This window comes from Rana temporaria, chromosome 2 (genome assembly GCF_905171775.1).
Source record: "Rana temporaria chromosome 2, aRanTem1.1, whole genome shotgun sequence".
NCBI lineage: Eukaryota > Metazoa > Chordata > Amphibia > Anura > Ranidae > Rana > Rana temporaria.
This window is the reverse complement of record NC_053490.1, coordinates 451750952-451823040: the sequence shown is the minus strand read 5'-3', so window position 1 is coordinate 451823040 and position 72089 is coordinate 451750952. Positions and strand designations below refer to the sequence as shown.

The following is a 72089-nucleotide window of genomic DNA, read 5'->3' as shown; positions in this document are numbered from 1 at the left end:
CAGAACTCCTGGGATAATGATCTGGTCAGTTAAGTAGCAGAGGGGTGTATACAGAGGGGGTTGTTAATTGAAACGGGAATATTTTTTCAGGTGGTGGTGTCTGATTTTTTTTTTTTCTCCTACTCATTTTTTCTGACTATTTTTCACTAGTGGCTAGAGTCAGTGCCACTACTGGTAGCACGAGGTGATACTTGGACCCTATAAAGGTTTCACGGGCCGTCCAACTCCTCCAGGATGGTACATCAATACGTGTCATTACCAGAAGGTTTGCTGTGCCTCCCAGCACAGTCTCAAGAGCATGGCAGAGATTCCAGGAGACAGGCAGTTACTCTAGGAGAGCTGGACAGAGCCGTAGAAGGTCCTTAACCCATCAGCAGGACCAGTATCTGCTCCTTTGTGCAAGGAGGAACAGGATGAGCACTGCCAGACCCCTACAAAATGACAGGCCACTGGTGTGAATGTCTTGTACCAAACAATCAGAAACCGACTTCATGGGGGTGGCCTGAGGGCCCAACGTCCTCTCGTGTGCTCTGTGCTCACTGCTGGACACTGTGGAGCTCGATTGGCATTTTCCATTGAACACCAGAATTGGCAGGTTCGCCACTGGCGCCCCATGCTTATTACAGATGAGAGCAGGTTCACCCTGAGCATCTGTGACAGACGTCAAAGGGTCTGGAGAAGTCTCAGAGAACTTTATGCTGCCTGTAACATCGTTCAACATGACCGGTTTTGTGGTGGGTCAGTGATGGTCTGGGGAGGCATATCCATGGATGGATGCACAGACCTCTACAGGCTACACAATGGCACCCTGACTGCCATTGGGTATCGGGAAGAAATCCTTGGACCCATTGTCGGACCCTACGCTGGTGCAGTGGGTCCTGGGTTCCTCCTGGTGCATGACAATGCCCGGCCTCATGTGGCGAGAGCATGCAGCCAGTTCCTGGAGGATGCAGAAATCGATACCATTGAATGGCCCCCACGCTCACCTGACCTAAATCCAAAAGAACACCTCTGGGACATTATGTTGCGGTCCATCCGGTGCCGTCAGGTTGCACCTCAGTCTGTTCAGGAGCTCAGTGATGCTCTGGTCCAGATCTGGGAGGAAATACCCCAGAACACCATCTGTCATCTCATTAGGAGCATGCCCTGATGTCAGGCATACAAGCACTTTGGGGGCCATACAAACTACTGAGGACCATTTTGAGTTGTTGCAATTTAATTTCAGCAAAATGGTCTAGCTTGCTGCATTTTTTTTTTTTTTTTTTACTTTGATTTTTGGGGTGTCTTTGAATTCAGCCCTCTGTAGGTGGATAATTTTCATTTCCATCAAATGATGTGCCATCCTTTCATTCCTTATATTATTAAAATTAGGGTTGTCCCGATACCACTTTTTTAGGACTGAGTACAAGTACCGATACTTTTTTTTTTTATGTACTCGCCGATCCCGAATACCAATATTTTTTTTTTAAATGTCCCCCCATATATGCAGCCATGTCCCCCCACATATGCAGCCATGTCCCCCCACATATGCAGCCATGTCCCCAAACATATGCAGCCATGTCCCCAAACATATGCAGCCATGTCCCCCCACATATGCAGCCATGTCCCCCCACATATGCAGCCATGTCCCCCCCACATCCAGCCATGTCCCCCCCACATCCAGCCATGTTCCCGTATATCCAGCCATGTCCCCCGTATATCCAGCCATGTCCCCTGTACCTACTGTTAATCACCGCAACGCGGGGAACATTAGTCAGCATTCGTTTGAACAGCTGTTTTCCCCGCCGCGCATAGACACTCCCCCTTGCTCGCGATTGGACTGATCCGTCCAAGGGGGAGTGTCTATGCGCGGCGGGGAAAACAGCTATTCAAACGAAAGCTGTCTGTAATGTGCCGCGGTGATTAACGTGGCGGCGGCAGGGGGGGGGGGGGGAAGTATTCTATTTTAGTATCGGCGGTATTAGCGGGAGTACGAGTACTCCCGCTAATACTCGGTATCGGTCCCGATACCGATACTGGTATCGGTATCGGGACAACCCTAATTAAAATTCATAAACCGATATATGTAAAATGATTGCTATGCAATACGTTTAATTTCAGAACACAATTTGTTAATATGTCTTTCTCTATCCCTCAGTCAAGGAAAGAGGGGGGGATACATGTTTCAATCCCAGTGTTATTTGAACACTTGGATTCACATTCCTCTTTAGTATAAACACTAGCCATGCCCTTCTCTTTAAGTGTCTAGTACTGCATACACACAATCAGATTTTCTGTCGGAAAAACCTTGGATGGTTTTTCCGCCGAAATTCCGCTCAAGCTTGGCTTGCATACACACGGTCACACAAGTTCTCTGAACTTTTGACTGTCAAGAACGTGGTGATGTACAACACCGCGACGAGCCGAGAAAATTAAGTTCAATGCTTTCAAGCATGCGTCAAATTGTTTCCGAGCGTGCGTCGAAATTTTGCGTGTCGGAATTGCTACAGACTATCGGATTTTCTGATAGGAATTTTTTCCATCGGAAAATTTGAGAACCAGCTCAATCTTTTGTTGGCGGAAATTCCAACAGCAAAAGTCCCATGGAGCATACACACGGTTGGAATTTCTGTTCAAAAGCTCACATTGGACTTTTGCTGTCAGAATTTCCGATAGTGTGTTGGGCTCTTAATTTATGACCTAGGCAGATATGCAAGGGCCTTAGAATCTCTTACAAAGTGTTTAGTTTCAAATACAATGAACTTTTTATTTATTTTTTATTAAAAAGCAATATGGCTTCTGAGTTTTTCATAAAATATGATATAAAGGCCTTAGGAATTATTTTTAACTCCAAAAGTCCTGACAAAGCCATTAATATACAGGCCTTGCTCTGCCCCAACTATTTGGCTTCACTGGGGATTTCATGATGTGTATAGGAGAGACTTTTACCACGGGCAAGTTGGACTTGGTGCTACAGGTTGACTACTTTTTAGTCTGCATTTGTCTTTACCTGCACCTCTCTTTTTTACTATGTTACTTGTGACATAAGAGGAATAAACAGAAGCAAATGCGCATCCGTGCCTAATTTGTAGTATATAAAATCACTTGAGCTGTTCAGAATTGTGCAGCTGATTTGCTTCTCAAGTTCTTCCCCATCAATACTGACTGTTGATGGGGGAAATCAAAAGTTTTTCTCTCCTTACCGCCGTGGCGTAAGGAAATAAAATTGCATAATCTCTGTGCTGCTTTAGGCCTCTACCACACTACGGAGTCCGCCAGCTCCCGCTGGCTCAGTGGGAGATCTCTCCGCTAAGCCGGCGGATGACAAGTCCCTCTCTGCTCACTGGGCAGGGAGGGGCTTGTGCAGCGCCACTGTCTCCTATAGAGAGATCTGATGAAAACGGACAGCATGACCGCCATGGACGGATGGGAACGTATCGCCATCCGTCTGATTTTGGCAGATCGAGTCAGATGTCAGCGGACATGTCTCCGCTGACATCCGATGCTCCATAGGCATGCATGGAGCGGCCGTTCAGGTCCGCCGTCAAAACTGACAGGCGGACCTGAATGGTACGACCGTGTGAAAGGGGCCTTAGGCTGTCATTCCTACCTTTTACTAAAAGCAAGAAAAAACTCTTCCAGAAAGATCTGTCATTGTACCTAGAAATAATTTTTTGGCTGGTCCAAACACGGCATTGCAATCCCAGAGATTACTCTGCACCTTGCATTCTAGCCTTCCTACAATCATACCTTGACTAGAACTTTGTAAGGACAGGTTTTGGCCTTGTCTATTCTTTTCAAAATCCTCTGGCTTTGCTCTCCCATGTCAAAACCTTTATTCAAGTTGTATCTCAGATCAGGCACTTGCAGCACCCTGTGCTTCCTTGGGACCTGGATTTGATTCACTTTGCCCATTAAAAACTGAATTTGCAACACTTTTGTGTAAGGAGCTCATTCTTTGCAATGACAAAGAAGTCCTACACCCAAAAACATCCTATTTCTTTCCATGTAGTATCAGTCTCCCACATCAATGAAGACATAGCTCTGGTCTATAAATACTGTGTCCTGCACTGTACTCAAAGATACGGAATTTACAGGCAAGTCAAAAGCAGAGTTCACCAATGGAAGTCTTTTAGGGTATACATGAAGTAAAGTTGGCATTGCTGGCATCATGGCATGAACAATCCTAAAGTGTGACTGTAGGCTTAAGCAGATGTTTTGTGAAAGGAGGTGGTGATTATTACTAATACGGTATGGAGTTCAGTCTACTGCATGGGTGCTCAACCTGTGGCCCTCAGAACCAGAACTCCCATCATGCCTCTGCTTTTGGGAGTCACACTTGTAACTGTCAGCAGGTTGCAATACGTTATGGGACTTGTAGTTCTGTAACATCTGGAGGGCCGCAGGTTGAGCACCAATGGTCTACTGTTTCTAACCCGTTGTAGAAGAATTGGATGTCTGATTTGCACAGTGCTTTATTCATAGAGTTGTAAACATTCTGTGCTGCTCTGTTTAGCAGAATAACATCTTATGGAAATAAAGTTCATGATGTTCTATGCGGCTTTCCTTCAGCTAATAAAACAATAACTTGTTATATCACAGTTCTGCCTGTGGGCATCTGCTTGCTCTGCTACATTTTGGAAAGGCAGCCAAAATGCTAAATACTTGTATTGACTCTGCTTTATAGTGGAAGTAAAGGCCAATGCAGTTTTAGTTCAAAACGTTGCTACCCATGCCTCATACCCACGCTGCCACAGTTCTGGGTATTCAGGCCTGTTGTCAAGCCGTTGGCTGACATGGGTGTGCCCCAGGTTACAGATCACATGCATGCTCAAAATTGTGTGCTTTAAATATGTTGTCCAGGCATACAAAAAAAAAAAACTTTATTGGTGAGGCACTTTTTCAATAAGGGCCCTTTCACACTGGTGCGTTTTTCCTGCGTTTTTGCGGTAAAAATAGCGTTATTAAAACGCCCATAAAACGCTCCCCATGCCCCCTCCATTGAAATGAATTAAAAACCGCGGTAAAAACGGAGCGTTAAAATCGTGGTAAAACACTGCGATTTTACCGCGTTTTTAATTAATTTCGATGGAGAGGGGCATGGGGAGCGTTTTAATAGCGCTATTACCGCAAAAACGAGGCAAAAACGCACCAGTGTGAAAGGGCCCTAAGGCTGAATTACAAATTACAAGGTTACTTTCAGTCTTGCACAGCTGTACAAGCCCTTCTTCTGTACTGAAATTGCTATCTCTAATTTCATTGCACAATGAGCGCCAATCAGACTGAGCCTGTCTCATTTTCTGGCTGGAGGATGTCCAGTATCATTTAGCTTTTTCCTCCCTAGTCCTTTTATTGGATTTCAGCTTTTATAGTCATGGAGGCTCATCATCACATGTGGGAATTACCAAGTACAGTCTGTATTCTGATACAGCCTGCCTACTAATGCCCAGACTGACATCAGCCCACCCATCAAGTAAGGTGACCAGATTTTTTAAATGAAATCCAGGGACATACCGTATCTTCTTTTTTACTAGTAATGGCAGCAATCAGCGACTCCCTGCCCTTCACAGCCTGTCAAGTCTTACTCTCCGGACCCCGGCTACTACTGGGTGGGGAGCGGAGGAAGATCACTCTGCCAGGGAAGGCAAGGAGATAGGCAGGCAGGCGGCTGGCCGGGACTTGAGCCAAGGCAGGATAACATGCGAGCGGAGCTGGATGCTCATGCACCCGAAACTGAAGAAATATTCCCTCCGCTCCGACCAGCACATGATCATCAGAAAGGGGCACAGATAAGGGAATGAAAGTACACCCCCTAAGCTAGTAGGAGCGGGGGGGTGTAATTCAGATTTTTTTTTTTTTTTTAATTCTGCACTGACTGTTTTTGAAATTGCCCCAGCCCCTGTTCAAATCCAATCCGGGGACAAAACCGGGACAGACTTGGTCCTGGGACAGTGTCCTCAATCCGGGGACAGACTTGGTCCTGGGACAGTGTCCTCAATCCGGGGACAGACTTGGTCCTGGGACAGTGTCCTCAATCCGGGGACAGACTTGGTCCTGGGACAGTGTCCTCAATCTGGGGTCTGTCCCCGAAAACCAGGGATGTCTGGTCACCCTATCATCAAGGCATTTTGATATTTGTATAACCTGCAGAATCCCTCCCATGAGCTAGCCCACTGCTTGCATCAAGAGTAAAGAGGCAGGGTACGGTTATATTTACAGGAAGCTATGACAAGATAAAGTATGTAATGAAAAAAGAGCAGTTTAATATATGTTGAGGTGGGAAAAGAGAAATCGACTAGAGAAGGCAAAATACTGTATAAGCAGATTAACCACTTCCATACAGGGCACTTATACACCTTCCCGCCCAGACCAATTTTTAGCTTTCAGCGCTGTTGCACTTTGAATGACAATTGCGCGGTCATGCTACACTGTACCCAAACTAAATTTTTATCATTTTGTACCCACAAATAGAGCTTTCTTTTGGTGGTATTTGATCACCTCTGGGATTTTTATTTTCTGAAAAAAAAAATATAAAATGACCGAAAATTTTGAAAAAAAAAGTAATTTTTTGTTTCTGTTATAAAACATTGTAAATAAGTATGTTTTCTCCTTCACTGATGGGCACTGATGGTACTGCACTGACGGGCACTGATGTGGTGGCATTGATGGGCACTAATATGCGGCACTGATGGGCGGCACGGATGGGCACTGATAGGCGGCACGGATAGGCGGCATGGATGGGCACAGATAGGCAGCACGGATGGGCACGGATAGGCGGCACGGATGGGCACGGATAGGCGGCACGGATGGGCACGGATAGGCGGCACGGATGGGCACTGATAGGCGGCATGGATGGGCACTGATAGGTGGCACAGATGGGCACTGATAGGTGGCACTATCGTATGTGTTGTACTAATGGATGCCAATCAGTGCCAAACAATGCCTGCCAATCAGTGATGCCCATTGTGGGCACTGACTGGCATCCATTGCGGGCACTGATTGGCATCTATTTTTTGTGTCATTGTCATCCCTGGTGGTCTAGGGTGGCATACCTGTGTTTTTTTTGCATCCCTGGTGGTTCAGTGGGCATCCCTGGTGGTTCAGTGGGCATCCCTGGTGGTCCAGTGGGCATCCTCGGGGGGGCTGTACGATCAGCACAAACCCCCCCCCCCCTGTCACAGGAGCGGCCGATCGGCTCTCCTCTACTTGCGTCTGACAGTATCTCAGTCAGTATTCCTGGACTGAGATGCTGGTTCAAATTAAGCAATCGTGTAAATCAGGGGTGTCCAATCTGCAGCCCATGCGGCTATGAGTCCAGCACAAAACTTAAAGGGTCACTAAAGGCAGAATTTTTTTTTTTTTTTAAATAACAAACATGTTATACTTACCTCCACTGTGCAGCTCGTTTTGCACAGAGTGGCCCCTAATCCAGTCTTCTGGGGTCCCTCGGCGGCTGTCTCAGCTCCTCCTTGCAAAAGCTTTCTACCTTCAGCGAGCTCGCATGGTGGAAAGCTTTTGCGAGCGCGCTCCTGTGAAACAGCGGCGGGCATAGCCGCCGACTGTATCACTCGGCCCCGCCCCCCCGGCGCGCCGCATCATCCGCTGTGATTGACAGCAGCGCAAGCCAATGGCTGCGCTGCTATCAATCCGTCCAGCCTAGCCAATCAACGGCCAGGCTGGGAACCGAAGACCATCACATGGACGCGCACGGGACTTTCGAGGGGTCAGTTAAGTAAAACGGGGGTTCGGGGGGGGGGCGGTACCATTGGATGTTTTTTCACCTTAATGCATAGGATGCATTAAGGGGAAAAAACATTTACCTTTACAACCCCTTTAACATAGACCCCTTTCCTACTAAAGTGCTTTTCAGACACGTTTGCGCTAAAAAAAACGCCCGAAAAGCTCATGAAAACGGCTTCCCATTAATATCAATGGATGCTTTAACACTGGGGCGGTGCACAGACAGTGCGGTGAAAAAAGACCTGCAAGCAGCATCTTTGGAGCATATTTGGAGCTACGTGCCTCAAAAATGTCCCTCTCCATTGAAATTAATGGGAAGCGATTTAAAAGCGCCACAAAATGGTTCTTTGGAGTCATGTGACCTTAAAAAAAGGCGCACCGATAACGCCTCAAAGGCCAATGTTTTATGGGCAGTTTTTAAGCGCTTCAGTGTAAATGGGGTCTTAAAAAGTGATTTTTTTTAGGGGAATGTTTTGTAGAAATGCGTTTACACGTAGTAAACACATGTGGCCAAAGAAAAAATTTACAGAGTTTCTCTATTGTACTTTTATGTTTTATCTTCCCAAAGAAAAATATTCCACTCTTCACAATCATGCCTTTTTTTTATATATATATTCGTTTTTCGGAGACACCTATATTTGTGAGCAGCTATATTCAGGGATGAAGCACCCAAAGGGAAAAATTAGAACCCAAATATCTGATGAGCGCTTTCCGAGTTTACTGAGAATTGTCCATCAAACCAAATATTGATGCGCACTAGTTTTATTTTGCCCTTTTTTATCTTTATGATAAAAATTATTACAAAAATTTTTTTTTCCTTAGAAAGGGAAATTATCTGTATTAATGATGGTTAACTTGTGATCTGCCCAACTTTTTTGCTCATCAGTTATCTTTTTTGTAAGTGGATTTTATGTGTGGCCCAAAACAATTCCTCTTCTTCCAATGTGGCCCAGGAAGGTCAAAAGATTGGACACCCTTGATGTAAATCCAGGTGCCTGTGCAGTTCCCGATTGATCACAATTGTGATATTATACTGCCCCCTGCTGGCAAGGGGAGGTTGGAACACCATGTTTTGTATATTTTAATCTAATGAATACATTTTACCCCTTCTCTCTCCTCTGAGTTTAGACATATAGCATGGCAACTGGTTCTGCGTGCCTTAACCAGCAAAGCATGTGTAGAATGAAAATACATAATTTGGCTGATTTAGTAAATGAGTGGGGAATCTTTGCCTAAAAAAAATTGTAATGATTCACTTAAATTTTCTAATCCTGTCAAAAGTAAATACATTTTCATCTGCGCATGCTTGAGTATTGAAAGTGAACTGGAATTTGTTTTTCACATGAATGAAGCACTGGAGTCAATATTCACTCAAATTATTGAGTAAAGATTCTCAGCTGCTTTAGTAAATCAGCTCATTAGCTGGAGGGAAATTTTCAACTTTTGCTGGCAAAATCCGGCGGTGATTGCATATTGCAAGATTACAGCATGCAAAGAAAAAGCACATATTGGGCTTTATCTTTGTATTCTGTTATAGCTTTACCAGGCGTAAAAGGATTGTCCTTCCACACATAGTAAAGGAGGAGGGAAATATAAAATAATATAACATGAAAATGCACCACATACTAGGTGCCACCAGCAAAATATATTAAAGAGGAAACCAATTTCCTTTGCTGACATTTACCTATAGTAGGGTGACCAGACATCCCCAGTTTCAGGGGACAGTGCCCTGATTGAGGACACTGTCCCCGGACCAAGTCTGTCCCTGGTTTTGTCCCCAGATTGGATTTAATAGGGGGCAGGGGCAATTTCAAAGACAGTCAGTGCAGAATTAAAATAAAAAAAATATTACACCCCCCCGCTCCGCCGTGCCTACTAGCATAGGTGGGTTGTATTTTTCCCATTATCTGTGCCCCTTTCTGATGATCATGTGCTGGTCGGAGCGGAGGGAATATTTCTCCAGTTTCGGGCGTATGCCCATTCAGCTTCGCTTGCATGTTCTTCTGCCTTGGCTCAAATCCTGGCCAGCCACCTGCCTATCTCCTTGCCTTCCCTGGCGGAGTGATCTTCCTCCGCTCCCCATCCTGTAGTAGCCGGGGCTCGAAGAGTAAGACTTGACAGGCTGTGAGGCGGGTGGCGACGGGCAGAGAGTTGCTGATTGTTGCCATAAAGAAAAAATATGTCCCCGGATTTCATTTTAAAAATCTGGTCACCTTAACCTATAGGCAATCTGGGCTTTTTTTTCCCTCAGAGAATAGGTGCAGGAACTCAACCATGCCCGCCACACACACACATACCTGCCAAATGGCATCAAATAGTAGCTCTTCCCTCTGCATACAACCCCCCCCCCCCTATTGCCCTCATCTTCTCCCCCCTTCTTAAACTTCAATACAGGGCATTTTCACCCCCTTCCTGCCCAGACCAATTTTTAGTTTTCAGCGCTGTCGCAATTTGAATCACAATTGCGTGGTCGTGCAACGCTGTACCCAAATGAAATCTTTAGGTTTCCCCCCCCCCACAAATAGAGCTTTCATTTGGTGTTATTTGATCACCTATGCGGTTTTTATTTTTTGCGCTATAAACAAAAGAAGAGTGTAAATTTTTAAAAAAAACACTATTTTTTTTACTTTTTGATTAAATAAATATCACAATTTTTTTTTTTTTTTAAACAATTTTTTTCCCCTCAGTTTAGGTTGATATGTATTCTTCTACATATTTTTGGTAAAAAAAAAATCGCAATAAGCGTATATTAATTGGTTTGCACAAAAGTTATAGCGTCTACAAAATAGGGGATAGATTTATGGCATTTTTATTTTTTTACTATTAATGGCGGCGATCTGTGATTTTTGTTGTGACTGTGACATTGCGACGGACATATCGGACACTTTTGACACATTTTTTGGACCATTCATATCAGTACTATAAAAATGCATTGATTACTGTGTAAATGTGACTGGCAGGGAAGGGGTTAACACTAGGGGTGGTCAAGGGGTTAATTGTGTGTCCTAGGGAGTGATTCTAACTGTAGTGGGCGGGGACTCACAAGTGGAGGAGACCAATCTCTGTTCCTCTGTACTGGGAACACACATTGGTCTCCTCTCCTTTGACATGACGTGGATCTGTGTGTTTACACACACAGATCCATGGCCCTGCTGTGATCACGGGCAATCGTGGGTGCCTGGCGGACATTGCGGCCCCCTAGACGGCCGAGAGGCCCAGGACATCATTTGACGCTCGGCCAGTATGGGAAAACCCCTTCTGCAGATGTCATATGTACATGGGCGGGATGGCAAGTGGTTAAAAGCTCCACCATCTGTCATATGTCTTACCTTTGTTGCAATATTAAAGCGGAGTTCCACCCACAATTTCACTTTTTAAATATAAATACCCCTGTAATACACAAGCTTAATGTATTCTAGTAAAGTTAGTCTGTAAACTAAGGTCCGTTTTGTTAGGTTGTTACAGCATTTAGATCGTTTATAATCTAGAAATAGACCGTGGCCATCTTAAGTGTGGGCATCATGAAGCCAGACTGTATGACTTCCTGGATTTCAGCTTTGCATATCTCGCACATGCTCAGTGCACAAGAAATGTAATAGGTTTCAGTCAGGTTTGCAAGGACTACTGGGAAACATGATGCCTATCCCAGAAACCCTTGCAAATAGCCTAGGCTAATAAGGAGGAGGAAGTAATGAAGGACTACAAAATAAATGTATTTACAAGCAACAAATTAAATAAAAATTGTCCATTCTGAACACTATGAGATTAGAGCATGCAGCATAGACAAACATAAAAAAATGGGTGGAACTCCACTTTAAGCTGAAACACCTATCCGGCTGTAGTACCTCCCAGCATACTATACTATACTACAGTCACTTGCAAGGGAGATCATGCAGTAGGAGCATCAACAACTGGTCACCTGGGAAAAAAATGGAGACCACAGAGGGAGCAGCCTACCACACACCCTCTCCTGCACATGACTGCACTGAACCCTGGGCACCTGTTCTGTATCTCCCTTGTCCTTGTCCGGCACTCAGTGGGATCTGCGCAGGAGATCTGACCTGTGGGAGCTACTGGGAGATAAGCTATCACTTGTAAACGCAGAAGCTGGGCTTCAGTGTTACCAAGTGATAGTGGTGAGCAGGGAGCAGAAGACCTGAGCCAAACGTGGTGGAACTGAGTCCCCCCTAGTTCCTGCTGAAAAAAATCCCTGGGTAATCCTATAATAAAGCTTACCTATAGGTAGTCCTGTAAAGACAGTGCATGTTTAGGAGATATTTACATTACATGCACATACCTCCCAACTTTTTGAGATGGGAATAAGGGACACCTATCAGCAAAAGTATGCAGGCATAGGACACACCCCTTGCCACACCCCCTTAAAGGAGAATTGTACAAAAAAATAAGATTGGTTAAACCCACAAGTTCTTTTTTACCATTAATATTCATTTATTTTGCTTTTGGAATTTACAAATGCAGCACTTTAGAAATCAGGTGAAAGGTTTAGCACTGGAAAACACTTTTTGATAGATAAAAAGTGAATTTTTCATACATCTATATAGATCAGACCAAAATGAGGAACAAATGAGGAGGAAAGAGGGACAGAGGGACATTGCTCTGAATCAGGGACAGTTGGGAGCTATGCATACAGCCAGTAACATTACTGGCGTATGCACTCTGAAGAAATGGCCACCAATGTCGTTCCTTCCGAGCCCTGTGCCATGAACAGTGTGTGCGGGACTGATGTCATTGCGGCTGCAGCCAGTAACGGAGCCTGCGAACCTGGAAGCAAGACGGGTGAAGATGGAAGTGGCCGCAGCGCTGACATCGCGGTGCTGGAACAGCTTTGTTTTAAGGTAATTTGTACATATGATATTACCCTGCAGGGGGGAAAAAAAACCTCCAGCGGTATATACCGTATTTATCGGCGTATAACACACACTTTTTCCCCCATAAAATCAGGGGAAAATGGTGGGTGCGTGGTATACGCAGATAGCATACCTCGGAGGGGAAGGAGGGGGACGAGTGCCCGCCGGAAATCACCGAGCGGTCATCTCCTCACGGCTCTCACATCACACACGCACAGTCCCGCCATCGGCATTGGACCATCTCCTGTGAAGGAGGGGGACAAGCGCCCACCGGAAATCACTGAGCCGTCATCTCCTCTCGGCTCCCACTCGGCTATCACGTCACACACGCACAGTCCCGCCTCCGCCACCAGCATTGGACCAGTGTTCTGTCTATCACAGGAGATGGTCCAATGCCGATGGCGGAGGTGGGACTGTGCGTGTGTGACGTGACAGCCAAGTGAGAGCCGAGTGGGGAGGAGATGACGGCTCAGTGGTTTCCGGCGAGCGCTCGTTCCCCTCCTTCCCCTCCGAGGTATGTGTGAGAGGTAAGTATACTCCATACACTTAGGCCCCATACACACGAGAGGATTTATCCGCGAATACGGTCCAGCGGACCGTTTCCGCGGATAAATCCTCTCGAGGATTTGTGCGGATTTCCATGCGATGGAGTGTACTCACCATCGCATTGAAATCCGCGCCGAAATCCTCTGGCGAAGACGTGTCGCGCCGTCGCCGCGATTATGACGCGGCGACGTGTGCGACGCTGTCATATAAGGAATTCCACGCATGCGTCAAATCATTACGACGCATGCGGGGGATCCCTTCGGACGGATGGATCCGGTGAGTCTGTACAGACCAGCGGATCCATCCGTTGGGATGGATTCCAGCGGATAGATTTGATAGCATGTTATCAAATATTTATCTGCTGGAAATCCATCCCAGGGGATAAATATCCGCGGAAACAGATCCGCTGGATTGTACACACCAGGGGATCTATCCGCTGAAACCCATTCGCTGGGATTTTTCAGCGGATGGATTCTATCGTGTGTATGGGGCCTAAGTTTTACTAGGTGGGCGGCCAATCCTTGCCACTGCGATCAAAACCTGCATCTGCAGAGAAGTGCCAGTAGAAATCTAGTCTCATTATTTGGGGACATCCCAGGCTCTATGATTACTTTGCCTGTGTCCTGTACTTTATGATTAAAGGGTTTCTAAAGCTTCAAGGATTTTTAACTTTAATGCATTCTATGCATTAAAGAAAAAAAAAACTTTTGTGTTACAGACCTGCCCCCTCACCCCTTATACTTCCTGAACCCCATTGCGATCCAGCATTATGCATGAGAGCTGCTGCTCTCCTAGCTTTGTCCCTCCCCTCCCGTCTGAGGGACACCCCAGAGACTGGCTTAGATTGCTTCAAAGTTGTTTATTAAAAAAAAATATTTTTCCAGAAAAATCCCTCTTAAAATTGGGGTGCGTGTTATACGCCGGCGCGTGTTATACGCCGATAAATATGGTAACTACTTTAAAACTATAAGCAACTGATGTGGGATGAGGGTTTAGGGCAGCTTTTCTCAATCTTGTTAACACGGGGTAACCCCTGAATTTGCTCACTGGGCTCAGGGATTACTATATTTAGACCTTGTAGTACATTAGTGTGATGGGTACTAGGAAGAATGCTTCCCTCATTTGTGATCATTGGGAAGAATCCCAGCCTACAGATAGCTAGAATGATCATTGATGTCAGTGGTTACTCATCTGGAAGGCAGAAGTTGCTCATTGCTTGAGAATATCTGGTCCAGGAAAAATCACGTTACTTTTCTTCTCTCTGACGTGGGAAAAGGGTTTTCCACTTTATTTGGGAATTTGGCAGAGGGCATTGCTAGGTTTGTGATAGACCCGGGGCATCCTTTGGGAGAAATAGTGTGAAGCTCTTATGCCGCGTACACACGATCGGATTTTCCGTCGGAAAAACCTTGGATGGTTTTTCCGACGGAATTCTACTCAAGCGTTGGCTTGCATACACACGCTCACACAAAAGTTCTCTGAACTTTCAACCGTGAAGAACACGGTGACGTAAAACACTACGACGAGCCGAGAAAATTAAGTTCAATGCTTTCGAGCATGCATCGAATTGTTTCCGAGCATGCGTCGGAATTTTGCGCGTCGGAATTGCTACAGACGATCGGAATTTTCGATCAGAATATTTTCCGTCGGAAAAATAGAGAACCTGCTCTCAATCTTTTGCTGGCCTAAATTCTGGCCGTGTATATGCGGCATTAGATTACAGTAAAAGGTGGCCATGGCTACATTACGCTTGTGGTGGGAGTGATTAGGTGGGATAAGGGGATCATCACATCCTCAAAGTTTCCCGCCTTGTTGGGCATCAAGTAAGGGTCACATGAAAGGCATACCCGGGGTGGGTTCTTCTGGGCTACGCTAGGCACTTTGTACAGGGTCACTGCTTTTGGATACCTTTACTGTAACAGATGAATGAACACTGAGGCCTCGTACACACGACCGAACATGTCTGCTGAAACTGGTCCGTGGACCAGTTTCCGCGGACATGTTCGGTCGTCTGTACGGCCGACCGGACCGGATTCCCGGCCTAGCGGACAGGTTTCCAGCGGACAAATGTTTCTTAGCATGCTAAGAAACATGTCCGCTGGAAGCCTGTCCGTCGGACATGTTCGGTCGTCTGTACGACTCACCGGACATGTCCGCTCGGCCGAAAGCCCTCACATGCGTCAAAGTGATTCGACGCATGCGTGGAAGCATTGACCTTCCAGGGTTGCGCACGTCGCCGCGGCCACGTCGGGGCCACGTCGCGACCACATCACCGCGTTCGCTGTCCGCGGGGATTTTGGTCTGATGATGTGTACACACATCAGACCAAAATCCGGCAGTGGACATGTCTGATGAAAACGGTCCGCCGCGGATTGTCCGACCGTGTGTACGCGGCCTAATAAACTCTCTTGATGTTAATGTAAATCACTATGGACACTTGTGTATTTAGGAGGGACACCAGAGTCCTTGCCCTGTCCACCTGGTATAACTCTTCCACTTTCGTACCTATATACAGGCTGAGGACCTCTGTGGTGCAAATCTGCTCTTATTGCTATGGGAGACAGATCGTTGCAGAAGGAGTACCGACAACTAGACATGTGCAGAACTGAAAAACGTGTTTAGTTTCGGATTGATTCCAAAATTGTGATTTGTTTCGGAATTCGACTCGGTTGAATACGGATCGGTCGAATAATGAAAGACTGATTCAAAATCTGTGTTAAAAATAGCTGGTTGTTAAAGTGGAACTGAAGTCTGCTCACATAAATTGTAATAAAAACATCTTTGCCATTCTGCAGCTTCCCTCCAAACACTTTGTATATTATTTTATATATACTGTGATTCTGTATTTGCCAAATATGCTGCAGAAATCTCCCTCCACTGAGCCTGGCTGCATCCATTTTAACTGTGGGCAGCTGAAGCTTGCTGCCTATTCACTTCCTGGATTTACACAGACACACAGAGGCACACCTCCAGCTCTGCAGATCTCATTGGCCCTCTTGTGACTCCTTCCCCCTCCCCTGAGCAGTTTATTTTAAATCAATAAGTGCAGACCATAGTATTGTTTGCTATTTTTTAATCGCTTCTTACCCGCTTGCTTTCGGAGTGAACCTTAGTTTTCTTTAACCACTTAAAGATCCCCTACCGACGATATACGTCGGCAGAATGGCACGGCTGGGCACATCCATGTACATGTACGTGGCTCTTTAAGCCCAGCCGTGCGGGCTCGTGCACGCGACCCGGTCCAAAGCTCCGTGACCGTGGTCGCGGGACTCGCGGACCCGATCGCCGCTGGAGTCCCGCGATCGGTCCCCAGGGGTGAAGAACGGGGAGAGCTGTGTGTAAACATGGCTTCCCCGTTCTTCACTGTGGCGCTGTCATCGATCGCGTGTTCCCTTTTATAGGGAATCACAATCGATGATGTCACACCTACAGCCACACCCCCCTACAGTTGTAAACACAAATGAGGTCACACATAACCCCTTCAGCGCACCCTTGTGATTAACTCCCAAACTGCAACTGTAATTTTCACAGTAAACAATGCATTTTAAATGCATTTTTTGCTGTAAAAATGACAATGGTCCCAAAAATGTGTCAAAATTGTCCGAAGTGTCCGCCATAATGTCGCAGTCACGAAAAAAAACGCTGATCGCCATAGTAAAAAAAAAAATAATAATAAAAATGCAATAAAACTATCCCCTTTTTTGTAAACGCTATAAATTTTGCGCAAACCAATCGATAAACGCTTATTGCTACTTTTTTACCAAAAATAGGTAGAAGAATACGTATCGGCCTAAACTGAGGAAAAAAAACAATGTTTTATATATTTTTGGGGGATATTTATCATAAAAAAAGTAAAAAATATTGCATTTTTTTCAAAATTGTCGCTCTATTTTTGTTTATAAAATAAAAATCGCAGAGGTGATCAAATACCACCAAAAGAAAGCTCTTTTTTGTGGGGAAAAAAGGACGCCAATTTTGTTTGGGAGCCACGTCTCATGACCGCGCAATTGTCAGTTAAAGCGACGCAGTTCCGAATCGCAAAAACTGGCCGGGTCCTTTAGCTGCCTAAAGGTCCGGGTCTTAAGTGGTTAAAAAGGCGTCACCAGCACAAATGCGCCGCTAGCCCTATTTTTCCGGGAAGCATATGCTGCTGGAAAAATGCTGTGTCTATGCTGGGGCTGCGGCATTTCCTATTGTCGGGGTCAGCCCCGAGTTCCTGCGACACTCCCTCCACATTGAGAAGCTGAGCCTGGACCCCTTGCCACGGGGAATAATGTGCATGCATGGGATTTTGGCCAGGGGTACACGCTTAGGGCGGAAATAAATTACTGTACAGATGCAGAAGACAGGAGTTGTAATGGCGGCAGAGATGAACAAGCTGGAGCGTTCATAAATTATTTATTACTGCAAGAAAAAGTTTTTTGAGCATACTATTTGCAGCGATTTGATTGCAAACAACTAGATTAATTGATATATTGCTGAACTGTTGTCACATTGTCAGAGTTTACTACCACTTTAATGCATAGAATGCATAAGGTGAAAAACCTTGAGGCTGGGCTCAAACTATTGTGAATTGGATGTGGGTTTCGCCGCATCCAATTCACATTTCAGGAGATTGTGACTGTCTCTCTATGGAGCCGGTACACACATCTCAGGAGTGGCTCCGGTGCGAATTGCACAGGAGTCCTGTGCATCTTTTGGTCTGCTTCAGGTCCGAATTCAGCCCAAAATTTGGCCTGAAATCGGACCTGAAATGGTGAATGGGGACGCACCGCTGTGACCCCTGCTGTGAGCCGCTCTGTGCTTTAGCGTGAACCCAGCATTTACAATCACTTTAAGAAGCTCTGTTTTAAGATGACCATACACCATGCAATCAGATTGTACACTCTGCTTTAGAGCTACCATCAACTATGCAATGGCCTCAGGGCGCCCCCCTGCCCTAAAGCACCTACCTCCCATGTTGAGGGCATGCCGCCTGGTACGGCTCAGGAGGGGGGGTAGGGTGACCACGTGTCCCGGATTGCCCGGGACAGTCCCGCATTTTGTAGGTCTGTCCCGGGCACATTCAGTCCAGGACTATACAGTGTCCCGGAATGAAACTGAAACAGCCACCCCCCGGGCCAAACTGATGCCCCCAAAAAAGGCTGCCACATCACTGCTTAACTCACTGACAGTACTTGTCCTGGCCGGGAAGGAGGAGCACAATCCCCGCCCCCTGCTTGTGATTGCAGAAATCATAAATCCCGCCTCTTGTGTCCAATCACTGTGCTGTGATTCGTTACAGCACAAGCTGATTTTTGGGAAGGGAGGGTGTCCCTGAATGGTAGTTTGGAAATGTGGTCACCCTAGAGGGAAGGGGCACTCGCTCGTCCCCACCCCTTTCCTGACCGGCCGGTCTGCATGCTCAGATAAGGGTCTGGTATGGATTTGGGGGGACCCCCACGCCATTTTTTCAGCGTAGGGGTTCCCCTTGAAATCCATACCAGGCCTAAGGGCCTGGTATGCCCTTGGAGGGGGAACCCATGCCGGTTTTTTATTTAAAATTTGGCATCGAGTTCCCCTGTGGGAGGGAGGCGCTTACCTTAGAACAGGTTCACAATGGGGCGACTTCCTGTAAAGTTGCCTCACTGTGAACGGGGATCCGACTTGGAGGCGACTTCCATTGAAATGGGTACAAGTCGCCTACAAGTCGGATTGAAGTAGTACAGGAACCTTTTTTCAAGTCGGAGTGACTGCAGTAGTGTGCATTAAGACGGCTCCATTCACTTACATTCATTTCTTCATGCAGCGCGACTTGAGGCGACTAGGGGTGAATCCCAGGTCGCCCCTGTGTGAACCAGCTCTTAGGCTTGTCTTTATACTATGTAGTCTAAACAAGAATATGCAGAGCCCGTACGATCAGATTGTATAGTGCATAGCTCCCACTTGTCCCTGATTTGGAGCAAAGTCCCTCTGTCCCTCTTTCCTCCTCATTTGTCCCTCATTTTGGTTTGTTCTATATAGTCGTATATAAAATGCACTATTTATGATATAAAAAAAAAAATTCCCAGTGCAGGTGCCACACACTGGGGGGTGTCAGGCCAGCGTCTCCCGCTGTATCAGCTTTAATTTGAATCGCCAGGTGCCCCTGTCACACAAGTCCCCGCCTTCCAGACTTGAGAGACAGCACATGTCCATCTGTCGAAGGAGAACACCAGGACGCGTGACTTGTATGATGGCGGCTGTCACAGCAGGCGACGTCGACCTGACACAACCACCCCCCCTCCCCCAGTGTATGGCACCTAAGGTGGACCGCACCTGTAATCCGGGGACAGACGGGCACTGGGGACAGCGTCCTTAATCCAGGACTGTCACCCTATCTTAAGGAATAGTTGTGGTAAAAAAAAAAGCCCTTGTGGGTTTAACTATTCTTTTTTGGGGGATCAAGTCTTTTTTAAGTGGGTGTGTCCTATATCTTCATACTTCTGCTAGTAGGTGTCCCTCAGGTATGAATTAGTGTATGACCAGCTTTAGACACACAGGGAATCATTATAGTACTTTTCTGCAGGGGAAAGACTATATATATATATATATATATATATATATATATATATATATATATATATATATATATATATATATATATATATATATATATACATATATATATATACATATATATATATATATATATATATATGTATATATATATATATATATATCCAGTAAATGTATATGTATCTATATAAGACATTTTTTATTCGGTAAATGTCATGTTCTAGCTTGTCTCCATCTGGGAAGCCATTTTTCCAGGGATTCCTACATAAGCTCCTATTACCCGGTCTTCAGAAAAATGGCCGATTCCGTGCACCCAGAGAGCTAAACCGACGACAAAATCGTTAGGCGTCCAACAAAGCCGTGCTGTGATTGGCTGCCCTTCCGGCGACACCGGGCTGACAAGGGGGAAACAAAGATGGTGGCTCCCATGACGTTCTCGGCGGTGGGTGAGTATCCCGGTGTGTGATGTGAGCTTCTCCTGATAATGAATGGCGACTGATGTGTGCTCCTTGTCACAGAGGCCTCCCGCGGGAAGCGAGCCGTTCTCTCCATCGCTCTGGTGGCCGCTGTGGTGGGACTGCCCCTGTGGTGGAAGACGACCGAGACCTACCGAGCCACCCTGCCCTACTCCGACATCAGTCAGCTGGGATACCTGCAGGTATGAGGAAGGAGGCCCGCCATTAGCCTCTGTCATTGTTTCTGATGGACAGTCACCTATCTGTCAGCGAGTTATTGGAGGAGAGGAAGGCACAGGACTGGTAAAGGTTGGAGGACTAGTAAAGGTTGGAGGACTAGTAAAGGTTGGAGGACTAGTAAAGTCACAGGGGTGAGTACATCCATGCCCCATGCATCCTCATGCTGGCTGTCCTATTGGGACGCAGCGACTACAGCGACCCAGTTGCTGCTCCCAATGTGACATGATTGTCTGTGACCCCCAACAAACCTGGGGTGGGCTCAGAGCCGTACTCCCACACCCATGTCACATTGGGAACAGCAGCTGCGTCTGTGTGGTCACCGCGTCCCAATAGACAACGATGGGACTGCCAGCATGAAGGTGCACACCACTCCTGTGCTGATTATGGCCTGGCATGGATGTAATCGCCCCGTGTGAAGGACACCTTAGGCAGGCCAGACATATTTTAACCACTTGCTTACTGGGCACATATACCCCCCTCCTGCCCAGGTGAAACTTCAGCATCCGGCACTGCGTCGCTTTAACTGACAATTGCGCGGTCGTGCGACGTGGCTCCCAAACAAAATTTACGTCCTTTTTTTCCACAAATAAAGCTTTCTTGGTGGTATTTGATCACCTCCTGCGGTTTTTATTTTTTGCGCTATAAACAAAAAAGAACGACAATTTTGAAAAAAAAATACAATATTTTTTACTTGTTGCTATAATAAATAGCCCAATTAAAAAAACAAAAAATTTCGGTCTAGGCCGAAACGTATTTTTCTACATATTTTTGGTAAAAAAAAAAAAAAAAATCGCAATAAGCGACTGGTTTGCGCAAAAGTTATAGCGCCTACAAAATAGGGGACAGAATATATATTATTTTTTTTTTTTTACTAGTAATGGGGGCGATCTGCGATTTTTTTTTTTTTTATTGGGACTGCGACGTTATGGCGGACACATCGGACACTTTTGACACATTTTTGGCACCATTCACATTTATAATGCGATCAGTGCTATAAATATGCACTAATTACTGTATAAATGTGACTGGCATTGAAGGGGTTAACACTAGGGGGTGAGGAAGGGGTTAAATGTGTACCCTCTATAGTGTTCTAGCTGTAGGGGAAGGGGGGTGACTGGGGGAGGTGACCGATCTGTGTCCCTATGTACAGGAGACACAGATCGCCTACCAAACGGCCACGCCGATTGGCCGTTCACGGCGATCTGTAATTGGCTGTGTGCAAGGGACACGGCCAGCACAGCAGTTCCCCGCTGCGCGCTCGGGAGCGAGGAAAGGGGCAGCCGTAAAAAGACGGCGTCCCAGAGAAGTAGAGCCACCCTGCGGCCGTATATAGTCGTATGGCCGTCGGGAAGTGGTTAAGACCTGTTGAACCGGCCGAGATTGAACTGTGTATGGGCAAGCTGAATGTACCCAAATTGATCAATTAACTTGGGTGCAACCAGCATGCTGGATTTTTACCTGCGATTATCGCTAGCGGCTGCTATAGCCATTTGCAATAATCACTGTCTTCTCCCCGCGGGTACTGCTTCCCTCACCAATGGTCCAGCATGAGGAAATTCTGCATTAACATAGTCTGTGTTGTTGGGGGTATCAAGCAAGTTATTTCCTGCTGGCCTAAGGCCCCTTTCACACGGTCCGCCTGTCAGTTTTGTCGGCGGACCTGAACGCCCGCTCCATACATCTCTAGGTGACGTGTCTGCTGACTAAGGATGAGCTCTGGCTTGTTCGCATAGAACACATGCAGAGCCCGCCAGAAAGTCTGCACGGCGCTGCGCTAATCACAACCAGGGAGACATTTCCTGATCTCTGCAGCCGAGCATCGGGACATTGTCTCCCTGGCTGTGATTAGCGCAGCGCCGTGCAGACTTCCTGGCGGGCTCTGCACGTGTGCTACGCGAACACGCTGGAGCTCATCCTTACTGCTGACATCTGACTAGATCCGCTAAAATCAGACGGATAGCGATACGTCGCCATCTGTCCATGGCGGATCAGATCGGGTGAGATCTGATGAAAACGGACATGCTGTACGTTTTTATCAGAACTCTCCATAGGAGGCGGCGGCGCTGGACAAGCCCCTCCCCGCTCAGTAAGCAGAGATGCACCTGTCATCCGCGGACTCAGCGGAGATCCACGGAGAGATCTCCCGCTGAGCTGGCGGACTCTGCTGTGACGGATCCGCCTGGTGTGAAAGGGACACTTTGCACGGATTGTAATCTCTTTTAGATCTACCATCAACCATGTACTGTAAGGGCCTGCTGGATTTGATAGGTTAGGTACGTCCCCCTAGTATATAGTTCTTGTAAGACTTGGTGCTGGTTCACACCACAAAAACCGCACTCCGGATGTATCTTTTATGAGTTTCCGGATGAATTCCAGATGCGTTTTTTTTTTATTATTTTTTCCCCGACTGTACTGTGATGCAGTACGTTTTTGATGAGGTACTTTTTTGATGCGTTCCAGTGTATGCTGGTGCGCTTTTGATGCCCTTTTTTTTACCTAGAGCTGCACAACTAATCGTTAAAAAATTGCAATCTCGATTCAACCCCCCTGACGATCCTAATCGGCCAATTCTGCGATTCTATGTAAACCGTGCAAAGCTGGCAAATTTTTATCAACACAAGATACAAAGGGCTAGATTCAGCATTGATTTACGCCGGCGTATCTATAGATATGCCGCGTAAATTCAAAGCTGCGCCGGCGTATCTTTTTTCTGTATTCAGAAAGCAAGATACGCCAAAATTAGCCTAAGATCCGACTGGCGTAAGTCTCTTACACCGTCGTATCTTAGGGTGCATATTTACGCTGGCCACTAGGTGGCGCTTCCGTCGTTTTCGGCGTAGAATATGCAAATGACTTAGGTACGCCGATTCACATACGTACGTGTGCCCGGCGGATTTTTTTACGTCGTTTGCGTAAGGCTTTTCCAGCGTAACGTTGCTCCTGCTTCTAAGAGGCGTACGCAATGTTAAGTATGGACGTCGTTCCCGCGTCGAATTTTGATTTTTTTACGTCGTCTGCGTAAGTCGTTCGCGAATAGGGCTGGACGTAATTTACGTTCACGTCGAAACCAATACGTCCTTGCGGCGTACTTTGGAGCAATGCAAACTGGTATATGTACACGGACGGACGTCGGGTCACCAAACATTTACATAAAACATGCCCCCTCATACTCATTTAAATTAGGCGCGCTTACGCCGCCCCCATTTACGCTACGCCGCCGTAACTTAGGAGGCAAGTGCTTTGTGAATACAGCACTTGCCTCTCTGATTTACAGCGGGGTAGCATAAATACAATACGCCGCTGTAACAATGCGTCCGGCTACCTGAATCTAGCCCAAAGTATCTATTAGAGATCAAAGGAATGAACTTTGGTCTGTAAACAAGGTCAGTTTAACAGCTTAGACTAATGCCGCGTACACACGATCGGAAATTCCGACAACAAATGTTTGATGTGAGTTTTTTTTGTCGGAAATTCTGACCGTGTGTAGGCTCCATCGGACATTTGTTGTCGGAATTTCCGTCAAGAAAAATTTGAGAGCTGGTTCTCAATTTTTCCGACAGCAAAAGTTCTTGTTGGAAATCCCGATCGTCTGTTGAATTAATTAGACACATGCTTGGAATCATTGAACTTAATTTTTCTTGGCTCGTCGTAGTGTTGTACATCGTTGCGCTCTTGACGTTCGGAATTTCCGACAACATTTGTGTGACCGTGTGTACGCAAAACAATTTTGAGCCAAACTTCCGTCGGGAAAAAACCCACGGTTTAGTTGTCGGATTTTCCGATCATGTGTACGCAGCATGAGGCTGCTTTCTTACTGAAAGTGCCGGCCATTGGCGCTAAAGCTCTTTTCAGCCGCTAGCAGGGCGCTTTTTACCCCCAAAAAAGGGTAAAAAGTCCAGTTTTGCAACGCTTCATTCCAATGGGCAAGGCGTTTTGGGAGCGCTAAATCCAGCACTCCCAACCCACCCCCAAAGATGCTGCTTTTTGTAAAGTCCCGTAAGCGCACCGCCCCAGTGTGAAGACGCACTGGAATGAATGGGAGGCAGTTTTCAAACTCTTAGCAGAGGTTATTTCTAGTATTTTTTGCTAGAAAATTACTTGGAACCCCAACATTTTGATTATATATTTTTTTTTTATGTCGCACTGTATTTGCGCAGCGTTCTATCAAACGCAATTTTGGGGGGAAAAAAACACACTTCAATGAATTGAAAAAAAAAAAAAAAACAGTAATATTAGCCCAATTTATTTTGTATAATGTGAAAGATAATGTTCCGCCACAAGAATTGTGATCTTTAGTCTAAGCAAAAAAAAAAAAAATCGTGATTCTCATTTTATCTTAAATCGTGCAGCTCTTGTTTTGCCACATTACAGTACAGCCCAGTGCAGGAAAAATGTTCGTTCTTTTTTTTTTTCTGGAACTGGAAAGCCCTGGAACTGACCACATTGGTGTGAGCTCCTGGCTCCTCCCTCCTGTTGAGTGCCCCCATAGCAAGCCGCTTGCTATGGGTGCACCCGAGCCAAGCCACAGCTTTGTGTGTTTATTCAGATATGGAGCCGCAGTTTGCCGCCCCCTCCTGATTGGCTAACTGACTTTGAGAGCAGCAGGAGCCAATGCGCCCTTGCTGTGTCTCAGCCAATCGGGAGGAAGTGTCCTGGATGGCCGAGGCACTTGTATGTCATCGCTGGATAGAGATGGGGCTCAGGTAAGTATTAGGGGGGCTGAGGGAGGTTTCTGCACACAGGTCTTTTATCTTAATGTGTAGAATGCATGAAGACAGGGCTCGACAAATCCCGGGCGCCAGGTCGCCATGGCGACTAGAAATAGGGTCCTGGCGACTTGGCTTGGAAGGGGGGCAAAAAAAAAAAATGTTTTTATTTTTTTGTGAGCTGGCACCATCTGGTGGTGAGCCGTTGGTATTACAAGTTATTACCACCAGATGTGTAAGCTGGCGCCATCTGGTGGTGGCCGTTGGTATTACAAGTTAAGCATTACAAGTTAAACAGAAATTCTAATGTAATTTTTCACTATTTTCACTGCCATCTTCTTCCCTCTAATTAGAACCCCCAAACATTATATATATTTTTTATCCTAACACACTAGAGAATAAAATGGCGATCGTTGCAATACTTTGTCACGCCGTATTTGCGCAGCGGTCTAGCAAGCGCACTTTTTGGGGGAAAGAAATTACACTTTTTTTAATAAAAAAATAAAAAACAGTAAAGTTATCCCCATTTTTTTTAATATTATGAAAGATAATGTTACGCCGAGTAAATTGATACCCAACATGTCACGCTTCAAAATTACGCCCGCTCGTGGAATGCCGACAAACTTTTACCCTTTAAAATCTCCATAGGCGACGTTTAAAAAACTTTACAGGTTGCATGTTTTGAGTTACAGAGGAGGTCTAGGGCTAGAATTATTGCTCTCGCTCTACCAATCGCGGCGATACCTCACATGTGTGGTTTGAACACCGTTTACATATGCGGGCGCTGCTCACGTATGTGTTCGCTTCTGCGCGCAAGCTTGTCGGGACGGGGCACGTTTTCTGGCTCCTAACTTTTTTAGCTGGCTCCTAGATTCCAAGCAAATTTGTCAACCCCTGCATTAAGATAAAAAACCTTCTGACTTTACAACCACTTTAAGGCCCATGTCACAATGGCAAGTTTGTGCCAACCACAGGATTGCCAAAGATGGCATCGCTAGGAGAGCAGATAAACCACTTCCCTGCTTCTACATCATTACTCCCTCACTGGCTAGACCAGAGAGGTGTCACTCCACCGCCACCCTATCACTGGCGAGCAACATTTTGCAGCGCTTCAATCGGATAGAGGGTGACGCTGCAGAAGCAGGTGAGTGTTCTGTTTAGCATTTCTGTTGCTGCCATTGATGGGGTGACAAGTCTGGTATGAGCCTAACTTTTGGGCTTTTTTATTTTTATGGAAACGTATGCCCGGCGACTCCTCAGCATTGTCTGCTGGCTACAAGATGTTTTTGATTTTGTCTTTCTTTGCTGCATCGTGATGATGCTCTCTCATTTTGTGCAGGTACTAGTTTTTGTCTTTTGATTTGTTAAGCATGTATACCGTAGTATAAATGAAAATTGAGCATTATTTAATCTTATATGTCAGCTCCAGCTCACTGTGCCTGTTGAGGTGGTGTTTTCTAAAGGAACGCTGACTGCTGAGCAACAAAGGAGAATCCCAGCTTCAGATACAGACGGAAAGGAGATTGTAATAAATGGTGAGTGCTTTGTCTTCTATAAGGGGTTGTGTTACATAAAAATCTTTTTTAGTTACATTTAATTCGATGCCGTATTTTTCTGTGTGATTGTAGTAACAGGAATTTTGCGTAATTGAGTTTACACTTGGCACTTGCATATACTGTAGCTTGGTTTTAAAAAAAATAAGCCTAAATATTTGCAATGCATTTTGTGATGCCTTGTTCTAAGTTATGCACATGGAACATTTTTATTGAAAAAAACAAAAATGTAAACGTTGGCTGCAATGTTAAAATGTAAAAGTATCAACTACAAGCTCCATTCACACCAGACATTTCTGGAATGTGCAACAACGCGCACAGACGCGTGTTTTGGAAATGCGCCACAAACGTGAGTCGCGCTTGATTAATTGTTAATAGCAACCCAAGTGCGGGTAGCAGACACCCGTTTTGGTGCGCAGCAATCGAGCTAAAACACGCCGCGCTCCACTCCGATAAAGGTTCTAGACCAGTGGTTCTCAACCTTCTAGTGCCGTGACCCCTTGATAAAATTTCCCAAGTTGTGGGGACCCCTAACAGTAAAATTATTTTCGTAGCGTGGTTTGTCAGCACTCAAGGCAAGACAAATAATTTGTGCCTCTAACCCACAGACATTTAGCGCTCCCTGAGTCCCTTCCACTCGTACCGTATTAAAACTTCTAATTTTCATCCCTCTCTCTAGCCATCTTTCTTGTTCTTTCTCTCCCTTTTTTTTTTCTTTGTTCCTCCCCCTCTTTTTCTCTCCCTTCCATGTATTCTCTATTTTTATTCCTCCTCTTACTCCTTGGTGGGGGGAATGGTATGAGTGGCAATACTGGCAGGGTGTTGGGATGAGTGGCAATGCTGGGGGGAGATCTGATTAGCCAACTTTGGTGCTCTTGATCAAGGTCATCTGCTGATCTGTAGTGGGGACTTTTAATAGCAACTATAATTACAGGTAGTGTTACTTACTGTGTCTCCGGCTTCACTGTATCTCCAACTTTGTGGTGTCTCACAGAAGTGACACCTATGCCGAAATCGGGAGATCAGGGTCTCCTTCAGCCCCTCCCACTTCACATTCCTTACCAGTCAGCTGACCTCTAGTCTTTGCCCCCCAGTCATGCCGTGAACTGAATGGGTGACTGCAATGAGGCTAAGTGGGCGGCCGCGTGCTCTAGGGACAGCCCAGGATTCGGTGACCCCTGGCAAATTATTATTTGACCCCCGAGGGGGTCCAGAACCCCTGTTCTAGAGCTTCTTTGGGGCATTTGTTGTGCGTCACTTGAATGGGCTGCCCTATGCAAAAAAAAAAAAAAACCACTAGTGGGAATGCTGAGGTGTGTTTTTCAAACAACATATTCATGCTTGTTAAATAGAAATAAAAAAAAAAAAAAAAATTTCAAGATCTTAACAAAACATGTATTTGTCTGATCTCTTGTTAAGTTCTAAAGGTGACCATACACTATACAGTCTTTCGCTCTACCATTAATTAGGTAGTGCAAATACCTGCATTGAATGCATTGGTTAAATTGGTTGTAAATGCATTATCTTAATGCATTCATTGCATTAAGATAAAAAAAAATCTGTGTTCAGAAGCCCCTCTAATACTTACTTGAGCCCCCCCTCTATCCAGCAATGTGCACGTGTGCCTTGGCTGTACCGAACTCTTCCCCCTAATTGGCTGAGACACAGCAGTGGCACCATTGGCTCGCGCTGCTGTCAGTCAGTTAGCCAATCAGGAGAGACAGGGGGCGTGGTCGAAAGCCGGCTTCGTGTCTGAATGGAGCTTGCATGCCCCCATAGCAAGCTACTTGTTGTGGGGTCACTCAGCAGGAGGTAGGGACCCGAGAAGAGGAGGATCGGGGCAGCTCTGTGCAAATGCACTGCACAGAGAAGGTAAGTATAACAAGTTTTGTTGAGTGTTTTTTTTTTTTTTTTTTTTTTAAACATAGCAAAAAATTGTAAAAAATTTAAATTTGTAAAAAAAAAAAAAAAATACTGACACGTGCCACTGTCACATGACATAAAAAAAAAGTATTGGTAAATCGGTATCAGCGAGTACTTTTGGGGGGGGGTGGGTTCGAGAGAAAGTATTAGTGCTTGTACTCGGTCTTAAAGTGGTATCGGGACAACCCGACCGGTAAGCCTAATTGAATTTTGTTTGCACGTTACCTGTGGTTCATTCGCAGTGTCGTGTACACTGTGCTACATACCTGCACATTATGGCAAATCATGCTGCCCCTCCTTGTACTACAGTTCCACTTTTAAGTTCCGTTGTGACCAATTTCTGTCATTTTGAGTCAATCTGTCATTTATTCCTGCAGTCATAGCTGATGAGGCATTAGCAATATCTACTAAAGCTTGGTACACACTACAGTTTTAAAACTTTTAGCTCTGGTCTCCCCTGCTGAGCTCTTGTGTTCTGACAGGAGGACGGCCTCCCCGCCCAGAACACTGATCAGCGTTCTCTTGTTTTCCAGCGTGCACCTCCGACAGAAGCTGACTGAACGGCCTCTGTGACTATTGAACATATTAAAAAAAAAAAAAAAAATTGTGGTTGGAGTTCAAAGCGGAGTTCCGGACACAATTTCACTTTTTAAATATAAATACCCCTGTAATACACAAGCTTAATGTATTCTAGTAAAGTTAGTCTGTAAACTAAGGTCCGTTTTGTTAGGTTGTTATAGCATTTAGACACTTTATAAAATAGAAATTGACTGGGGCCATCTTAAGTGTGGGCATCATGAAGCCAGACTGTATGACTTCCTGGATTTCAGCCTTGCAGATCTCGCACATGCTCAGTGCTGCAGTGTAATAGGATTCAGATCAGGTTTCAGCACCTGTGCTGTCCAAGTCACATGATTCTTCGAGACTGGGGAGTGCACAGACTCTTGGAAAGTTACACCCACTATATTCCCAGGAGTCTGTGCGGTGTAGGTTAGGAAGCATTAAGCACCTAGGTGCAGGAAGAGGGAATATTAACTATTCTGCCTAGCAACAACATTTCTTAAAGGACTAATGACATTTTTTTAAAACTACTGATGTAATGTTATATGTATGGGTGGAACTCCACTTTAATATTACCATATCATAATTTTATGTTTATGCCATAGAACAGCTTACTGTGTGTGGGGTGTTTTTTTTTTTTTTTTTTTGTATTTTAATTTAAAATGTTTCCACTTCAGCTCATACCAGTTTTCGAACCCACTATGAGTTCAAGTACAGAAGAACAAGTATTGAGGAGGATGAAGTACTCTCTATGCCGAGTTTACAAGGTACAGTGTTTGTTGGTTTTACTTCCCCTGTTCAAGATGCGCATAAACCAAAGGCCAGGATAGGTTCAGTAGTCCAGTGAATCTGCAATATTTTAATACCTGGGAAATTTCTTATCGTAGAAGACCTTTTTTGTTAAAAAAATAAATAAAAATTATATATATATATATATATATATTATAAAAAATGTTCTTTATTATGTGGCATACTGACTTGTTAAATAAAATAGCATACGTTATTATATACTGACATAAAACATGCAGTAAGTACATTAAACATTGTTCTAGAAACATTTTAGCTTTTAATTTTTTTGTGATCTAAGATTAGTGGTCATAGCGTGGGGGGAAGAAAAAAGCTGAGCAGAATGGTAGAAGTCTATAAACTCAACTATGGGGTGTTTCATGAAAGGGTTAAAGTGGAAGTCCAGACTTATGTAAGTTTGGTTGAAATGTTGCTTCCTCCCCCCTCCATGCTCCAAGCACTGGGTCCCCAGTCAGTGAGTATCTGCTGCAGCAGATCAGAGGGAACGCCAATAACGATGGGGTATTGGACGTCAACAAGTAACATCACAAGCGGCTCTGGGGAAATTCGCCTCGTTTGTTGAAGCTCTCACAGGGGAGCTGGGGCGTAGAGATCACCTTTCTACACCCAAGCTCGTAGAAAAATTGTATTTACACGAACTCTTTTACAAACCTTATACAGCATGGGTATGAGCTGATGGAAGTAGCTTTTGCATCAAAGAACAATCCGGTGTGTAGAAGTGATCAAGTATATTTCCAGGTTAAAATCACATTTCAGCAGTCGAGTGCTTGCTTTAAAGCTTTGACTGTTTTAGTAGCAGGGGACTCTGTAACTCCTTTTAACTCTGTCATGACAGTGAAAAAGTTAAAGGATCACTAAAGGAATTTTTTTTTTTTTTTAGCTAAATCGCTACCTTTACCTTACTGCAGTACTGGTTTCATGTCCTCATTGTTCGTTTTTGCTTTGAAGTTGCTGTAATTCTGCTGTGATCTCCACACTTCCTGCTTGTCTGGCTTCTTATGAAAAATCTCATGGCAGCTTTTCACTGTGGTCCAAGCTGTGTGTCTAAAACTCCTCAGAACCAATCAGATTCATTTTAAAAACAAAACACTGCCCTGGATTTGTTTGTTTTTGTTCTGTGGGTCTCTTTACTTCACAGAAACATGAAACCAGTTTAAAAACAAAAGTGAAACTAGAGGCACATTACATGATTGCATTTAATCTATTTTTTATCATTTTAAAAGGAATCAGTTAACTTTTATGTCTCTATACCCTGTAAACAGTCATTTCAGCAAAAAAAATGTTTTTCCTTTAGTGACCCTTTAAAGCAAATACAGCCTGGAAGTTTGTGTACTTCTTCGATTTTATGTTCTAGATTTGCATTTGAAGAATACCTGCTTTGGCCACAAGAGGGCATCACTCTTACAAACTGCAGATGTCTTGTTCCAATTAATCGTACAGCTAAATCCTAAATACGCATGTGTTTCTTTTCGCCTTTCAGAAGCAGATGAAGCTCTTCAGCAGTTCAGTAAAGGAACCCAGGGATCCCTGTCACTGGTTATTGTATCAGAAACCACTCACCTTTTCCCACAGGTACTAACAGACCATATAGCATGCCATTGTCGGTCTAGAAATCTTTAATCAACTATGTGGAAAAATTACTTTCTAGTGCCCTTAACTGGCAGATACATGTGAAGGTTTTTTAATTTTAGTCCATATGTGTGACCCCCCCCCCCCTTCCTATTCTCTGTACAACATGAAATCTCAACCAGGAATAAAGCTGTACTCATGTAATGCAGTCAGGGTTTCCCTTCTGTGCTGAAAGATGGGGCTGTGCTGTCGTTTTTCACGATTGGTGACATTTCTAGAAATTGTGTATACTAGAGCTATGCAATTAATCGTGAAGAATCAAAATCGCGATCTTTTTCCCTTCCCGATCTTCAAAACAGCATGTCACAATCTTTCTAACAAGTGCACAAAGTTCTCACTGCTGGAAAAATTTAAATCCAGACAGCCTGCAAAGTTTTATTACAACACACGAATAAGTTGAAACAAAGTATCTTTTTGTTCTTTTATCAAAGGAAAGAACTCCGGTGTGTAGATGAAGGTTTAACCATTTAAAGGCAAACCTTTTCTGACATTTGTTGCTTACAAGTAAAAAAAATCATTTTCTGCTAGAAAATTACTTGGAACACCCAAACATGATATACAGTACAGACCAAAAGTTTGGACACACCTTCTCATTCAAAGAGTTTTCTTTATTTTCATGACTATGAAAATTGTAGATTCACACTGAAGGCTTCAAAACTATGAATTAACACATGTGGAATTATACAGAACAAAAAAGTGTGAAACAACTGAAAATATATTTCATATTCTAGGTTCTTCAAAGTAGGTTCTTTTTTTTTTTTTTTTTTTTTTTAGTGAAATAAAACGGACTTACAGAGAAAAACCTTAGTCCGTTCCACCCCCCTTGCTGTGAATGACAGTTTATTTACATATGTCATGCACTAGCTTCAGACGGGCATTACTTTTTAATTCCCACCCCCACTCCTTTTTTAAAGTCATGTGGTTACTTTTCTGGATTTTGACTGGATGTTAGTGATCATAGCAAAATTTAGTGTAAGGAATACACAGGAAAAATGCATGTTAACAAGGGGAGTGTAGAGGTGGGTGGGGAGTCTACTGACCTCACGACTCCACCCACCGAGCTCCAGACAACACACCCACCCACAGAATCTGCAGTTTTTCAGTTCTTATAACAGACAGAGGGGAGACATTTGACAGGCAAGGATACATGCAGGAGGCATCTATATCCTTATAGATCAGCACTATGGCAGTAGTTTAGAAAGGATGAGAGTGGATTTACATCCACTTTAAGAACAGAATTGGAAAATAATGGTGGCCATACAAAATATTGACACTTTGGACTCATTTTGGACATTTTCACTTAGGGGTGTACTCACTTTTGTTGCCAGTGGTTTAGACATTAATGGCTGTGTGTTGAGTTCATTTGATGGGACAGCAAATTTACACTGTTATACAAGCTGTACACTCACTACTTTTACATTGTAGCAAAGTGTAATTTCTTCAGTGTTGTCACATGAAAAGATATAATAAAGAATTTACAAAAAATGTGAGGGGTGTACTCACTTTTGTGAGATGGGGTGGGTGTGTGTGTATAATTTACAGTATATGTCAATAAGGGAGTGGGCAGAGATGCACAAAATATTGTATCAAATGGAGTCTAGTTGAGGTGCGAAAAATCAAAAGGCGATTCAACCCATTGAACTCCATTGTAGGTTTATTTGGCATTTTTGTAAAGCTCATTGCTGAAGTATGCTTTTCTTCCAGGGGGTCACAGTCTACATTGGCAAGCATAGAAGATCATTCGTTAAACTTACACTGGACCCAACACTTTCCACGGAAGAAATCCGTCATACGTTGTATCGTAATATAGAGCACATTATTCACACCATGTCCATCACAGAGGAGGCTGTCACTTCCTCGCTGTCTGATAGGATCTCCGGTGGCCGGTTCAACAAAGATGACTTTGAGAGCAGCAGAAGAGCATTGAAGTCCAGCCCAGGTAAAGACACAGAGGGGAGGGGGGGGGGGGGCATTTACAAAAACTGGAGAGTGTAAAATCTGATGCTGCTGCGCTTAGAAACCAATCGACTTCCAGATTTTTGTATCAAAGCTGAAGTTAGAAGCTGATTGACTACCATACACAGCTGCAGCAGATTCTGAGTGCTCCAGTTTTATGCCCCATACACACGATCCGCAAATCGGACTACTTTTTTCGCTTGCTAGTCGCAAGTAGAAATTGAATAGGTTACTTAAGTCACAAATTCTCATACGACAGAAAAAAAAACTGGAAGTGCTGTCGTGTTGTAGAGTATTTTGTTTTGTATTGTATTTTCGGACAACAACTGTACTGACTAAATGAAAATCGTACGTTCTGGTATCGTAGGAGGAAAATTTTCGTGCTTGTCCAATCTAATAATATGAATGGATTAACTGTCATGATCGGCTCTCGAAAGCTCTGTACTAACGATCTGATTATCGTATGATCGTTTCAAAAGCGGTATTTTTTTTTTTTGTCCGATTTTTTTCGAATCGTGTGTACGGGCCATTAGTAAACTTCCCCCGGTGATTACAAGATGCTTGTTCTATGATAAACACTTTCAGTGTCTACGTTCCAGGAATTTTGGTTATTGGTTGGTTAGTAATTGTGATCATTGCATGCCTGATGAATAGGGGTGCAACGGATCAAAAGAAACCTCCCCCACTGTAATGTCCACATCCCCCTCCCCCACTGTAATATCCACATCTCCCCCACTGCAGTGGCGTCACTAGGGTTGGTGTCAACCCCCCCCCCCCCCCTCCACCAATTATGTGCACCCCCCAGTAGTAAAGACAGTAACCCCGCCCTCAGTGCAGACACCCCCCCCCCCCCCACCAGTAGTGCAGGCAGACAGTGTAACTCCCAGTAGTGCAGGCAGACAGTGTAATATGACTGCCAGTCCCCCTTACAGACCTCAGACAGCGGCGTGTGTGTCCCTCGAGCGCGGGCTCCTCCTCCTCTGTGGGTGTAAACAGAGAGGAGGGCCGCCGGGTTTACCAAGATGGCCGCGGCTCCGGAGCTAGGCCGAAGCCGCGGCCTTTCCTAATGCTTTGGCTGCGGCGGCAATTCCGCGGATCGCATAGCGTGCCGATCCGAAGGGGGTGACCCGTTCGGATCAACGGTGATCCGTTGCACCACTACTGACGAAGGGGCCCTGTGTCACTTTTGTGATGTGATCACTTTCATTAAAACTTTTGGACAAAAATTGATGATCCATGGTGTGCTGGTGAATATGTACACTTGTTTGATGTTTCCAGAACCCAACTGGTAATCGCTGCAGCACCCACCATTTTATGAGCCATATCTACCAGGAATGTGTGCGATAGGAATATTGATCAGTTTATATCCCAATATGCCTCGTTCAGAGATGACTTATTTTGCAACACGCATTGCCCCACAATATAAGGATTGTTGATGGAATGTAATGGACTTCATAAGTTGGCATTGGCCCTTGTATATCTGTACTTATGTCTTTGCTATTGCTGCCTCCATCGATCAAGTATCAATTTGACTTTCCTAACCTCTTCTATTTTACAGGTTATGAAATCACATTCACCCTTCTCAACCCAGATCCAAAATCTCATGACTTGAACTGGAATATAAGCTCTGCTTCAGACCATTATATCCAGCCGTTCCTGGACAAGTTGCAGCCTGTAGCCAACTTCTCTGTAGAATCTCAGGTTAGTGGTAACTAGTTTACCTGTGGAAATTGAGGTAGCTACATTTTATAATTTGTAGGTTTTCATAAAACTGTGAAACCCATGGTACTCAAGAGACTGTTTGTCCCTTTTGCAAATGGTGACGAGCGAACTGATTTAAAGTTCACCTTTCGTAACATGTTACAGCCAGAGGAAGTTGGAGCTGGGTGCCTCTAAAAAAAAAAAAAGACATTCCAAATGCGGCATATCAGGGGGTCACCCTGATATGTGTGTAAACACAGAGCTCCACGTCCTGTCAGGGAGAGGAGACCGATCTGTGTCTCTTGTACATAGGGACACGGCATCGGTCACCTCCCCCAGTCAGTCCCCTCCCCCCACACGGTTGGAAAACACCCAGGGAATACATTTAACCCCTTCCTCACCCCCTAGTGTTAACCCCTTCCCTGCCAGTCACAATTATACAGTAATTAGTGCATTTTTATAGCACTGATCGCTGTATAAATGTGAATGGTCCCAAATTTGTGTCAAAAGTGTCCGATATGTCCGTCACAATATCGCAGGCCTGACAAAAAAAAAAAAATCGCAGATCGCTGCCATTACTAATAAAAATTAATCATAAATCTATCCCCTATTTTGTAGGCACTATAACTTTTCCGCAAACCGATCAAATACGCTTATTGCGATTTTTGTTAAAAAAATAAATAAAAATATGTAGAAGAATATTTATCGGCCTAAACCGAGGAAAAAAATATATATTTTTTTTTAAAAATTGGGATATTATTATAACAAAAAGTAAAAAATATTGTGTTTTTTTTTTTTTTTTTTTTTTTTTGTTTATAGCGCAAAAAAAATCGCAGAGGTGATCAATTACCACCAAAACAAAGCTCTATTTGTGGGAAAAAAATGATAAAAATATAATTTGGGTACAGTGTTGTATGACCGCGCAATTGTCATTCAAAATGCGTCAGCGCTGAAAGCTGAAAATTGGTCTGGGCATGAAGGGGGTTTAAGTGCCCAGTAATGAAGTGGTTAAAGGAATGGGAAGTGTTATCTGCAGGCTTACCCGGTGGAAATAAAAAGGGGGGGAAAAGCCTGAAAAAAGAGGCCATGAATACAAGTGCGAGTATCAAAAAATCAGAGTAGGATCAAAAGCCCTTTTCTGCATACTAGATCTTGGTTGGTGACTCATTTATGGAACGCATGGCAATGCTTCCAGCATTTGGGCAGTTTCAGTTGCCAGCCTTGGTTGGGGGCTTTGAATGTGACAGACCTAGAATATATGGCATTGTGATGTTTTTATTTCCTTATCGTTTTGAAATTGAGTATTTTGTGTGCTTTTGCTTTTAGATTCTGTATTATGCTATCCTTGGAGTCAATCCTCGATTTGACAGGGAAACATCAAGCTACATTCTGAATGCACACAACCTGCCCCATGTCATCAACCCTGTAGAGGCCAGACTTGGTAAGAACTCTCATAAGGGGTATAAATTATCAAATACTAATTCTTTTTCACTACCATTTTTTTTTTATCTGCAGATTTAATTTCAGGTGAAATGAGCTGACTTTAATCATGTCAACAGACCTATATTTCAACTTCTTTAAATATTCCAATGCTTTAGTTAGGTCAGTTCGAAGCAGACAATTAGAAATATTGATATGCTTCTTTAATCTTAAGGTCATTTACAGGAACACTCCAGTTATAAGAACAAATTCAAATTGAAAGGCACCAATTGTGATGGGCCCGTAGAAAATCAGAGCAATTTTTTTTTTTTTTTATACCACAACAACATATACACAAACCTAACATTGAAATTAAAAAACATACACATAGAAGAAAAAATAAAATAAAAAAAGGGAGCAATTTTAACCCACCCCTTTTCCCACTCCTTCCATTATCAAGTCAATACGCAATCCTTTTAACCTACAAATAAACTGTATTTTTCTTTTCCATACGTCGATATTCTGTCAAAGGCACCTCAGTCCTGTATCCTTATGGTGAAAACACGGCTTCGAAATGGTATCAAACCTCCTAGATAAATTTTTCATAAAGAAAACATGCCTCTCATAGGAAATGACGACGACATGCCCTTCTGCTGCTTGTCGGTTGTAGAAGAAAGACGATCGTCGGCTCATATAAAAAAGAAGGTACCCGGGGTAATGCCTGCTGCTGCAGACATCACCCCGGTACAACCCCTTGAAGCTGAAGGCTGCATATTTGCGTTAACTCGGCATGAAGGGATTAAGCTGTTTATATTTTACTTTCCCTGGTCCCCCACCCTCATTAACATGCTAATTAAATTCCAATAGTCTAACAATAAGATTGAGGATTTGCTCCAGTTGATTACCAGGCCTGAAAATACTCCAAAGTTGGTAATGACTATCATGGCTTCTCACAGGGAGTCCGCAGTGTCCCCCAGGTGTAACAGTCTTGCCATATTTAAAACCACAAATTGAGAGATTTGAATGAATCATGGCAGCCATAGACTCTATGGCAATGGCAAACAGAAGGGGGGATAGAGGGCAGCCCTGACGTGTACCTCTATGTAGGGGAAAAGGCATGGAAGCATGGCCTGCCTTTCTAATGGCTGTATAGTAATTTCACCCAGGATAGGAAGGTGGGGCCAACCCTGAACTTATGCATGGTTGCCCATATGTATTGCCATTTATGTTATTGAAGGCCTTGTGGGCATCCAATGACAGCAGGGCCCCATTTCCCTTATCTGCCTGGGACTGTATATTGATGTATAGTTTACACAAATGAATCGCAGTGGACCTCTTGAGTATATAGCCTGATGATATGGCCTCGTTTTAGTCTTGTGCCAAGAATTTGGCAAGAATCTTAATATCCACCTGTAAGAGGAATATGGGTCTGTAGGAGCTCGGGTCCAATGGATCCTTTCCTGGTTTGAGTAGTAGAACAATGTTGGCCTTAGTCATGGCTTTAGAAAGGGTTTGTCATTCCCTGGCTGCATTCAACTCCCTGAGAAGATGGGGTAATATTGCTTCCCCGCACTGCTTAACCACTTGATAACCATCCACTGCAGTTTTACTGTGGCTGAATGGCACGGCTGGGCGAAGCGACGTTGTCTTTTTTTTTTTTTTTTTTTTTTTTTATATTGTTGCTCTTTTGTTATGGGCACAAAAAACAAAAAAAAAGGTGATCAAATGGCACCACAAAAAAAACTCTATTTGTGGGGGAAAAAAAGGACACAAATCTTGTTTGGGTACAGCGTCGCACGCCCGCGCAATTGTCAGTTAAAGCGACGCAGTGCCAAATTGTAAAGTGCTCTGGTTAGGAATGGGGTAAAATCTTCCGGGGCTGAATCGGTTAAACACCTCCACTGGGAGCCCATCGTCCCCGGGGGCTTTGGCGTTAGTTTTTTGTTTTTAACTGGAATTTTACTTTGTCAATTAAATGCAGAAAACCTAGAGTAAATTACCTTAAGGACAGTGGTGGCCCAACCTGTGGTCGCATGTGGCCCAAGACGCCTATGAAAGTAGCCCAACTCAAAATCATAAACTTACACATTTTGATATACTTTAGGACTTAATATTCGTAGTTTTAAATGCTGAGAGTATACAATATATCTTTTGTATATTTGTATAAATTCATTCTATTTTGGATCTTGTTTTTTCATTTGTCTACCACTGCCTGTCTGTTTTCCAGGTTCCAGTGCTGCCTCTCTATACCCTGTACTGAACTTTTTACTCTACTTCCCAGAGTATTTTCACTCTCCCCTCTACATTCAGGACAAAGATGGCAGGAGGGTACCCAGTAATGCATTTCACAGCCCTCGCTGGGGTGGTATCATGGTAAGTACAAGTTTACTTTACAGATGAAGGATGCTCTAAATCTGGTGAAAATAGCAATTGCCAGTTGGGTGTGGGCAGGATGTCTTAGTTGATCTTGGGCTGCAGATGCAGGATAGCTAAGGAACTTTTGCATATCGGTGCTTGATTGGTGCAAATCCTTCAGCAGTGCATGAATTATACATGCAAAGGCTTTTGGAAAATAAACAGGAAGCTGAAGTCCTGTCTCCAATGAAGTGGCAGGCACCTTCTCCCGTTACATCTGAACTCCAGGCAAGTAAAAAAAAAAAACACAAATGCATCTCTTTAATCATTAATGCACATCTAAATATAATATTCATGCAAGTGGTGTAAGCACCTAAGAGATGGATATATATCTTGGCCCAGATTCACGTAGGAGAGCGCATCTTTGTGTGGGCGTAACGTATCCTATTTACGTTACGCCTCCGCAACTTTGACAGGCAAGTGCAGTAAGCCCGCCTAATTCAAATGTAGAAGATGTGGGCGTGTGTTATGTAAATTTATTGGGAGCCCACGTAAATGACGCTTTTTACGAACGGCGCATTGCGCCGTCTGTGAAAGTATCCCAGTGCGCATGCTCCAAATTAACCCGCAAAAAGCCAATGCTTTCGACGTGAACGTAAATGACGCCCAGCCCTATTCGCGAACGACTTGCGCAAACGACGTAAAACGTGAAAAATTTGACGCTGTTCCGACGTCCATACCTAACATTGGTACGCCTCATCGAGCAGGGGTAACTTTACGCCGGAAAAAGCCTAACGTAAAGGGAGCGTATCTGTACTGCGTTGGCCGGGCGTACGTTCGTGAATAGGCGTATCTAGCTGATTTACATATTTCTAGGCGTAAATCAGCGTACACGCCCCTAGCGGCCAGCGTAAATATGCAGTTAAGATACGATGGCGTAGGAGACTTACGCTGGTCGTATCTTAGAGAAGTTTTGGCGTATCTGATTCTTTGAATCAGGCGCCAAGATACGACGGCGTATCTCCTACGTGAATCTGGGCCCTTATCTCTATCTTTTTTTGTTGGCATCAACCTCTTGCAGTCCTTGTACAAGAGGTTGATGCCAAGAGCTCAGACTGGGGGAAGGGAAAAGCAAGAAGCCAGTCGGCTGTATCTGAGTGCTGAGTGCAAGAAGCATGCTGGCAGGAGAGAGGACAGAGAAATTGCCTCCTCAGTGTGCTGCTTCTTTTTTTTCTGTTCAGTCACAAGGTGGTGAGGAGTCCTATAAGAATAACTGAACTGCAGCTGGGAAAAAATTCAGGTCTCCTCCTCTGCCATACAAGAATGTGTGGCATCTCCTCCCTCCCGCCACACTCCGGTGCTTCTACCGACTCACTGCTGCGATTGGTGAGTCAGAGAATGGATCTGCCGGCCCCTAATGTTTACCATAGAGATTTCTGCCGGAGCAGATAGTCGCCGGAAGTCTCTATGATCATTCAGAGTCTGGCCATGATGTTATGACGTCACGCCTGGCCTCTGCATCCAAACAAATTAATTTCAGGCTTCCCAGCCTAGTGGTGAGATGTGGGGTCTTATTGACTTATATCTCACGGTATAGAGAACCGATCATGTTTACATTCCTTGTAATAGGAATAAAAGTGATCAAAGAATTATTTTATAAACACAAAAAAAAGAAAAGTGTCAAACTAAAAAAAAGAAATGTAAAATTAACTTAAAGCGCCCCTGTCCCCGGTAGCTCGCATGCAAAAGCGAACGCATACATAAGTCCCGCCCACATGAAAACGGTGTTCAAACTACACATGTGAGGTATCGCCGCGATTGTTGGAGTAAGAGCAATAATTCTAGCCCAAGACCTCCTCTGAAACTCTAAACATGTAACCAGTAAAGCGCCCCCTATGAGGATTTTTAAGTACCGAAGTTTGGTGCGATTCCACGAGCGTGTGCAATTTTGACGCATGACATGTTATGTATCTATTTACTCTGCGTAACTTCATCTTTCACATTATGCAAAAAAATTGGGCCAACTTTAATGTTTTTGTTTTTTATTAAAGCATGAATTTCCAAAAAAAAATGTTCGAAAAACTGCTGCGCAAATACCGTGCGAGATAAAAAGATGCAATGACCGCCGTTGTATTCTCTAGGGTCTCTGCTAAAAAGAACATGCATAATGGTTGAGGGTTCTGTGTAATTTTCTATAAAAAAAAAAAATATATGATTTTTACATGTAGGAGAGAAATGTCAGAATTGGCCTGAATGGCAAGTGGTTAAAATACACCTGGGATAAAAATGATAGACCCTTCATTTCAATCTGCAGGGGGTTAAATATTGTATATGTATTTTTACCTGTGTTTTCAGTTGTTTACTTTGTACTTTTTGGAGATTTTCTCCAAAATCGCCACTCCTAGCTCTAATCCTAATCCTTTAGTCCCAGACTATCATTTGGGGGAAAAAAATGTTTCTTGTGAAGGCAGAAAATGCCCTGTCATAGCAGCAGATGCTACACCAATGTCTCCAGCGCATTTATGAGTAAACAGTACTATTAAGTTATGACCCAGTAATAGTAATTTAAGTGCAAATGGGGCCAGGGCGATAAGTGGTCACGGCTGCAGTTTTAAAAAGAGGCTTGGGAAATACACATGGCACATCGATGCCATTTTTAATTCGGCTTTCTGCTACTAGAATCCAAGACTAAAATGATTGGATCAAGAGGATGTATTATACTAAGTGCATGCAGCAACATATGTTAACTCGCTCAGCAGAGGTGCGTTCTTTCCACAGAGAGCTTTCTGTTAGCTAATCAGGATTAACCCCAGAGTCCAACTGTTTCAGTTACAATTAAAATATTGTCTTTTGGTGCATGAGTATTTGTTTCATACAACCTTATGTATTTATTGCTATAGTACAATTCTCTAACACCAGAGGTTGGGACATAACATGAAAAAATAAGCAGAGTAGTCTGTCTACAGACCGTCCACGAGTTACAAACATCCGACCCATACTAATGGAGGGAGACTGGAAATGAGAGGAAATCTACCCCTAGGAAGGGAAATTCACTCCTGTAAGAATTATGGGAAAAGGTTTCTCACCAATCATGTTTGCCCAGGGGGCTGCTCTTACTACAGTTTTATTTTTTATTTTTTGGACAGTTTTTTTCGTGTAAATGATTTGTTTTTGTGGAGTGTTAAAGGGGTTGTAAAGCTCTGTGTTTTTTCACCTTAAAGTGGAGTGCCACCCATTTTTTTCCTTTTATACTCGCCTGAAAGGGCTGTTGCTATGCGGAAGAAGCTCTTCTGCCTCTTCTTCCATCGCGGAGGATCTTCAGGCTCGTCCTACGTCGCTGTGTCTTCTTGTGAATGAGTCGCGCTGCCTTCTGGGAACTGTGTGTATCCCAGGAGGCAGCCGCCCATTCTCAAAGCGCCGTGCATGCGTGGTAGGAAACGGGCAGTGAAGCCGTAAAGGCTTCACTACCTGTTTCCCTTAGTAAGGATGGAGGCGCCAAGACCGATGGATCACCTGCGATCGCCGTCGGGGGACCGACATCGCGGGCGGCTAAGACAGGTAAGTGTCCTTATTAAAAGTCAGCAGCTACACTGTTAGTAGCTGCTGACTTTAAAAATAAAAAAAATCATGGGTGGAATCCTGCTTTAATGCATCCTATGCATTAAGGTGAAAAAAAACACCTTGCGCACTCCGCCCCCGAGCCCCCATTTTTACTTACCTGAGCCCCGAATCTCCGTGGGCGCGATCCCGCGTCGTTCTCTCTATGGCTGATTGGCTCCTCATTGGATAGATTGATGGCAGCGCAGCTATTGGCTCCCGCTGCTGTCGATCAAATCCAGTGATGGGGCCTCCGGGGGGCATGCAGAGTGTATAACATGGGAGCGCACACGCAAGGTAACCCCCCTCAGGAGAGAGCTTCCCAGAGGGGGTTAGCTCTTGCAGGGAGGAGCCGAGACAGCCGTCGTGGGACCCTAAAAGCGGACGTTCTGGGACACTTTTTTTTAAACAAAATCATACTTGCCTCCACTGTGCAAAACGAACTGCACAGTGGAGGTAAGTATGATCTTGTTTAAAAAAAAAAAACCTGAACATTTAGTGTCGCTGTAAGTTTGACCTCAAACAGCTACTTTCTGATTTTTGCACATTCAAAAATTTCAATAATGTAGCAGTTTGTGCTTCCTTTCTTCTATTTTTTTTTTTCAACCAATTAACCCAGGGGTGTCCAAACTTTTTTTGAAAGAGGGCCAGATTTGATGAAGTGAACATGCGTGAGGTGAGGGCCGACCATTTGTCCTGACATTCTGTGAACCATTAAAATTGGGTCTAAGTCAAAGAAGAATTCTCTTGCCTTTATGGCTGTGTGAGTAAAGAAATGAGCTTGGGCGTATTTGGATAAACTATATTTATTGGCATATAACACGCACCTTGGGCCGGATTCACGTACAGCTGCGTAAAATTGTGCGTGCGTATCGTATCTGATTTACGTTACGCCTCCGCAACTTACACCGGCAAGTGCTGTATTCTCAAAGCACTTGCTCCGTAAGTTGCGGCAGCGTAGCGTAAATCGGCCGGCGTAAGCCCGCCTAATTCAAATTTGGATCAGGGGGGCGTGTTTTATGTAAAACTACTGTGACCCGACGTGATTGACGTTTTTGCGGAACGGCGCGTGCGCCGTCCGTGGAATTTCCCAGTGTGCATTGCTCCAAAGTACGCCGCAAGGACGTCATTGGTTTCGACGTGAACGTAAATGACGTCCAGCCCCATTCACGGAAGACTTGCGCAAACGACGTAACTTTTTCAAATTTCGACGCGGGAACGACGGCCATACTTAACATTGTTACGCCGCACTTATGCCTCATATAGCAGGGGCAACTATACGCCGGGAAAAGCCTAACGTAAATGTCGGCCGCACGTACGTTCGGGAATTTGCGTATCTAGCTAATTTTCATACTCTACGCGGAATTCGACGGAAGCGCCACCTAGCGGTCAAAAAAAAAATGCAGTTAAGATCCGACGGCTTAAGAGACTTACGCCTGTCGGATCTAATGGATATCTATGCGTAACTGATTCTAAGAATCAGGCGCATAGATACGACGGGTCGGATTCGGACTTACGGCGGCGTACATGGCGCTGCGCCATCGTAAGTCCTTTCAGAATCTGGCCCCTTCATTTTAAGAGTGAAGTTTCAGGAAAAAAACTTACATTTTTTTTCAAATGTCAATTTTTTATTTTTTTTTCTATTGCATTTCAGTGTGAATATGAGATCTGAGGTCTTTTTGACCCCAGATATCATATTTAAGAGGACCTGTCATGCTTTTTTCTATTACAGGGGATGTTTACATAAAAACAATGTTAAAATAAATAAAATCGAAGAAATAAGAAAACACGAGCTCGCAGAAGCGAACGCATATGTGAGTAGCGCCCACATATGAAAACGGTGTTCAAACCAGTCAAGTGAAGTATTGCTGCAATCGTTGGAGCAAGAGCAATAATTCTAGCCCTAGACCTCCTCTGTAACTCAAAAGATGCAACCTGTAGAATTTTTTTAACTGTTGCCTATGGAGATTTTTAAGGGTAAAAATTTGACACAATTCCACGAGCGGGCACAATTTTGAAGCGTGACATGTTGGGTATCATTTTATTCGGCGTAAAATTAGGCTAACGTTACTGTTGTCTTATTTTTTTAATTAAAAAAAGTGATTTTTTTCAAAAAAAAGTGCGCTTGTAAGACCGCTGCGCAAATACGGTGTGCCAAAAAGTATTGCAGTGACTGCCATTGTATTCTCTAGGGCAGGGATCCTCAAACTACGGCCCTCCAGCTGTGGTGGAACTACACATCCCATAAGGCATTGTATCAAACTGACATTCACAGACATGACTAGGCATTATGGGAATTGTAGTTCCTAAACAACTGGAGGGCCGTAGTTTGAAGACCCATGCTCTAGGGTGTTAGGAAAAAAATGTATATAATGTTTGGGGGTTCTAAGTAATTTTCAAGCAAAAAAAACTGTTCTAAACTTGTAAACACCGAGCCTGAAAAAACATGCTTGGTCCTTAAGTGGTTAAGGAACTGCTATGTTATATAAAATCCTGGAGTTCTTCACCTAGTTCAGGGATATGCAATTAGTGGACCTTCAGCTGTTGCAAAACTACATGTCCCATCATGCCTCTGCCTTTGGGGGTCATGCTTGTGGCTGTCAGTCTTGCAATGCCTCATGGGAATATTAGTTGTGCAACAGCTGGAGGTCTGCTAATTGCATATCTCCCTGATCTAGTTCTTTAGTATCTTGAATAAGTTGTCCATGTTACATGTCCATTGGGGCCTGTTGTTTTGTCCTAGCCTGGCAAACCAGTGACGGTGGCTTTTAATTGCATAGCAACTCTATGGGTTAACTAGTGTAGTGAGTTCACCGCTCCTAATGTGCTCCAAAGAAGGTGCTGGCAGGACTTTTACTGACTTCCTGCCAGCTGGGTGAATGAAGCAGCTGTTTTAGGGTACTTTGCTGTCGCTATTTTTACCGCTATAGCGCCTGAAAAACGCCCTCAGTGTGAAAGGGGTCTTATGGTACTCAGGCACTTCCTTACGCCACAAGGACTTTGGTTGCTGCATAATTCTTCCAGACTTGCCTTACCTGTAATCTGTACCCTATAGGACACAGGTGTCAAACACAAGGCCCGTGCGCCGAATCGGCCCACCAGGCCATTTCATGTGGCCCTCGCACCTCTCCTGCAGCTGCAAGAGAGCTACAGCCCTCCTCTGGTCCTCCTCCAGACCCTTACTTTCTGCTTTCAAGCAATGCATCCAGCTTCTTCCCAGCAGCAGCATAAGGAAAGGGGGGTGCACTGTGATATATAAGGGAGCGTGGGGGACTCAACTTCTGGTGGGGTGGCTCTTGACATCTAATGTAAGGGGAGGGGATGTGCCGGACATCTAATCTTACAGATACGACCGGCCCTTTTGAGGGCAATCATAATGCTGATGCGGCCCACGATAAAATTGAGTTTGACACCCCTGCTATAGGGGATTGCCCTCACCCATATCTATGGCATACCTGGTGACAGGGAGACCAAACTCAGTCAAACATTCCCTGCTGAAGGCCCGCACAACGTTCAGGGCTCATTCACACCATACCTGCATGAAAACGGATGGGAAAACCACACAGATTTCACTTTCACAGACATCGGTTTCACATGCGTTTTTATGTCCGTTTTGTGCCCTATTCAGACCAATGTTGATGCCACATCAGTTTTTTTTTCCTGTGCAGAAAACTGCATTCACATTGCAAATTCCTGCGCAGGAAAAAATCTGCACGTTGTGGTGTTGAACAGAGCAAGTGGTGAACCATTGTTTTTTGTGCCATTGCAGAACGTGTGCAGAAAAACTGACGTCTCTGCACTATGTTGTGAACGAGGCTTCGACCTCAGAGTTCGGATGCTTCCCTTGCACCAGAACAGAAACCATTTTAAACACAAGTCTCTGCATCCGACTAGTCCTATTTTAGATACACAAAAAGCGGCCTGCCTGACAAAGGCAGATTTTTCTGCGACTGTGCCACAATTTCTCAGATGACCAATGGCTTTAATACAGCCTTCTCCCTCCAGGGCTCTAAAATGCTAGATCCCTTCTCCAATGCCATGTCTATCTGTTTTGGATCCCGATATGCCTGGCCTAGAAAAGATGTACATAAAAGGGAATGAAGAGGACCTGGGGGCAGTGTTAGGAGGCTGCAAAAGTTCTCAACCCAAGACTCCTACGCACCTGAAACTGGAGCTTCGTGCATCCCCTGAAACCACCCAGTGAGAAAGCCGACCCATCCAGCAACATGCTCAGCTCCAGTCTCTTGCATATGAAAATTTAATATCTGCCATCTCTGTTGTAGAAAATAAAGCCGTGTAGTTTTATAAACAAACAAACTGGTTCCTATCTTTTTTAGCTGGCTGCTAGTTTTAAAGCTAATTTTGTCAGGCCCTACCGTTGGACCCCCTCCCCTGTAACTTGCGGTTAGATAGGAAAATATTAGTTTCTTGAATTTCTTACCTGTTTTCCACTTGCAGCGCCTAGGCAAGGATAATGTCATGCTCCTTCCAATGAGATCCTGGGGCATGCAGAGCAGCCTTAATTTCACAAGAAGACATTTTTGCAAAGCACTGAAGTATGTTTTGTGAGATTTGATCTGCCCTGCCCTGCATGCTCAATTAATTTTCCCAGTAGGGCAGTGATATTATGCCCAGCAATGTGGAAGGGGGCTAATTATAAATCTTAACTTTTATGCAACGATAACTTTCACACTTGCTAGTACCAGATTTTTTTTTAGGGTTGAAAATATATTTATTGGTAGCATAACAAATAACGATGCAAAGAAAAACAACATCCAGTGTTGCATACTAGTGACAATCGTGAGCAGACATGTATATTGAGTCAGTCTAATGGCTATCGCCCACAGCGTAACGCCTATTGCCTTATAGAAACAATCGTCCTTAGGAGCGAAAAACGACTCCTGTCAGGGAAGTTTCGTTGTTTCTAGTCAGATAGTATACAAAAAATTTCAAGAAAATAAAAAGGGAAGAGAGAAGAGGGGAGCGACCCAAAGGTGGGCGTGAGTAGAGAAAAAGAAGAAGAAGAAAGGAAAGAGAGCAAAAGAAAAATATTCGGGAGAGCGTAAGAGCTGCTGCGAAGATATTTGCAAGAAAGAGTTACTAAAAGGACAGCGAGGGGGGGACACCCGTAAGTACATGTCCAGCCCAACCCAGTGTCAGGTTTGTAAGTTGGGGTGATCATGTCGGGCCAGATTTTTTTTTTAAAGGGAGAGGGGGTCCTGGGATATATGTGGACTTTTCAAGGTCTGCTTTGATCGTTATTAAAGTGTTACCCTAAAAAAATGTAAATGAAAAATAAAAGAATCCTGTTCTTATAAAGCAGGTGTCTCCAAACTGGTGAACCTCCAGCTATTGCAAAACTACAATTCTCATCATTCTGCCTGTGGGAGTCATGCTTGTAACTGTCAGCCTTACAATGCCTCATGGACCTGTAGTGTCACAACAGCTGGGGAGCTGCCAGTTTGAGACCCCCTGCTTTAAAGCACATTGCTTGTGCTGTCTGATTTAGCCCCCGGTATCACCTGAAATACCAGACTGATCCTGCCTGGCTATGCCATCCCCCTGTAAACTGACCACATATCATGGCTGCTGAGCTCCAACATCGTGGTCAATTTATGTGCCTCATCAGCAGCTCTCCTCTGTCCTCTCTTCCCTGCCCGTCCGCTACTGTGTGTGTGTGTGTGTGTGTGTGTGTGTGTGCCGCCCCTCTCCCCCTGCCGCTATTGGTAGTAATTTGAAAATTTAAAAAATGTACTGCCAGCTCCTCTCTTGTATCCAGCTATAACACGGTTTATGTGTTTGCAAAAAAGGTATTTAGATGCATAGTTTTCCACAAATATCTTTAGCCCAGTCACATGACTCCCGGTCACTCTGCCCCTTCTAAGCGGTACAGCGGGAGGGGTTGAGTGACCAGCACAGCGGTCATGTGACCTCCCGGCTGACGTCAGCGAGTGATCTCGGCCTCTCCTGTTGTAGCCTTGGGTTGGAGTAGGAGGGCGGCTGGGAGTCACGTGACTGGCCTGAAGTTATCTGCAATTTTGACGCTTAGTTTTCCACAAACGCATACACCGCGTGTTATAGCTGGATACAAGAGAGGGGCTGGCAGCATAATGCAATGTAAGATGAAAAACGCTTTAACTGCTTATATGCGAAGCAAGACTAAAAGCCTGCATCTTAAAACTGCAATCACAATTATTATTTTTTTTTACAATCTTACATCATTGTATGATTTTTTATGTCTCTGCAGGTATATAATGTGAATTATGGGAATGTGGATGAGTTAGAATTTCCAGTACATGTTGATATTGACATGGTATCCGTAATGGAGGTTTTTCTGACACAGTTACGGTAGGTATTCTTTAAGTCTTTGCATTCATTTTAGTTTATCGGTTATGTAGGTCACATCAAGATGCCTTTAATGTACTCTATATTGCATGTTCATCAGGTCCATTTGGTTTCAAGAAAACTTGTACTGATAAAATACATGGGCTGCCATTGTTGAACTTCAAAATGTTTGGTCCTTTTTTTTTTTTTTTAAACCGAGTGTGTAGATACTTGTTCTTCTCCAATCTAAGCACTGCAAGTGTGATCGTTATAACTGATCCAGTTGTGGCAAGATAGCTATAACTTATGGCCTCAGTAGCTTGGCAGACAATGACTCGATCCAAATGACATCTTGCAGATCATAGAAAGATTTTATACAGAAGTTGTGCAGATCTTCTCAGATGAAAATCAGATCAGGTCAAAAATCATAGTATGTCTAGCTCCAGCAATTACATGTGCTCAAAATAGAAACTAAAGACGCACTTATGGTTTCGCTAGCTGCATGCTTGTTTTGAGTCAAGGATTTGGAAAGTACTGATGTTAGACAGCCAAGCAGGTAACATTTTTAGAAGGAATTTAGAAATGGCAGTCATTCAGTGAATTCTGTTTTGACCCAGTGTCCTTTTTTATCAATTACTGGTCTTAAGGTGGTGTTGACCGCTTTGCAAAACTTTTTTTTTTTTATCTGTATATGACCTTTTTTGTTTTTTTAAATTTCTAGGCTTCTTTTAGGTATATCAAAAGTATTTGTGCCTGCCAGCTATCAGCTGGAAAATCCAGGCAATGAAGGGCTGACTGACTGGGAATTGGATAAGCTTCTCTGGACAAGGGCTGTGGAAAACATTGCTACAGTCACTACCACATTGACCTCCTTGGCTCAGCTTTTGGATCAGATTGGTAACATTGTCATCAATGACAATGTGGCATCTGAGGTGAGTCCTGTAAAATTGTATATATATATTTTTTTTTTGCAATTCGTAATGTAACAAAATACTGCCTTGAAAGATTTTTTTTTTTTTTTTTTTATTATAAAATGTTTTATTTTCTTGTTTTTATTTTTCATTCTATTCCTATTGTTTAAACCCAACTTAAAGTGGGAATAAACTCCCATGCATGACATTTACCTAAACGTACTGTAAATATCTCCTAAACGTGAACTGTTTAGGAGATATTTACTGTACATGCAGCCGGGTGACATCACCTCCGCATGCGCTCTGAAGGAACGGCATACCTGTGCCGTAAACTGCGGCTCCCTCGCACTTGCACTGGAGTGATGTCATTGCGGCTCCGGCCACTCGCAGCTGGAGGACGTGAACCCAGAAGGAAGACCAGGATGAGGTAGAAGCGCCTTCAGTAGTGATGGCACGCTGCTGGAGGGCTTCGTTCTAAGGTATGTTTCACATAATGTGCTAGTGTGCAATGCATACTAGCACATAACTTTGCCTTGTAGGTTTTGAAAAAAAACAATGGTTTACGATCAATTTAAGTGTAAGTGGCATATATTGTACGGTGAAGTATTGTGTATCTTGGTAAAGCAGATAAAATCTACATTGCTGTACTGCTTTCTGGTGTACCACTGAGCTGTGTTGAATATGGAGGTGTGCTGCTGCTGCCCTGGGCATAGCATGCCAACTCGATGCTAATTCATAGACACATCCAGTTTGTTTGCTCTTGGTGTTAAATCTTGGTGCCTATGTAGAAACACAGCAGCAACAGCATTCAGTACAATTAACATCAGTAAAATGCAGTAGGCAAATGTAACTGATGCCTAAAGAGGCTTAGGCTGGCCATATATGGTTTGAATCTTGGCCGGTTCAGCAGTAACCAAGTTGAACAATCAACTTGGGTACAACCAGCCTGCCGGATTCTCTTGTGATTATTGCTAGTGGCTGCTATAACCGCTAGCAATTATCACTGTCTTCTCTCTGCAAGGACGGTTTCCCCCACCCAGTCGGGAGCAGACAATGGCTTGGCAGGAGGGATTCCCGGTCAGCACAGTCTGTGTTGATGGGGAGAGGCGTGAAAATTCTGCAATGTTTATTGGCTGCCTTGTGTATGAAATGAGCTTGCCTATAGATATGCCCTTTTAAAGTGGAGCTCCACCCAAAAGGGTGTTGTTTTTTCGATCGCCCCCTCCGCTGCCACATTTGGCACCTTTAGGGGGAGGGGACAGCGGATACCTGTCAAAGCCAGGTACCTGCTCCCACTTCCTGGTAAGATCTTGGCAATCTATGTAATTTCCGGCCCATCCTCCCCCTGCTGCCTTCTGGGAGATGCTTAGGTCCCAGAGGACAGCCGGACCATTCAGGAAGCGCAGCGTGACTCGCGCATGCCCAGTAGGAAACAGGCTGTGAAGCCTCAAGGCTTCACTTCCTGTTTCCCTTGGTGAAGATGCCTGCACCCGGAGCCGACCTGTCCATGCTTTAACTCCTCTTTAATGGGGATTTTCCTCTACTTGTGGAAGCTCTGCAAGTTATTCTCCTATTAAATACAGTAAAGGCCTAAATGCTGTTGTGTTTTTTTTTTTTTTTTTTTTTTTTTTTTTACTTTCTGACTTTCTCCTTCACAGGTTTACCATGCGGTGTCCTCTGTTCAAATTGCACTGTCTGAACTGGAAGCTGGCAGGCTGGAGAATGCTTTTAAAGCAAGCAAAGAAGCCATTACTTCTTCAGAGAAGGCTTTTTTTGACCCTTCCCTGCTTCACCTCTTGTACTTCCCAGATGATCAGAAATTTGCTATTTATATTCCTCTGTTCTTGCCCATGACTGTTCCCATCTTGCTGTCTCTGCTAAAGATAATTAAGGAATACAGGTCAAGCAAGAAGGAAGCCGCCAAAACGGACTAAAGGAAGCCTTCATAGGTCTTCACTGGATTTCTCTGGAGAGGAGAGCAATGTTTACTGTGTTTATTTATTTTCTGAATGTACTGATCTAAAAAACTTACTGGACAATAGAGGTTTATGGGAAGATGCAGCCTGCAACCTCCATTATAATTTTTTTTTTCAAATTTGCAGCTGCATGTATTAAGTATTTGATATCTTGTTTATAAAAGGTTTACAGGTATTTTGTCGACAAGCATGATCATTCCCCATGTATTCTTCAATTATCCAGAATGTTGCTTTTGTGTTTTTATATTGTGTGTTTACACATACTCGACTCCTTTTTTTTTTTTTTTTAATCCTTTTAAAAGTGCAGCGCAGACGCAGTATAATAAAAAGAAAAGCACTACTGACGTGTGTTAATGTGCAAATCCAACGTCAATGCAATATGCCCTAACTGCTTGGAGTGAATCTACTGTATTTGAACTTGTGTGGCATCAAATGACATGCATAAACGTAGCTTAAATCTTACTAAAAATGCCACAATGTAAAGTATGTATATAAATGTGAATAAAATATATTTATTTACTGAAGTCCAATCCACAGTTTAGTTGATCTACTCCAAAGGTGCTCAATGTCCAAAAACAATCTTCAGTGTTAATAGATTATTGTGTACACTCGTGGAATGCAACACCAATTGGTGGATTCCATTGGGTGTACACGATAATTTATCTTTAACCATTCTCATTTCCAATGTTTTTATTCAAGATTTTTTTAGAAAGATAATACAAAATCAGCATTTGGTATTGCAAAAAAAAAAGGGGGGGGATTCTTGTACGCAGACAAGACATTGAAGGTCAGTAACACTACTGCTTAAACTCCATACCCTCAATCCTACAAACTGCGTCAGTCACCAAATTGAGTCAAAACGATATTGAACTCCTAACCCATTGACTGAACTTTCGCTTGGGCTTGCGGGCCGCACACAGTACAAGAATCTACACATTATAGATGCAATCGTAAAAAGGAAGGAGAGAGGAATAGGGATAGTAAGAGAATGAAAGAAGATTAGAAGAGGGGTAGAGTGGTGCACGGTCTCGGAGGAAGGTCCTCCAGTACTGAGACATCTTGTTATAAGGTCGTGAGGTAATTAATCCAGGGGTCCCAGATTGTATTCAACTGAGTGACCTTGTCATCTAGAATCGCCGATAGGCGCTCATTCACCATTATCCAATATAGTTTAGATTTCAGTAGGGAAAAAGGGATCGTAGGGGATCTCCAAGATTTGGCTATAGATATTCTCGCCGGAACAAATACAAGTGTTTTATAAAGCTTTGATATTGAAATCCCCTCCACTGGGCGCCCCAACAGTGCATGCAGAGGTGATTTGATAAGGTTCACTTGGGTCAAAGAGTAAATTTTAATTATACGTGCGTATCCAGAACCGTCTCACTTTCAGGCACGTCCACCAGGTATGGTACATGGTGCCATCCAAGCTGCACCCTCTGAAGCACTGCGGGGATGCCCCCGGGACAAAGGCTGCCACCCGCACCATGTTCCACCTCATCAAAACTTTATAATTTGCTTCTATCAAAGAGGTATTAATAAAAGATTTAGATGCATTTTGTATAACTGTATTCCAATCCTCCATTTCTAAGGTAGCGGCCATATCTTGCTCCCATTTATCCATATAGGGCAACTTCTGAGAAGCCGAGGATAAAATACTATAAATCTGCGATATTTGGCCGGTGTGTTTGTCGAAGGTCCTACAGAGGTTTTCCATTGAGGTAAATGAAGTGAGGTCGGAAGTGCGATTCAGAAAAATTCCGAATTCGGAAGGTGGTATTTATCCTAATCTTTAACCATTTTCCCTGAAGATTGTTTGTTTTTGGACACTAAGCAACTTTGGAGCCTATCAACTAAACTGTGGATTGGATTTTTGGACAGGTTATATTTATAGAAGCACTTTTACATTGTGGTATTTTTAGTTAGTATGATATTTGGTGCATGTCATTGGTTTGCACAAGTTCATATAATTTCACTTTAAACCAGGTTTCTCAAACTGGCGGCCCTCCAGCTTTTTGCAAAACTACAGGTCCCATCATGCCTCTGCCTGTGGGAGTCATGCTTGTAATTGTTAGCTTTGCAATGCCTCATGGGACTTGTAGTTTTGCTTCAGCTGGAGAGTCTGCAGTTTGAGACCCCTGCAAAACCATTAGGACATATTACATTGAAGTTGGATTTACACGTAAATCCATGTCTAGTTTGATTTATATTGTGATTGAGCTGCACTTTTTCAAGGAATAATATTACCATTGGTGTGGGATCGCATGTCGGTGCTGGCTGCAATACTTTTTTTTTTCCTCGTGTGTGTGTTTTAATCATTTGCACTATCACTATATATATATATATATATATATATATATATATATATATATATATATATATATATATATATATATATATATATATATATATATATATATATATATATATATATATATATATATATATATATATATATATATATATATATATATATATATATATATATATATAAAAAAAATTTATTGCTCAATTCGATAGAATTCAAAACTAGGTTCTCAGGGAAAATGGATGTATATGTTGGGCCCAGTTCCTGGGTCTAATTGTAAATATAAGTTGCAAAAAAGAATGCTGGCTTCTATTTGATAAAAAAATATATATAATAAATCTGAAAGAAAGCGGCTTCTTTAAATCTATTACATGCAACCTGTAAAGTTGGTCAGTGAGCTGCTTATGTCAATATGATTATGACTGATTGCCACTAGTCCAATGTCGGAATACACTCAGTGGTTGTGGTGCTCTTTTGTAAATTAAAGTCCAATGATGTCAGTTTTAGCACGCTTTTCTCTTTTGTGACCGTTCTTCCTAAGCATTGATGTTGGTCATCCTCAGAATGTTCTGATCTAAAGTTGATCTTTATAATCTAAAGTGAGGTAAGGCTTTCCCTCTAACCACCACCAAAACAAACTGTTTCCACAAAGTGCTAGCACTAGTCAACGTTGTATATAATAATTTCACATTTATTATATTTGTGTGTTTAGCGTAGTATGGAATCAGTATGGTTTTCTTTACACATTTGAGGCTTTGAGCTTTACTACCTGCTGTGTGTGTGTGTGTGTGTGTGTGTGTAAGTGTGTAAATATAAATAAATATAAATATATATATATATATATATATATATAATCACTCACACACACACACAGTGCAAAAAAACAACATGAAATGAATAAAAAATAATTTTTTATTAATTTCATGTTATGTTTTTTTGCACTGTGTGTGTGTCTATCTCTTCAGGGTGTGCAAGCGGGAGGGGTTTATAGATCCCTTCACATTTTTCTTCAGGGCTTTCCCTCTGAAGGCACAGTGTCTCAGCGTTGGACCTCCAGTTGAGTGGGGACATGTTTGAGAGAGATAATTAACTAATGAAGCTGGAGGTATTGCAGCCAGCACCCTGAGGAGGGTTAAGGCTCCATTTACACTTGTGCGACTTTGTCATGCAACTTTGGACATCATAGTAATGACAAATCATTCCCCATGTTTTCCAATGATTACCATTCATATATGTGCGACTCAAAGTTGCAGCAACTTCAAAGTAGTTCATGCATTCCATGGCTGGATTCACACCTATGCATTTTTGGTGCTTTTTGCAGATTTGCACTACAGAACATTTAACATTGTTTCCTATGGAACACGTTTTATAGTATAACTATGCAAAAAGCACTAAAAATTCATAGGTATGAATCGGGCCTTAATGTTAACACTCAAATTGCATGAAAGTCGTACCTGAATGTTCTACAATGCAATCCATTATCACTGGTCAAAGTCATATCCAAGTTTCACCCATCCAAAGTCGCATTAATGTTGCACTCCAAAGTCGGCGTAACTTTGGAGTCGTACAAGTGTGAATGGAGCCTCTGTTAAGAGTTAGTGGTAGTAACTGACCATTATGTAGTACGCTAGTAACCAGGGATAAGGTATTTGTGCCTTGGTTAGAAAGTAAGGGCAATTTTGTGACTAGTGGGAATATTGGATTCCTCAGTATGAGATCAGAGGCTCAACATACGAGGAGGGTGACGGTTGCTTAATAACAAAGTCCCACACAGTCTGCGAGGAAGGGATGCAGAGTATGGTCATTGAAGAGTAGCACCCAAGGGACAGGTTCAGTGTGAGAGAAGACCAGGATTCATTAACAGAGACCCAACTTATGTTTGCAATGGAATGTTCAGTCCAAAACATGACTTATGAGAAATTTTTACTGATAAGTTCTTTTAAAGGTGGGTTGGGGAACCTGCCCAGCATAACCTAATAAAGCTGTTTTCAGCTTGGCAAAAAAAAAAACATTAGGGAGAAAAATTGATGAGGTAAAACATTAGGTAAGACATCCATCTTGAAAAGAGTGATGCAGCTGAACCGGGAATGTAGTTTGGGTGAAAAAGTCTTGAGCCTGGCAAGGGTATCTTCCAGGGCTGGCAAATAGTCAATATCGTAAAAATCATTTTTATTGTTCCAGGTATTTGTACAGTCTTTAATTTGTAAAGCAAGGAAAACCACGCTGAATGCCCAGCTTTAAAGGGGTTGTAAAGGATTTTTTTCCCCTAAATTGCTTCCTTTACCTTAGTGCAGTCCTCCTTCACTTGCCTCATCCTTCGGTTTTGCTTTTAAATGTCCTTTTCTCTTTCGTTCATGGACGGACACAGCCTTAATCTTGACATAGTAGGTATTAGCCTTCCTTTAGGAGTGACTATGCAGAAACTTATAGAAAAGGTTAAAATTATCCTACACACCCTACATCCCCGCTGGGTATAACCCCCCCCCCCCTCTCTGCATTTCACAGGTCAGTTTTTTTCTGCTTAGTTAAGGAGAAGACATGGCTCCATTCAGGCCCATAGGCTTGGAGGCTTTTAGTTCAAATTTATTTTTGGATTCTTTTATTTAAGTTTTTAATCGTTCCTGTGATCTTCGATCAACTGCCGACTGGGTGACAGGCTGGATCCCAGATTCTTGTAGTCCCCCCAGTTTCGGCCATCGAGCGTGTGCCGACCATAGCTACGCACTGGGTCGTCCACGACAGGCCCGTCGCTCTACGGGTGGCCGTGAGCTATACGCTCCAGGGCTTGCATAAGGACTGGTCTGCAGGGCCGAGTCGAGGTACTCTGGCCGACAGTCACCTCGTTACCATGCGGTAGATGGCACTGTCCAGGATGCTTCCAGCATAAACCCACAGGAAGGGTAAGTAGTTACTACCTTGCTTCAGCAAGACCCTGGAGAGGGAAGTAAAGGGCTTTATATTCCCTTCTCCCCTCCCCCCTAGGCTCCTTGAGCTAGCTGCTGGGGTGGGGGTTCCCCTGGGGACCTTCACCGGGGGGAACCAACTACGTTCACTAAAATAGTGTATAAGTGCCAAAAGAGATTGCTTACTTGTGTCCTGCTCCATACTGTTGGTGGCCATGTTTGGTGTCCATGCTGCCTTTCTTTACTTGCACAATGTATAGAGCTGCATAAGAGATTCTGCTTACTGTGTGTCCTGCGCCATGCTGTCGGCGACCATTTTCCCTGTGATCCATGCTGAATTGTTTGTATACACCAGTGATGGGGAACCTTGGCACCCCAGATGTTTTAAAACTACATTTCCGATGATGCTCAACTACACTGCAGAGTGCATGAGCATCATGGGAAATGTAGTTCCAAAACATCTGGGGTGCCAAGGTTCGCCATCACTGGTATACACTGACCGCCATTTTCTTGTAGCCGCACTGTATTTGGCCTCTATTGACATTCAGCGGCCATACTTTTGGTGTTCTGCAGGTTTACTTTCTACACTGGCAGCCATTTTTTTGTAGCAAACAAGAGCTGATTAAAACAGCAGCCTTATTAAATAGCAGCCATTACGCAGCCAAGAAGCAGCTCGGCTAAGAACGGCACCGTACTACTGGTTCCTGGGTGGTGAGTCCTCTGGGGGGGGAGCCCCTCATCTCTGCTACAGCTAGGAGGGTGGGTTGTTGCACCTTGCTTGGAAATCCCTGTGTCAGGCCTGTGGGCAGCATCCCCTGAGACACCTGAGCTGGCAATTGATGCCCCTGCACCCGATGTATCGGTGGGCGCTATGTCGGCAATCCTAGATGCCTTTGTTGCCATGGTGGAAGCAGCGTGTGGGAGAACGGGGGCTAGAAATCACCCCCTCCCCCGCCATCTTCTGGGGACAACTCGGATGCGGCGCCAGGTCCAGCTACGGCTCAAAACCCTGACTCTGAGGTATCTGACGATGCGGCCCAAGATCGGCCAGACAGTGAGGATGATTCTGGACCCAGGTCAGCACGCGAGTTGGCTCTGGTGAGTGACCTTATCACTGCAGTGCGAGATACCCTAAAGATAGAGGGGTCTGTAGAAGCAACAGAAGCGCCGGTCCCCTTTGGGTTCCGTAAGCCGACTGGCACTGCTAAGGTGTTCCCTTGTGTGTCTTACCTAGACAAACTTTTATGCAAGGAGTGGGACAAACCACAAAAGACCTTTTCAGTACCTAAAAACCTGGCGGTACGTTACCGACTGGAGCAGAGTTTCTTGAAGAAATAGACCTCGCCCCCCATAGTGAACCCTCCTGTGTCCAGACTAAACAAGCTAACCACCATACCAGTGGAGGGGGCTCCTGCCTTCAAGGACCCGGCGGACAAGAAGGCTGAGGTGATATCCCGTAACCTTTACACTGTAGTAGGTTCGGCTGTACGCCCAACCATAGTTGGGGCCCTGGTGTCACTCACAGAATGGGCAAAGATGCTGCTCAATGGGTTACAAACACATCAGGCTTCCTCGCACAAGGTAGCTCTAGCGGACCAACTAGTACAAGGCCTAAAATTCGTTTGTGAATCAGCCTTGGACACTATTCCTCTGCTGGCCTCAGGGCCCTCAATTGCTTTGTGAAGGTACAAGGATTCCGGATGGAATCGATTCGCTCTGTCGTCGATGCCCTCCAGCCGGGGGACTTCCTGGCATCCCTGGACATCAGGGACGCCTACTTGCATGTCCCCATATGCACAAGACATCAGAGACACCTGCACTTTGCGGTCGGGGAAGACCACTATTAATTTGTGGCTCTCCCTTTTGGCCTGGCATCGGCACCAAGGGTGTTCATCTAGGTGCTTGCCCCTATTCTCGCCCTACTAAGACAACGTGGCATCGCTATCGTGGGCTACTTGGACGACCTTCTTCTGAGGGCCGCTTCAGCCTCAGAATTAGAGATGAGCGTGTCTATAACCTGTCAGACCCTCAGACACTTTGGGTGGCTACTGAACATTCAGAAGTCAGTAATGGTACTGACTCAACGCCTAGTATATCTGGGATTGATCCTGGACTCCTCAGAGGCAAAGGTCTTTTTCCCTGTGGAAAAGTTGCAGACCTTCCGGGCTGCAGTGCGGCAGTTGACATCCCAGAAATGGTCATCACTCCGCTTTTGCATGCGAGTCCTGGGCCTCATGGTAGCCTCCTTCGAAAGCGGTACCATATGCACAATCTTACACACGAGTGCTACAGAAGGAAATTCTGTCCAGATGGGACAAGTGCCCATCATCCCTGGATTATCAGATCGGGGTGAGCCACCTGGTCAGGGCCTCCCTAGTTTGGTGGCTGACCTCACCGGCACTTCTGTCTGGGAAGTCGTTCCTTCCTTCACAACGGATGCCAGCCATACCGGTTGGGGGGGAGTCTGGGGGGTTCAGTCGACCCAGGGTCACTGGTCTCCGGAGGATTCCCACTTGTCGATCAATGTCCTGGAACTTCGGGCGATCAGGCTGTGCCTCTCCACATGGTCTCAGAGGCTACAAGGGCGTCCAGTCAGGATCCAGTCGGACAACGACACGGAGGTGGCATATGTCTTCCATCAAGGAGGAACAAGAAGCTCGGCTGCAGCGTCAGAAGTCGCTCACATTCTAAGGTGGGCAGAAAGGAGCATACCGGCACTGTGGGCCATATACATTCTGGAAAACTGGCAGGCGCACTACCTGATTTGCCAGATGCTGGACCAAGGAGAATGGTCTCTGCACCCGGAGGTGTTTCCGCTCCTTTGCCAAAGATGGGGCATGGCAGACGTACATCTCCCGGCGTCTCGACTCAATCGGAAGGTATTGAGGTTTGTGGCCAGGTCAAAGGACCCATGGGCAGACACCACAGATGCGTTAGTGGTGCCGTGGAGTCAGTACCGGCTAATCTATGTCTTCCCTCCTCTAAAGCTCCTGCCTCTTCTGCTTCGCAGAGTGGAGGCAGAGGGGATTCCTATGATCCTAATTGCTCTGGATTGGCGTCCTTGGTACTCCGATCTAGTGCGGCTAGTAGCAGACGTCCCTTGGCGTCTACCGCTGAGAGAGGATCTGCTGTCACAAGGTCATTTTTAGGAGGGGGTGATCCTTTTTTCCAAATCAGTGATTCTGTTTTTTGATCTTTTTTTTTATTTATTTTTCTTCTGACATGTTGGTGTTCTATCTTTCTATTGGATGTTATAAGAGTAAATACAGTTGGATACAACATAAAGCTGTGTCTGTCTTCATTTCAGGCTGCAAAGCAACAAAATTTGATTATTTTGAAGGAGGGTGATTATTTTCTATACCAACCTTTATGCACTATATTGTCAAAGGTATTGGGACACCTGCCTTTCCACACACATGAACTTTGAAGGAGAAGTCCAGCCTGAGCTTGTTTGGCTGGCCTTCTCCTAAGGGTCACATGAGTGCAATTAATTTTGCACTCCTGTGACCGGTTTTCAGCAGAGAGCGGTCTGAAGTCCGCTCTCTGCTGACATCAGTGGAATCAGTCCAGGCACCGTGTCATCCCGACAATGTCTGGATCCACCAGGTGCCTGGACTGATGCCTGTCTCAGCCTCGTTGAGAGACTGAGCAGGCCGATCCCTGCCCCTCCACAGCTCAGCGCTCCAGTGAGCGTGGAGGAGCAGCTCTCCTCTCTGGGATCTGTAAGAAGCGAGCCATTGGCTATGTTTGATGGCTCGGTTCTCAGTGTAGAGATGCCGGGGGACAGATGCAGCATCGGTCCCATACTGCATCCACCTAGGTAAGTATAAAAGGGAAACCCACACTTCTCTTTTAATGGCATCCCAGTCTTGGTCCGTAGGGTTCAGTATTGAGTTGGCCCACCCTTTGCACTTATAACAGCTTCAACTCTTATGGGAAGGCTGTTCACAAGGTTCAGGAGTGTGTCTATGGGAATGTTTGACCATTCTTCCAGAAGCACTTTTGTGAGGTCAGGCATTGATGTTGTAGAGAAGTCCTGGCTCGCAGTCTCCGCTCTAATTCATCCCAAAGCTGTTCTATCTGGTTGATGGTCAAGAAACTGTACAGGCCAGTCAATTTCCTCCACCCAAAACACGCTCCTCCATGTTTCAGAGGTTGGGCTTGGCCCCTTAATTCCAGTGAAGGGAACTCTTAAGGTGTCAGCATGCCAAGATAATTTGGACAATTTCATGCTCCCAACTTTGTGGGTACAGTTTGGGGTTGGCCTTTCCTGTTACAACATGACTGCACACCAGTGCACAAAACAAGGTCCAAATGACATGGTTGAGCGAGATTGAGGTGGAGGAACTTGAAGAGTTGAAGTTGTTATAGCTGCAAAGGGTGGTCCAACTCAATGGTGAACCCTACTCACTAAAACAAGACTGGGGTGCCTTTAAAGTTCATGTGTGTAAAGGCAGGTTTCCCAATATTTTTGACAATGCAGTGTAGGTTTAGATAAAAGACTTCCGCTGATGTATATAGTTATGTTTGTGATATATTTTATTCTTGCATTATACAAAAAATAAAATAAAAGCATAATTAAAAGTATCCGTAAGCAGACTTCTGATGTTTTCTCTACTGTTTTATAATGTGCAATTTGTGCGTGTGCAAAAATTCTTTAGTTTAACCACTTCAATACCCGCCCATTGTCATTTGACGTCCACAGATGCTATCTCCCATCCTGGGTGGACGTCAAATGACGTCCTGGGCTTTGCGGGTGGATATCTGAATGATGCCTGCAGCTAGAGGCATCATCCAGATATCCTTTTGTTCTGCTGGCGATTCTGCACAACATAAGAACGATCATAGCGGCGGTTCCGCCGCTTGATTGTTCTTACAGGCGGCGGGAGGGGAGATCCCCCCCTCCCGTCGCCATCCGGTGCTTCTCCGGGCTCTCCCGTGCCAGCGGGGGCCCGGAGAAAGAATCGTCCGGCGCTCGCAGGAAGCATAGAGATGACTGGTGACCAGATGGTCACCAGTCATCTCTATGACCGTCGGAGGACCCGGGCGCAATGTGATGACGTCACGCCCGGGTCCCCGTAAGTAAACAAAGCCGAGATTGCTGCTAGTAAGCAACAGTATTCATGAGATCGGTGAATTTTTTTTCACCGATCTCATGGTTTCCAGCCTGGAGGAGAGATGCAGGGTCTTATTGACCCCGCATCTCTCCATAAAGAGGACCTGTCGCACACATTTCCTATTACAAGGGATGTTTTCATTCCTTGTAATAGGAATAAAAGTAACAAATAAAAAAAAATTAGAAAAGAAGTGTAAAAAAAGAAAAAAATAAGTAAAAAAATAAATAAAAGAAGAAAAAAAAAATTAAAACGCCCCTGTCCTCGGTAGCTCGCGCGCAGTAGCGAACGCACACGTAAGTCCCGCCGACATATGTGAACGCCGTTTAAACCACATATGTGAGGTATCGCCGCGTGCGTTGGAGTGCCAGCAACAAATCTAGAACTAGATCTCCTCTGTAAATCTAAACTGGTAACCTGTAAAAAAATAAAAATTAAAGCGTTGCCTATGGAGATTTTTAAGTACCGAAGTTTGGCGCCATTCCATGAGTATGCGCAATTTTAAAGCCTGACATGTTAGGTATCTATTTACTCGGTGTGACATAATCTTTCACATTATACAAAAAAATTGGGCTAACTTTACTGTTTTGTTATTTTTTTAATTCATGAAACAATTTTTTTTCCAAAAAAAGGGTGTTTGAAAAATTATTGCGTGAATACCGTGCAAGATAAAACATTGCAATGACCGTCGTTTTATTCCCTAGGGTGTCTGCTAAAAAAACATATATAATGTTTGGGGGTTCTGCGTAATTTTCTAGCAAAAGAATGATAATTTTTACATGTAGGAGAGAAGTGCCAGAATAAGCCCGGTAATGAGGTATGTATAAAAGCCCGGTATTGAAGTGGTTAATAACCGTAACATATCAATTATGCAGCAGAAAATTGCATTCACTTCTCTATACCCTATATTTATCAATTAACCATGTACAATAATACAAATAAATGTATTTCTGTACCTCAACATCAATCCAGTGTAATCACTCTTCTTCCTCTGCAGTAAGTATTTCACATAGTTTTAATTTTTTCTTCTTTATGAAGACCTTTTTTCAGCCAACACATGTAAATGCCTCCACCATCAACTGAAACCACGCTTACTCTCGCCTCTGCGTTTCTTATTAAAGACAGGCAAAAGCACCTTTAAAACATAGATTTTCAAGGTTGGATACACCTCTCCACTGATCTTAAATGTTCCACCAGTGTCATGGTTATGCAATAAAGTCTGGCAGCTTACCTGTCTCATGTGTCCATTAGAGGCCTGACCCTCTTTCTGGCTGTCTTTTATCAACCTCCTCCCTGTATGGCCATCCCAGGAAATCTATATTAACTGTTGCACTACAGGTCTGCAGTGCTGTTCAACCTTTGTTTGTAGCTTGTTCCTGTCTGCAGTGTGTTACGTTTACCTTCCTGTGTACCGAACTTGGCTCGTCTCTGACTTCTCCTGTTTGCCTGTTTCCCTGACCCTTGGCCTGTTCCTTGTTTACCCTTGTCTGCCAGTTGCCCCGACCTCGGCCTACCCATCACTATCGCTTGTCCTGGTTGCTGCTTCCCCTCTCTCCCTGCGGAGCGTGACCTTGGGGACTCCAGGGGTCGCGACCTGAATCCAGCTGCGGCGAAGGCCATCCTCACCACCAGAGGCTCTGGTGAACACAAAGCTGGGTCTTAGACTCCGCGCCCTGGGGAATCTTGGGCTCACGCTTCCTCTCTGATCGCAGCAATCGGCCATAGGGTTCACTACCCTGTGGTGCATCCCTGACCCCAACGGGGTGCACTTGTCGCCTGGCCACAGGTAACCTGACCAACAGGACATGATCAGATGATTTATGCTCCTTGCAAAGACCCCTCTGTTCTCACATAGCTACCATATACCAAGAAAGCAAAATGATTGCACATAGTGTAAAAAAATAAACACCACAAATTATAATCAATATAATAAAATAATACACCCACCTGGTATTGGTGCATATTGGCATTATATACATCAGCCTGACTACAGAGGTATGATCTCTCTCTTTCCTGTCAATGCACTGCAGTCAACCCGTATCACGGTCCTGGTCAATGTTTTACTGACCGATCTGCCGCTCTAGACCGACAAGGATATCGCCTCCTTTGTGAGTTATGAAGTTCAACTGGCGCGTTTCGCCACTGAAAATTTTGTTGGGGATGAGTGTGGTTTGAGTTGATAAGAGAGGTGTTCACATGTATTGGGTGAAAAAAGTTATTTACAAGGAAGAAAAAAAAAAAACACTATGTGAAATACTTACGGTGGTGAAATATATGTGATTCGCAGATGTATTACACCGGTTGGATTGATGTAGCACAATTTTTTTTTCTTTATTTATACATGGCTTGTTGATAAATTTAGGGTATAGAGAAGTGGATGCAATCTAGCACTGCATACTTTATATATTCTTGTTACTTTCACAGGGCAGTTTAATTTACGTAGCAGCAGGTTGAAGGGATTATGGTTGTTGAAACAGTGTGGAGTAGGGGTTGTGGCAGGGGAGGTACACCCATTGGCTTTTTAGAATGTTTCTCTAAAGATCAGCAATGTATTTTTGTTTTGTTTTTTTCCCCCACAGTACAGTGTCACCAGAGCAGCTGGCCTGTGTCCCTGATTACTAGTACAGTGTACTAGGGTGGCTAGTGATCAGACTGGTTTCTCTGGTAACGTTGGCTCATCATCTAACCTTTTCCTCCGGGGACATAAGTACTACATCCTTGGTAGCACAGCCCTGTAAACTGCCTCTTAGTTGCTAAAACAGCTGGGAGTCCATTTGATGGTGTTTGCTTACTACTGGAAGGGATTTGACTGATCACCTACACATGCTGCAATGTATCGCCTGCTCTTCCACTTGTCAGCCCCCTACATGATACCAATAAAGTTATGTGAAAAAATGTAAGTTACACAGAGGCTGGGTTCATACTGTCATAGGATGCAGCTCACAGCAGGGGGTCCGGTGCATACCTGAATTCGAACCTAAAACGTAACCAAAGACGCACAGGACTCCTGTGCAATCCGCTCCGCGGTCGCAACCGAGATGTATGAACCGGTGTTCTAAAAAAAATCCTGCCGTTTTTTTTTGTTGGGGGGGTGCACATTCGGTATTATCGGTATTTTCCTCCCGGCTTCCAAGTACTCGGTCCCGCGGGAGTGGGCGTTCCTGTGCAGTGCCGCAATGTCATCTGGGACTTCGCCCATATGATTGACGTGCCTGAGAAAAACTCCCCCCGGCGGATAAGGCGCGTCACGACTTTCCGAAAGTAGCCGAACCGCGAGTCGGCTCTATACGACGCCTGTGCAGTCAGCTCTACACGGCTCCTAGTCGGTGCGCAGGCGCTGTATAGTGCCGACTCGCGGTTCGGCTACTTTCGGAAAGTCGTGACGGCGCCTTATCCGCCAGGGGAGTTTTTCTCGGGCACGTCAATCATATGGACGAAGTCCCAGATGACATTGCGGCACTGCACAGGAATGCCCATTCCCGCAAGAACGAGTACCCGGAAGCCGGGAGGATAATACTGTATGTACACCCCCCCCCCAAAAAAACTGCATACTGTATATGTTTGAGGTATACTGAATGTAATGTTATATACTTGTTTTTTGGGTGAACCTCCGCTTTAATGCATTCTATGCATTAAGGTGAAAAACCTTCTGTGGTGCAGCTACACCCCCCCACCTCCTTTTTCTTACCTGAACCTGATCGTTCCAGCAGAAAAGGAGGATCGGGCCGCTCTGTTGAAAGCCCACATGACATTAGAGCCATTAGAGCTTTTGGCTGGGAATCCCGGCCATGTGTATGCTCCATCGCAGTTTTCTCGACAGGAAAACCGCCGGGAATCCGGGCGGGAAAAAAGAGAAAATGTTCTTATGTTTTTAAGACGGCAGTTTCCCTATGGGGAAACACTGCGGTGGAGCATACACACGACCGGGTTTCGCGATCAAAGCTCTCATGACAGTTTCCTGTCGGGAAACCCAGCCGTGTGTAGGGGAAAAAGCTACCGAGCAGGTTCTTGGTTTTCCCCTCGGTTTTCCCGTCAGACTTTTTTTTACTGTTTATTAAAAGTCAATGGCTACAAAAAGTGTAGCTGCTGGCTTTTAATAAACAGACACTCACCTGCTCCACGGTCCAGCGACGTGCCGAACGGAGCTCCGCTCCTCTCCCCCCCTCTCCGGCCGGCGTCTTTATTTTAAGTGTGGGCACCCGGCCGTGACAGATTTTTCGGCTTCACGGGCGGGCACTCACTGCGCATGCGCGAGCGGCGCTGCGCACTGTGATTGGTCAGGCGATCGCCTGGGACCTGTCACGTGTCCCAGGCGATTGCCTACAGGGAGGGGCCGCTGTAGGTGATATGATGTATGGCCTAGGCGGAAGGAGAAAGTGGGACAGGAAGTCCCACTCCTCCTGAACCCCCAACTCCCCCCAAAAAATGACATGCCAAATGTGGCATGTAAGGGGGCAAGGAGTGGATTAAGCGGAAGTTCCACTTTTGGGTGGAACTCCGCTCTAATCTCCTCAAAAGTGAATAAATTCAGTTCCTCTAATCTTTCCTCATAGCTGAGCTCCTCCATGCCTCTTATCAGTTTGGTTGCCCTTCTCTGCACTTTCTCCAGTTCCCCAATATCCTTTTTGAGAACTATTGCCCAAAACTGAACTGCATATTTCAGATGAGGTCTTACTAATGTAAATACTTGAATGGCCATAGGCATAATCCAAACCTGATTACATTTTTAAAGTACATTTTTGGCTACTTATACACCTATACATTTTGTAGTGTGTTGGAAAAATACCTGGCTCACTGCAACTTTGGTGCATTTTCTAGCAAATCTTTGATAGGGATGAACAACAATGCATGTAAAACATTGCGATTTCTATGCTCAGTTCATTAGCTGAACTGAGCATAAAGAGCAGCTTTGATGATACAAAATTATAACCTAAATGTGCAATAGGGAAAGTCTGGTAGAGAAAAGGGATACATATTGCAAAATTGTTACTATAGAGCACAAACGTGGGTTGTTATAGAGGACAAAATGAAAATCCATAAGCCACTGGCACTCTGAGAAACACCTGCTCTTCGCTCTTCTTGCAAAAATTGGAATTGTCATATTGTTGTCAGTCACTGGCAGCAACTGTATAGTGCTGCAATATACAGTGGGGATCGAAAGTTTTGGCACCCCAGGTAAAAATTTGTATTAATTTGCATAACGAAGCCAAGGAAAGATGGAAAAATCTCCAAAAGGCGTCAAATTACAGATTAGACATTCTTATAATATGTCAAAAAAAGTTAGATTTTATTTCCATCATTTACACTTTCAAAATTACAGAAAACAAAAAAATGGCGTCTGCAAAAGTTTGGGCACCCAGCAGAATTTATAGCATGCACTGCCCCCTTTGCAAAGCTGAGACCTGCCAGTGTCATGGATTGTTTTCAATCATCGTCTGGGAAGACCAGGTGATGTCAATCTCAAAGGTTTTAAATGCCCAGACTCATCTGACCTTGCCCCAACAATCAGCACCATGGATTCTTCTAAGCAGTTTTCTAGAAAACTGAAACTGAAAATAGTTGATGCTCACAAAGCTATGTCAATATCCTCTGATCGGAATGTAATTAAGAAATGGCAGTCATCAGGAACAGTGGAAGCTAAAGCAAGATCTGGAAGACCAAGAAAAATATCAGAACAGCTCGCAGGATTGTGAGAAAAGCAATTCAAAACCCACGTTTGACTGCACGATCCCTCCAGAAAGATCTGGCAGACACTGGAGTTGTGGTACACTATTCCACTATAAAGAGATACTTGTATAAATATGGTCTTCATGGAAGAGTCATCAGAAGAAAACCTCTTCTACGTCCTCACCACAAAAATCAGCGTTTGAACTTTGCAAATGAACATATAGACAAGTCTGATGCATTTTGGAAACAAGTTCTGTGGACCGATGAGGTTAAAATAGAACTTTTTGGCCGGAATGAGCAAAGGTACGTTTGGAGAAGAAAGGGCACAGAATTTAATGAAAAGAACCTCTGTCCAACTGTTAAGCATGGGGGTGGATCAATCATGCTTTGGGGTTGTATTGCAGCCAGTGGCACAGGGAACATTTCACGAGTAGAAGGAAAAATGGATTAAAAAGAATGTCAGCAAATTTTGTATGGTAACTTGATGCCATCTGTGAAAAAGCTGAAGTTAAAGAGAGGATGGCTTCTACAAATGGATAATGATCCTAAACACACCTCAAAATCCACGGGGGATTACATCAAGAGGCGTAAACTGAAGGTTTTGCCACGGCCTTCACAATCTCCTGACCTCAACATAATTGAAAATCTATGGATAGACCTTAAAAGAGCAGTGCGTGACAGACAGCCCAGAGATCTCAAAGAACTGGAAGACTTTTGTAAGGAAGAATGGGCAAAGATACCTCAAACAAGAATTGAAAGATTCTTGGCTGGCTACAAAAAGCGTTTAAAAAGGTGTGATACAAAGGGGGCAGTACAAAATATTAACTCTGCAGGGTGCCCAAACCTTTGTAGACACCATTTTTTTTGTTTTCTGTAATTTTGAAAATGTAAATGATGGAAATAAAATCTAACTTTTTTTGACATATTATAAGAATGTCTAATCTGTAATTTGATGCCTTTTGGAGATTTTCCATCTTTCCTTGGCTTCGTTATGCACATTAATACAAATTTTTACCTGGGGTGCCCAAACTTTCGATCCCCACTGTATGTGAATAGCCTCATCTAGGACTGTCACCTCCCAGCTGCACTTGAGATGTTATTGCTTCAGTAACCTGGTTGTGTTTAATTAGCAATATGTACAGTATAAGCCACAAATGAATTATTAATGATCATTTTAATCCACTTGATTAATGATCAGCTAATCCCAAATGCTGCTATGTGTTAGGGCTTGTTTTCCTTTTTAATGAGTTTACTTTGCAAAAGACTTGATATTTATCTGTACAACTGCAGTAAAGGGCTGCTAGAAGGAAATTGGAGCAAGGTAATCACACAGCTGTTTTCTCATGTGACTACTAAGTTCTTACCTTGGACAACAGCTTTAGGCCCCTTTCACACGGGGCATCTGAGGTGCGGTGGCGGTATAGCGCTGCTAAAAATAGCAGCGATATACCGACGGAATTGCAGCGGGATTCGGCCGATAGCGGTGCGGTATTAACCCCCGCTAGCGTCCGAAAAAGGGTTAACACCGCCCGCAAGGCGCCTCTGCAGAGGCGCCTTGCGGGCGGTATTACCGCGGTTTCCCATTGTTTTAAATAGGAAGGAGCGGTGAAGGAGCAGTATACACACCACTCCTCTCACCGCTCCAAAGATGCTGCTTGCAGGAGATTTTTTTCTCTCCTGGCAGCTTTTTCAGGCGGTATTTAGGCGCTATTTTTTTGCGCTATACCACCTGAAAAACTCCTCAGTGTTAAAGGGGCCTTACTTTACCTTGCTCAAGGTTCCCTAAAGCTGGCCAAACACTGTTCAAATTTTGGCTGGTTTCTAATGGACTGGCAGACATTCGAGCAGTGCGTAGCCCTGATGGCACCCACCTGGCCGACATCTTTTATCCGAAAATTGAAGAAGATGGTTGGATAATTCTTGGCCAAATAGTGACTGCTGTGAATCGGCTGCAATCACTGTTTGGCAGCGCTTACTGTATTCTGACAGCTGACGGCACTGGCTGTCAAAATACAATAGTCTCAGTGGGACAATCGTCCATCTGTGTTGGCATGGATGGAGGAATCTGTTAGATTTTTTTTCATTCAGTCTAAAAAATATGTGAGGCTGGGTCAACACTAGCATAGCAGGAGATTGTGACCAGCTCTCTATGGAGCCGATTCTCACATCTCCGCAGCGGCTCCGATACAAATTGCACAGGAGCCCTGTTCATCTTTTGGTCCGTTTCAGGTCCGAATATTGACAAAAATTCGAGCTGAAATCAGACCTGAAACAGTGAATGGAGACGCACCGGACTCCTACTATGAGCCACTGCATTCTCCAGTGTGAACCCAGTCTTGTGCCGCGTACACACGATCGGAAATTCCGACAACAAATGTTCGATGTGAGCTTTTGGTCGGATATCGGAATATCCATCGGAAATTTGCTGTCGGATTTTCCGACAACAAATGTTTGAGAGCTGGTTCTCAATTTTTCTGATGGCAAAAGTTCTTGTCAGAAATTCCGATCGTCTGTATGCAATTCCGATGCAGAAAAATCCTACGCATGCTTGGAATCAATTCGTAGCATGCTCGGAATCGTTGAAATTCATTTTTCTCGGCTCGTCGTCGTGTTCTTGACGTTCGAACATTTTTGTGACAAGTTTGAGCCAACATTCCGTCGGAAAAAAATACACAGTTTTGTTGTCGGAATTTCCGATCGTGTGTACGCGCGACATAAGTGTTAGGCCAGTGTTGGTATTCGCCAACAGTGCATGTGCTTTTTGTTCAGGAAAATCCACTCTAGCGAAAATTGAATGGTAAAAGCTAATATCTTTTTTAATGGGGTTGTTAGCCCTCGTGGTTTTTCACCTTAATGCATTCTATGTATTAAGGTGAAAACCTCCTGTGATGCAGCACCCCCCCCCCCCCACAGAGCCCCTCTTTTATTTACCTGAACCCAGTCTTTCCAGCGACGGGGTCAAGCACACCAGCTCCAGCCGGTGTCTTGAGTCCTGATTGGATAGTTTGATGGCCGTGCAGCCATTGGCTCCCACTGCTGTCAATTAAATCCAATGACACAGGAGCTGGGGAGCAGGGCCAAGTCCTGCTGTCTGTGTCAGTAGACGCAGCAGCAGGACACGGGAGCACGTTCGCATGAGTCCCTCGAGGGAGAGCGGCTCTCCAACAGGGCACTAGAGAAGAGGAGGAGCCAGGAGTGTCGCTAAGGGACCCCAGAAGAGGAGGATCGGGCCAGTCTGTGCAAAACCAACTGCACAGAGGAGGTAGGGTTGCCACCTCATCCCTTTAAAACAGAACACATATGAATTACACAGGTTCTGTGGCTGATTAAGGTGGTAATTGAACTCAAGTGGAGCCTTATCTAAATTAAATTAGCCCCAGAACCTGTGTAATTCATATGTGTTCTGTTTTAAAGGGATGAGGTGGCAACCCTAAGAGGAGGTAAGTATAACATGTTTGTTTTTTGTAAAGCAAAAAAAAAAAACGGAACCTTTAGTACTTTCAAACAACATCTATATTGTCCTCATAGATAGAGAACTTCTTTCTTGGGTGGAGCGCTGAATTGAGTCTTTGCGTTGGGTGAAAACATGTGTAGCTTTGCCAATGCACCCATTGAATAGAATCGCTTGCAATGCAGATTCCTCCATCCGCGTTGTTTAGTGCAAATTGGGCAATTGTTTTATCTCTCTTTTTTTTAGCTTGCAGGGCTAGAAGAGACAAATCGAAATGTGTATAACTAGCTCAAGGCTATTTAGATTCCATAAATATGCTGACATGAGGTGAACCAGGAATGCATAAAATAGTTTTCTTATACCTACCATAATTTCCCTTTCCTGGCTTTCCCTCATGTTAGCATACATATGGGTCAGTTCCACCCCCTAAACCTACAGCACAACTCAATAGCCAATTAACCACCTCCGACAATTGTTCTGAATAGACTTATGGTGTACACCAGGAAGGGAAAATATGCTTCACCTCATGTCAGCATAAATATGGGCCCTGAATAGCAAAGTCAAAAAAAATAAAATAATGGGAAGAATAAAAAAAACATATTCAAAGAACATACTGCAAAACAAGGATTTTTTTGGTGAGAAACAGCAGAAGACAGAACAGCGGCCCCAACATGCTGAACGCAAGGCCACATCTAACTTGTCGAATGAAGGTGTTTGGGGTTTTCCAGCTGGCCGTCTAGCGTAGCACTTCTGCTGACAACTTTTTGAATGCTGCTCAAGAGTTGTCTTCTGGTGGAATGCTCCCTGATTTTCTCTGGTGTTGAGGGAAGACCCACTGAGATATGGGCCAAACAGATTGTTCTACT

The 72089-nt window shown here is 44.2% G+C and overlaps 1 protein-coding gene across 1 annotated transcript; it reads left to right on the top strand.

The window, feature by feature from the left end:
- Positions 1–20007: 20007 nt before the first annotated feature.
- On the top strand, positions 20008–52552 carry PIGS (phosphatidylinositol glycan anchor biosynthesis class S). The gene is made up of 12 exons (XM_040338508.1): positions 20008–20116; positions 20189–20328; positions 26495–26606; positions 29786–29875; positions 31396–31487; positions 33249–33483; positions 35059–35201; positions 36528–36642; positions 38848–38993; positions 48820–48920; positions 49618–49828; positions 51466–52552. The coding sequence occupies exons 1-12, from the start codon at positions 20086–20088 to the stop codon at positions 51739–51741; spliced, it is 1692 nt and encodes a 563-aa protein (XP_040194442.1). The 5' UTR covers positions 20008–20085; the 3' UTR covers positions 51742–52552.
- Positions 52553–72089: the final 19537 nt, after the last annotated feature.

Excerpts from the sequence above, each read along its gene's own strand:
- PIGS (XM_040338508.1), top strand. The coding sequence starts at position 20,086 with ATGGTGGCTCCCATGACGTTCTCGGCGGTGG. Across the intron at positions 26,607-29,785 it reads AAAGGAGATTGTAATAAATG|CTCATACCAGTTTTCGAACC; the intron begins GTGAGTGCTTTG and ends TTTCCACTTCAG. Across the intron at positions 31,488-33,248 it reads CCACTCACCTTTTCCCACAG|GGGGTCACAGTCTACATTGG; the intron begins GTACTAACAGAC and ends CTTTTCTTCCAG.